This window comes from Panthera leo, chromosome B2, assembly GCF_018350215.1.
Source record: "Panthera leo isolate Ple1 chromosome B2, P.leo_Ple1_pat1.1, whole genome shotgun sequence".
NCBI classification, from domain to species: Eukaryota; Metazoa; Chordata; class Mammalia; order Carnivora; family Felidae; genus Panthera; species Panthera leo.
Genome location: NC_056683.1, coordinates 79,312,509 through 79,384,597, shown reverse-complemented (window position 1 = coordinate 79,384,597; position 72,089 = coordinate 79,312,509). Strand labels below are relative to the sequence as shown.

Below are 72,089 nucleotides of genomic sequence, written 5' to 3'. Positions count from 1 at the left end.
TCCCTTGCCCAAAGGACTGCTGAAAGCACTCAGACTTGGTTCAGCAGAGTCCTCAAACCGAAGCTCTTCTGGACAAACATCAGCCACCTGTTCACTGTACTAGGGTGAGTCAGTTCATCTGTGTACATGTACTTTGACACATACCAATGGGAAAGGATGTCCCTAATTCTTAAGTTTAATAATTATCTTTCAAGCCAGGAGAGATCAAAGAAAAAGAACCTGGCAAATCCAAGCAGTGGGCATCAGTGCACTGACTCTCTGACCCCCTTAGCGGTCCACTTGGTCACCATCAGCTCATCAGAGTGTACCCTAAGAGTTCTGGGATGAAAGTCCCAGGATGACCTTGATGGCACCCTGGTCCCTTCAACATGTCCTTTGGATATCTGAACCCAGGGAAAGCCCTCCCCTTGTATCTCTCCGTTTAAAAAAAGTCCAGGTATAGGAAATGCTTTAAATGAAAATGATAGACATCACAACTCCTCAGTCTCTTCTGGGGTTCTTGAAATATTGTTACCATCTGTAACTTAGTGATGAGCTAAACAAAGCAGATGCATCACCACCATCAAATTACTTAGCTCGTGGGGTGCCTGGGGGGCTCAGTCTATTCAGAGTCTGACTTATGATTTCAGCTCAGGTCCTGATCTCAGGGTCATGGGATAGAGCTCCACATTGGGGTCTGCACTAAGAATGGGCCCTACTGAAGATTTTCTTTCTCTGCCCTTTTCCCAAGCTCACGCTCTCTCTCATCTCTCTAAAAGATGATGATGATGATGATAATAATAATAATAATAATAATTACTTAGGTGTGATTTTTTAACTGGAAATATCACCTATGTTCAAAAGTGATGTTTTGATGTTCCCCAAGGCGCTGCCATCTCTAATGTTATGCACCACATCAGACCTTGCCAATCTGTTGTCCCAGAATTTTATATAATGTGCTATTTGTATCTATGCATGTATATACTATATTGGTCTGCTCAGGCTACCGTAACAAAATCCTGGAGACTAGGTAGTTTGAACAATAGAAATTAATTTTGCACAGTTCTGGAGACTAGAAGTCCAAGATCAAATTGCCGTCAGGATTGGTATAGTGAGGCCTCTCTTCCTGGCTTACAGACAGCCATTTTCTCCCTGTGTCCTCAAATGGCCTTTCCTCTATGATTGCACAGGGGTGGGGAGAGGACAGGGAAGGAGAGAGAGAAAGAGGAAGATCTCTGGAATCTCCTCTTCTTATAAGGACACCAATCCTATTGGATTAGGGCCCCACTCTTATGACCTCATTTAAACTTAATTACTTCTCTAAAGGCCCCATCTCCAAATACAGTCACATAGGAGGTTAAGGCTTCAACCTATTAATTTTTTTTGTGGGGGGAAGCACAATTTAGTTCACACCATCTACCAAGCGCCAGAAGTCCCAGATAACTGTATAGCAGCAAAGCAGAGGATTTGTTTTGAATAAAGATCTCATTATAAGCTATAATATTTCTAAAAGGAGACATCTATAGTAAACACATAACTAGAATTAGACAAATTCTTCATAAAGGCTTTCCAAGTATTTTCCTTGAGAAGTTGAAAATTCTTTTTTTTAAGTTTATTGATTTGAGAGAGAGAGAGAGAGAGAGAGAGAGAGTGTGTGTGTGTGTGTGTGTGTGTGCGCGCGCATGTGCACGAGCAGGGGAGGGACAGAGGGAGAGGGAGAGAGGGAATTCCAAACAGGCTCCATCTCACAACCATGAGATCACGGCCTGAACCAAAATCAAGAGTTATATACTTAACCAACGGAGCCACCCAGGCACCCCTGAAAATTCTTATATACAATTATGATGACATAAGAATTTTAAGGGTTCATTTCCTTTCAAGAGAGCATTCCTTGAAATTTCATGTCCTTTCTTAGTGATAAGTGTGAATCAGATTAAGGTGTTCCTCAAAAGCTGCATTTTACAGTCCTATTTATTCTAATAAGTTTTTTATTTTGCTCTAATAAGTTTTGTATGTCAATTAACACAAATTTAATTATTGTTATTATAATCTACTTGACTTCACTAAAACTAGCTTCCTTTGTTATAAATTAGTTTGGCTTTTGAGAAAAGTTCATTCAAACTGAATTATGAGAGAAGAGATATTTAATTCAGTATTTTAATTTTTTTCAGACAAATATGATTTAATTTTTTAAAATATTTTTAATGTTTATTTATTTTTGAGACCGAGAGAGACAGAGCTTGAGCGGGGGAAGGACAGAGAGAGAGAGGGAGACACAGAATCTGAAGCAGGCTCCAGGCTCTGAGCTGTCAGCACAGAGCCCGACAAGGGGCTCAAACTCGTGAACCACGAGATCATGACCTGAGTTGAAATAGGCCGCTTAACTGACTGAGCCACCCAGTTGCCCCTAAAAAATTTTTTAAATCTAGAATGTCACTTATGTTATCATTTTAGACAAACAGTTTATTCATTGCCTAATTTATACCACATGGCAAAAATTGAGGCTCTCATGTCTTTTCTTATCTAAAATTAGTTTATGAGCACCTGAGTGGCTCAGTTGGTTAAGCATCCAACTCTTTGGCTCAGGCCATGATCTCATGGTTCATGAGTTTGAGCCCTGCATTGGGCTCTGCACAGACAGCACAGAGCCTGCTTGGGATTCTCTGTCTCCCCCTCCCTCTCCTTCCCCCACTCGCACACTCTCTCTTTCCCTCAAAAATAAACACTAAAAATAAATAAATAAATAAAGTTTGTTTGTAATTTTACCCAAGTGTGTTGTTACCCAGATATTAGTTTCTTTCTCCAGTAACACTTGACCATTCAGAGATCTCCAATTACGAGGACATGTAAGATGGATCTATCATATTCTTTGAAAGCTTTAAAGCCCATATTTGACTATAACATTCGATATCAGGGTTTAGCACAGAATCAAATTAATTGTGTTACAATGTATGCCATTATATTTGATATGGGAATAAAAGACTTAAAGTTATTACACTGGAATGTCCAGTGATTTTTTTTTTTTTTTTTTTTTGAGAGACAGAGAAAGACAGAGCTTGAGCAGGGGAGGGGCAGAAAGAGAGGGAAACACAGAATTCAAAGCAGGCTTCCGGCTCTGAGATGTCAGCACAGAATCCAACACTGGGCTCGAGCTAATGAACCGTGAGATCATGACCTGAGCCGAAGTCAGACACTCAACTTATTGGGCCACCCAGGCACTCCTGTAATGTCCAGTGATTTACATTCATCATTAAAAGAGATCTTATGCCACATAATTTTAGAATACTAGAGAAACTACAATGACAAAAAAGAAGAATAACGCAAAGCATTTGAAGGAGAGAGAAAGAAAAAAGAAGGGAAATGAGGAAACTATGCAATAGTGACACTTTTACATTGTTGTAGTCTTATTTAAAAATTTTTTTAAATGTTTATTTATTTTTATTTTTTTTTAAGTTTATTTACTTTTGAGACAGAGAAAGACAGAGCATGAACGGGGGAGGGTCAGAGAGAGAGGGAGACACAGAATCGGAAGCAGGCTCCAGGCTCTGAGCCATCAGCCCGGAGCCCGAAGCGGGGCTCGAACTCACGGACCGCCAGATCGTGACCTGAGCTGAAGTCGGATGCTTAACCGACTGAGCCACCCAGGTGCCCCAAATGTTTACTTATTTCTGAGAGAGGGAGAAAGAGACAGAGTACGAGCGGGGAAGGGGCAGAGAGAGAGGAAGACACAGAATCTGAAGCAGGCTCCAGGTTCTGAGCTGTCAGCACATAGCCCGATGCAGAGCTTGAACTCACAAATGGTGAGATCATGACCTGAGCCGAAGTCAGCTGCTTAACTTACTAGGCCACCCAGGTGGCCCTTACTTAAAAATTTTTTTAAATTTTATTTCAGAAACAGAGCATTAGTAGGGGAGAGGAGCAGAGGGAAAGAGAGAGAATCCCAGGCAGGCTCCATGCTGAGCCAAAATAGAGCTCTATCCCACAACCCTGGGATCATGACCCGAGCCAAAATCAAGATCAAATGTTCAATCAACTGAGCTGCCTAGGAGCCCCTTATTTAAATATTTTTTAAAAATTAAGTCTGCAATAAATATAATAAAATATACACACAAAATATGCATTTTTAGCTCATGGATTGAACATTGAAGGTGAAGTTAAAGAAAACAAACTAAGCAAAATAAGTAAATAAATAAGTAGAAAGACCAAAGTTGCCAACTCATGACCAGTCTATTTGTCTGCTTTCAATTAATGGTTAAGTTTTATGCAAGATCATGTTAAACCACAGTTTCTACATTGCACAATAGGATCATCTATCGTACTGCTAATCTAAGAGAATCTGATCTTCAAATACCCAAGGCTGTTAAATAAACAAACTCCACACACTTTAACCTAGATTCCAGTTTCAAACTCGAAAATTCTAGGAAGTGTTTCCCGTGTCCTTTTTTGACTTTTGAGTACTAATATTTCCATTAGTTTTATTGTATATTTTTAAATCAATATAGAAGCTGAGCAAGTGTTTGTTAGTTAACTTTGGTTGACTTGGTATCTGAAACAGCAATAATTAGTAAAGACTTCAGTGGTATTGAGACTCATATATGCAAGGAAATTACATCACTCTACAGATAACCGGCTTAACCAATCCATAATAGTGACAGGACAGCAAGCTTATGAAAGTGGAAAAACCTTAAAAACTGACAGAAACATCTTTTTGAAAAGTATTAATTGGTCTGTAAGGTAAAAATATTGTGGCAATGGATTCCACTTTTACCCTCTGCTACTCATACCAGAGAAATTGGCCACCATCCCTTGACATATTGCCACATATTTTTTTTATGACAAAATATAGAACTGATCACAAGAGGGACACCTGGGTGGCTTAGTTGGCTGAGTGTCTGACTTGATTTCAGCTCAGGTTATGGCCTCATGGTTCATGAGATCGAGTCCTGCATCGGGTTCTGTGCTGATATTGCAGAACCTGCTTGGGATTCTTTCTCTCCCTCTCTGTCTTCCCTTCCCCCACTCACATACACTCGCACATGCTCTCTCTCTCTGTCTCTCAAAATAAATAAATAGACATTAAAAAAATTGATCAAATGAGAAATAAATCTATTCTGAGGGAATTTGTAAGATTAATAAGTATATAAAACATGGAAATTTTCTGAGTATAAAAGTATATTAATATACATGGTTAGAAATAAGTGATTAAAGCATAATATAGATATATGTTTTAAAAATACTTTGTGTATTAATATGTTAGAAATAAATTGCACTGAATTAGCAGAATTAGATGAACATGACTCATTTGGTAAGGATGAGTCTTGGTCAGCAAGATTCTTGGAAACACAGGTCTAACAAGAAGAATGAGACTTCACAGTTCAAAATTCCTGTGACAAGAAAGAGGAAGAAACAGAAGTGAAATTTGGGAAGAATTTATTCAAAAACCAGTGATTAAGATCAAAGAGAAGGGTTGGATTTGTGAATAAAAGAGTGTTCCTGAATCTCAAGAACATTTGGAACATAGTGGCTGTTTTTTTCCTACCGCTATTGTTACAACAGCATAAATAAACTAAATGTTCCTGGATAAATATTATTCCACATGTTCTACCCAGGGGCAGATGAACCATGAAGCTCAATGGAGCTTAATCTTCAAGGGCTGAAAAGGGCTTAGAAATGGTTTCACATGGTCATATGTTGGGAGTAAATTTGAAGAAGATATTTCAATCACAGTCACCTAAGACTTAAGATCTCTTTCTGTTCTGACTTTCCTTCTGAAAGACTTTCCCTTGGTCATGTCACATTGGAATGGCCATAAACATTTTGGGATCCATGTAATGGGAAATTGAACTGGGTGTACGTTTGGTTTCAGTTACTGGACTATAATTATGTGTATTGTAGTCACCTCTGTGTAGAGGAAAGTACTGCTGGTTGTCCAAGTATAGAAATGGCTTCCAGTAATATTCCTACTGTCTGCTATGCCAACTCACCAGGCATCCTGTTACATTGGAGGTGCAGAACCAAAGGTCATATTGCAATGTGACGTTATCCTCCAATGGATGGCACCATAAGTATGTGGTAGAGGAGAAGAAACAAGGTTTGAAATAAATGGAGGTAAAAGCCAGTTATTGGAAATTCTTCCAAACACTAGATATGTAAAATTGTTAGGAAGGCAAGAATATATTTTCATCTTCCTAGTCAAACAGGAAGTACTATCCTTTCGTGATATACTCAACAATGCAATGTATACAATTATAAATGTATCATAGTTTCTCCCCCCTCTTTTGAAGGAGATTGTACATAATAGAATTTATCAGAATTATTGTTTGCAGCATACAAACTTAGGAGGACTATACACAATGAGTATATCTGTCTATGAAGTCATACATTATACAGGCATTGCAAAGTACTAGATATTGTCTCAGCATACCTGATGCAGCTGCTCTTGACAAAGGCTGATGACACGTCAGTCATTGGAAGAAGATTTAAATGATTCTTGATTTAATGCAAATTACTGGCATCAATAAGGATAACATAAAGCTCATTATATTCATCTGAGATAGGATATGGCAGACAAATTGATTGATGAATGCGGCCTATTAAAAAAAAATAAGGTTTATCACTGCCCAAGAAAACTTGAAATGTCTTGAAATTTGACAGCTCATATGAGGCTTTACTATATTTGACAATAATTCTAAAAATATGCATGACATCAGAGTCATTACTAGTCATGAAATATGAAGCTAAAAAAAACTTTTTCCAGGGGTGCCTGGGCAGCTCAGTCAGTTAAGCATCAGACTTTGGGTCAGGTCAGATCTTGCGGTTGTGAGTTTGAGCCCCATGTCAGGCTCTGTGCTGACAGCTCAGAGCCTGGAGCTTGCTTTGGATTCTGTGTTTCCCTCTCTCTCTGCCCCTCCCGCATTCACACTCTGTCTCTCTCTCTCTCTCTCTCAAAAATAAACATTAAAAAAAAAAAAACTTTTCCAGATTATCAATAATAAAAAACAAATTTCAACCAGTCATGCTAAACTAAATTTATGCTCCTTATAGAAAATATTACAAACCATTGTCATATGAAGAAGAGATCAGGGGTGCCTGGGTGATTCAGTTAGTAGAGCATGTGACTATTGATCTTGGGGTTGTGAGTTCAAGCCCCACGTTGGGCATACAGATAACTTAAAAAGTGTGTGTGTGTGTGAGAGAGAGAGGGATCAAAGTTGTCTATGGAGTAAAGCAAGAAAGGATAAATAGTACCATAGAGAGGTTCCAGGCACCTGTAATATTTTTCTTCTGGATTTTCTGGTATTTACAATATTTATTAACTTTAAAACATTTTAAGTTTTATTAAGTAATCTCTATGCCCAACATGGGGATTAAACTCACTACCCTGAGATCAAGAGTCCCATACTCTTAACAACTGAGTCAGCCAGGCACCCCAACTTTAAAAAATTTTAAATGACTATTTCCTCTTCTTTACTTCTGTACCTGTAGTAATAGCTATTGGTCTCCTGCCCTGATTCCCTTCAGCAAGACAGTGCACCCATCCTAGCTGCTGCAGTGTTGACTACTAAGGATTTACATCTGTACCCCGCTGTAGCAAACTGATCGTCCACAGCTTAGGGGAGCCACCCTCCCTAGAGATGCCGGGGATCTTGAACTACTTGCATGACTGACTGATGCTGGGGCATAAAAGCCCCTGCCTTATAGCAGGGCAATACACACTCTAGAGCTCCCCAGCAGATCAGGCCAAGGCTAGATATCTTCTGAAACCACACCTTTGCTTAGCTTCTCTGGCCTTATCCTGCATCCCTCACTCCCAGCCCTTGATAAATCACTTGCTCAAGAATCCCAATATCAGGCTTTGCTTCTAGGGAACCCCACCTAAAAGAGTATCTAATTGTGTCTGCTTTCAGACCGAGCTCACCCTTTGGAGGGATAATGAGGTACCTGCCATTTTGAAGTGACAAGATTAGTTATAAGCCCATATAAGGAGCAGCTAGATCTCCAAATGCCAGCTCTAACATTGCATAGCCAGGAACCTAGGTGGGTGGGTGTTGGGTGCCTTTCCCATCCCAACATAAGAAGACAGGTATTCTCACTGTAAAAGTTAAAACAGAGCTCTAGCCTCAGGGATATTTCAGGGAAGTAAGACAAATGGTAAAAAAGGAAGGTTAAGTTCAATTCCATGTATTGAGTTGTGAGAACCCTAGTGCCCTGCCCCTACTCAGCTCCTAGAATAATAATAGCCAGTCTTGCACCTCCTACAGGAGGATAAAAGGGGTCTCTCTCTCCTGAAAAATAGAACAACAACAACTAAACAAATAAACAAAAACCTAGCCCAGGAGGAAAAAAAACCTGCAGTTGCCAATATTTGGGCATCTACAAAATAAGACCTAAGTATTAGTATAGTGAAGCCACCAATTAACACACCCTGGCCAAGCTTCCAATCCGTTTTTTGGTGTTTTTCTCTTAAATAAGAACAGAGAGCCGAGAATCACTAGACTTTTGAAGAATGTTTCTACCAGCTCGACCCTGTTGCCAGTCTAAGGGCCTGTGACCATGAATCCTAAAGATACCGCTAACTGACCCCTGTTCTAGTTCTGAAACTCTCAGTTCAAGGGCATATGTTGGCCTGAGAGGCTGCAGGTGATTAAAAATAAATAAATAAATAAATAAAAAGACTGTGTTCATGCCCAGTGTTCTGCATTGGACAATGCTCTCTCTTGATGTTTATCATCCACTCCGAGATTGACAGGGTGTGCGACTAGCTCTAATGAGGCAGTCTCTGACACATACAGGATTGGCTTCAGTGCAGAACTTCTCCAGGCTCTCAGCTCCTAAAATTACCCAATGCAACTGCTCACCATTTTTCTACTGAAAACAAATTACTAGCTTGCTGTCAGACACTTACTGAGACTGCACCACTATTGAAAGACACCTATGACCAAAGATTCCAATACTTTTCTGGATGATACAGAAAAACAATGGAATAAGCAAGGAGCAGCTCAATCTCATTGATTTAATGTGACTGATATATTCAGGAACGTGAGAAGGCACAGCACGAGAGAGGTTTAGAGAATTCATGGACCAGAGGCATGCACCGTCTGGAGATTACATTGTTATTGCATGCTCTCTCTCTGACAAGGACTGACGTTCAGAGAGATGTCACTAAGTTTCATTTATTGATGGCAATGTCCACATTAACTACAACCTTAGTGATGGAAGGCAAGAGAGTCTACTTATATGTAGTATGGCTGGATGTACATTCCAATGTCTTTGCTTAGATTCCCCTGAAGCAGAGCCAGGGACTCATAAGTGCAGGTGACTTATTTGGAACATAATTCCAGAAAACAGGGGAGTGATACAGGCAAAAAGGAAAAGTCAATAAAATGTGTGTTATTGAATCACTAGACACAGCTAGGGATCAATCTTGTCTGGGACCCTGTGAAAAACCCTAGAATCCACTTGCAATTATACACTATTGTACACTATTGATAAACGGCATATATAGTTAAGTAAAACACAATATTGATACTATGTGTAGAGAAAAAGAAAGTAAAACTAACTTTATAAAACTATATAAAAATATTTATAAAACAGTGTTCTGAGAACTAAAGTTCTATTAGATGTCATTTTGAGCACAAGTATAGTCCTTTAAGTAGCAGTTTTTAAAATTTATTTTTATTTATTCTATTTTAGAGAGAGAAATACAGAGAGTCTGAGCAGAGGAGAAGGAGAGAGAGAGAGAGAGAGAGAGAGAGAGGGAAAATCCCAAGCAGGCTCCATGCTCAGCACAGAGCCCAATGTGGGGCTTGATCCCATGACCCTGGGATCATGACCTAAGCCAAAATCCAATCTGATGCTCAACCCAGTGAGCCATCCAGGCACCTCCTTGAAGTAGCATTTAAAATGCTGCTGGGGGCGTCTGGGTGACTCAGTTGGTTGAGCAGCCGGTTCTTGATTTCAGCTCAGATCATGATCCCAGGATTGTGGGATCAAGCCCCGGGTCAGGCTCTGCATTGGGTGTGAAGACTGCTTGGGATTTTCTCTCTCTCTCTCTCCCCTGCTCTCTCTCTCTCTAAAATAATACATACATACCTACATACATATATACATAGAATGCTGATGAATGACAGGACACCTGGGTGATTCAGGTCAAAATCTCGGGTCATGGGATCAGGTTCTGTATAGGCACCTCTATCCCCACCTCCCTCACCCCATGCTGAGCATGGAGGCTGCTTAAGATTCTCTCTCTCTCTCTCTCTCTCTCTCTCTCTCCCTCTTCCGCTCTCCCATCTCATTCATGCTCATTCTGTCTCTCAAATAGATAAAATCAGATCAAATAAATAAAATACTGATGAATGAGATTAAAATTCTTTTTGAAGAGACATCATTTTGAAAGTCTCTAGTTTCATGATGTTGGTTCCCATAGTTCGTTCATCTGAAATTTGGATTCACTTCAAAAGAGCTTCTGTTTTTAGGATTCAGAGGTGCAGGAGAAACTCTAGCCCAAGAAGAGGGCTCTCTATAAGTGCTTCCCAGGAAATGGGAAGAAAAAGGAGGTTTCCACAGGAACTATGTCCTTGGATGGGGAGTAGTAATGAACCTCGTATCGGAGCACAGCTGGGTGAATGTGGCCTGGCAGCACAGGAGGCCTGAGCAGAGGGAAAAATCAGCCCTGCTTTCAGACCAAGCCCACCCTTTGGAGGGATAATGAGGGATCTGTTGCAAAGCTTATTGAGATATGGTGACTGCTAGCTCAGGGACCAGATCATTCTTATAACTTCAGCCATCATTTCTTCTGGCCTTGAGTGTCTAGATCTTTCTTCATTAAGTTCTTTTATCAGGGGAATTAGTTCCTCCTTCAGGTTAAAGTTTGTTCTCTTCAGCTTTCCATAGGTGTCCACCTGACTCTGAATTTTTGATGACTCCTTCTTTAGGCTAGTGTCAAAGATGACTCAACCCCAACATTCCCCTTTTGAACAGAGCCAAGCTCGTCAAGGGGTTGACACTACCTTGAATTACTTCAGCTGGTGTTTGTGAAATTTTCAGCCAGTGTTTGTGAAAGCTGCATTCTCCATTTCACATAAAGTCAGTTTCTAGACAACTGGAGAAGTCTAAACAAATATGAGACCCACCAAAAAGCCAATGACAGATGCACACACCACTGACTCCAGCTGGAGACCACAGAGGGTAAGGTCCAGATTCCCGTTATCCAGCCCCAGTTCCACAACCACCTCTTGTGGTTCCCCTACAACACCTGAAGCCAAGTTCTACAGTGGCTTGAAGCCCTTCCATGGCACTGAAGCTAGAACAGAGTTCTGCTTACATGTCGATAGAAATAAAAGTGGTGATCAAGTTTGGGGAGAAGGGTTACTGGAAGGCAGAATAAGGGAAATTTCTGGGGGTGATGAAACTGTTCTACATTTAGATTAGAGTGTTGGTTACACAGGGTGTATGTATTTTTTAATTGAGATATAACTGACATACAACATTGTATTAGTTTTAGGTGTATAACATAATGATTTGATATGTGTATCTATGATGAAATGATCGCCACAATAAGTACAGTTAATATCCATCACCACACGTCGTTACAAATTTTTGTTTTCTTGTTATGGGAACTTTTAAGATCTACTCTCTTAGCAACCTTCAATATAGAATACAGTATTGTTAATTATAGTCACCATGCAGTACATTTTCTTGTAACTGGAGGTTTGTACCGTTTGACCCTCTTCACCCATTTTGCCTAATCACCATCCCCTGCCTCTGGAAACCACCAGTCTGTTCTCTGTATCTATGAGCTCGATTTCTTTTTTAGATTCCACATCTAAGTGGAATCAGTATTTGTCTTTTTCTGATTTAAGAAGTATTGTTTTCAAGAGAAAATACATTCCATGCAAGAGACTTTCAACTGATCTGCTTGCACCAGGCTCTGTTTCACTACTCCCTGCAATTCATCCTATGCATCTCTGCCAGAATTATCCTTATAAAACACAGATCTGATTTTCTTAATCCCCTGTTTAAAAACGTTTGATGGAGTCCCATTACCAAAAGAATTAAGACAAAGCTACACACACACACACACACACACACACACACACACACACACACACAGAACCTCTCAAAATTCGGCTCCTAATCTCCATTCCAACTTCTTTAGCATTCTTCCTCCCCCCCTCCTGCCCCGCCCCCTCTGTTGAGCACACCACACTACCCCTACCACCAGGTAGTTCACTGTCTCTGAAATGTCCTGTTTTTTCTGCTCCTCAGTGACTTTATACTCACCCTTCAATAAATAGCTCAAACATCAATTTTCTCTACCATAACTTGCAGCCTCCCTTCTCCACAGAGAGCTAATGTTTCCATCTTGTTCTACATAGTACCCTGAAATCTTTGTGTACCACTAATGAAACTGTATTATAATGCCCTGTTTACATGTGCATCTCTCTCTAGCTAGAATGTCTCCCCAAATGTAGGACAACTTACCATTGGTGGTACTACTACAGATGGTTTTATGTGTTACACTGATGCAGCTTTAAATATTGACTTGCATAGGGTGAGAATTGGTCCCCTTTTAATACTCTACATTAGGGGAGAGTTTTAGTTTGGTACTAGTGTGGCTTTAACATCTCTCTATTGAATGATTAATTTCCCTTTTTAAGGGAGAGAAGGCCTCGGTCTTGGAACCTTTGTAGATAAAAGTAATTCGGGGTGCCTGGGTGGCTGAGTCGGTTAAGCGGCCAACTTCAGGTCAGGTCATGATCTCGCCGTCCGTGAGTTCGAGCCCTGCGTCAGGCTCTGTGCTGACAGCTCAGAGTCTGGAGCCTGTTTCAGATTCTGTGTCTCCCTCTCTCTGACCCTCCCCCGTTCATGCTCTGTCTCTCTCTGTCTCAAAAATAAATAAACGTTAAAAAAAAATTAAAAAAAAAAGTAATTGGCTAGAATTTACTTTTTTTTTTTTTTTTAATGATATTTTATAGGGTGCCTGGGTCACTCAGTCGATTAAGCGTCCCATTTCGGCTCAGGTCATGATCTCCTGTGAACTGACCTGTGTCAGGCTCTGTGCTGACAGCCTAGAGCCCGGAGCCTGCTTCAGATTCTGGGTCTCCCTCTCTCTCTGCCCCTCCCCCACTTACTCTCTGTCTCTCTCTCAAAAATAAATAAACATTAAAAAAAGTTTTTAAATGATATTTTGTAATGACTACCCTCTGTGAAACTTTTAAAATTAATATTGGTGATAGAGTGTTCTTTTAAAATAAAAGTAAGCCAATTTAAAGAAAAAATAGTAAGCCTATTACGGTAAAGAAGTGCATCATGGCAAAAATCTCATAGGATATACAAAAATGACTTAAGTTTGGGGAATATTGGGCCAAGACTTTCAGAATTCGGAAGCATAACTTCATCCCCAGTTCCTGGTAACTATCTTTAAAATACAGTAGATCATCACTAAACATTAACCACTACCTCTAACATTTTCAAGATCCAAGTGCCATTTTAGGGAATATGTTGGGTAAAGTGACAGACCTTCGGTAAGCTAACTTTTTCTGAAAAAAGTTAGCATTGTTATCATATAAATGACCTTTTAAATTATTTCCTAGAGCTGCTGTGGAAGAAATCAACTTCAAAAGAGGATATGATCATAAATTTTTCAACTAGATTGTGTGGAATAATGTCTTATAAACCAAAGTTCAGGAGCAATAGAAGAAAGTTTACAATGCATTCTATGCAAATCACCACATTACTCTTTACCTTTGACATCATGGTACATTTTAAGAAAGGGTAGACCAGAGCAGCTCTAACTAGAGGGGAGCTAGCACCATCTGTTGGGGAGTGAGTTGCCAGCACAAGAGAGATTCACTATCAGGTGGCTTCATTAATCCTCAGTTTGTTTCTTCAAAATACTTTTCATCACACAGATTTCAAGACATTCACACATACCCAAGTACAAGTTAATTTTCAATCAGTTCTTGTGCTCCAAGTTGACAGTTAAAAACAAAATTAGTTCAGGAGCACCTGAATGACTCAGTCAGTTGACCATCCAACTCTTGATTCTGGCTCAGGTCATGATCCCAGAGTCATGGGATCAAGCCCTATGTCAGGGTCCCCAGACTCCCTGCTGAGCGTGGAGCCTACTTACGATTCTCTCTTTCTCTCTGCCCCTCTCCCTTGCTCATGCCCATTCTCTCTCTCAAATTAGAGAGAGACAGAGAAAGAGTAATGCTGCAACAAATACCCTTTTTAAAAAAAAAAACTAGTTCATTAATCTGATTAAGATACACTAGTCTTTCATGATTTGACTCTTTAGTTACAGACCTGATAATTAACCTGTTTTTGGTCATTGATGGTAATTAGAAATTTGGATTTCAAACTTTACTAGTAACCCAGAAACAGTGTCATATACTTTCAAACTTTTCCATAAAATCTGCCATTGAAATTGAGAGGGTTGTGTTTCTCCTGTCTACCACTTGGAATAGATGCTCCAAAGTCAAAAAGAGGAGAGATAGCCAGCTAAGATAGCCACTGCCTTAGAGGGCAGGTAGGTGGAGAATGACAGCAAGTCCTAAGTGCTCAGATTCTAAATGACAAGTTAGCTATCAGCAATCTCCTCCAGAGACAGGGCTCAAGAGTAAACATTAGAAATAAGTTCTTTGTGCCTCTATTTTAAACATAACTTATAGATTACTGATTTTAAAGACTTGCTCAGCAAGACAAATTTTAACAAGTTAAAAAAAGATTCTTAATTTTTCTTACTATTTTCTTTATGGAAGTGTGATTTCAGTGAAAAGTTTAAAATCTGTTTACTTTTGAAAAGTGAGATAAAGAAATGATTGTATCTAAACTGGAAATAACTTTATCGACTTTCCTAAAATATTTTCCAGTTGAAGTCTGTCTCTTATGGGGAAAAATCATAGATCATAACTTTTATTTATTTTACTTATTTTTAGTGCTCATATTTATTGAGCTTATATTTAGTGCTTCGACAGCACATATACTATTTATTTTTATTGAGATATAATTGACATATTATATTGTATGAGTTTAAGATGCACAACAGTGTTGACTCTACACCTTTGTATACTGCAAGATGATTACTACTGTATCATTCACTAACACCTCCATGCTGTCACATAATTATTATTTTTTTGTGGTGAGGATAGACTGACATTTTTAAAATGTATTAAATGAAGGGCCACCTGGGTGGCTCAGTCAGTTAAGCATCAACTTTGGCTCAGGTCATGATCTCACGGTTCATGAATTTGGTTCGTGAGTTCGAGCCCCACATGGGGCTTGCTGCTGTCAGCGCAGAGCCCCCTTAGGATCCTCTGTCCCCTTCTCTCTGCCACTCCCCGGCTTGCACTGTCTCAAAAATAAATAAACAAAAAAAACCCACAATAAAATGTATTAAATGGAAAGCAGTAGTTACTGCAAAAAAACCCAGTATATTAAACTCTGCTATGAAAGAGGGACAATAGTCATTAAACAATGGTCAGCTTTTGCCAGTGGTATACTCCTTGGGAATTCTCTGGCAATTTAGAGAGAACATTAACTCTCCCAAGCCTGTAGGATCCCATTGGTAAAGAAAACAATGATTGATTTACTGAATGGCACCTAGCTAAATTCTAGGACTTAGGGTAAATATGTAAATGCTTGTGAGTCTAGTGACAGGCAGGGTATTTAGTCTTGACTTAAGCCTTTTCCCCACTGCTTTAAGAAGGCAAAGTACAGTTTCAACAGTTACTCATCTCAGCTGGTCTGAGGACCTGGTCAAGACACTGGCTAAGCCTACTGTTGTATAACCTTCTTTCATTGTCTGTTCTTGACCATGTCCCTCGTTGGGCCTTCCAAGTAGAAAACAGCTTACTGACACTTCTTTACACTTCATATTCAGAAACAGGAAGTGCGTACCTTTTTATGTAATGTAAATAATTATGGCTCCACAACTAAATTAATTTATTAAATAGCGTACACATTTAAGGTGTGCAACATGATGATTTGAGATATATACACAGTGAAATAAATACTACAGTCAAGCTATTTAACACGTCCATCTCCTTACAGTTACCATTTCCACAATTTACTTTAAATCAATTCCAGCTACTTTCAAAGTTCAAGTTTCTAACCGAAACTTTTACAGTTTAAAATCCTTCCTTCAGATACTTCTAGCAATAGGAACAACAACAACAACAAAAACCCACTCCTCATGCACTGTAAGACTTTTCACATACTCCTACAAAAGCTTTTTTTCAAACTGCAAAGAGCTTTCTAGGGCTTTTCCAATTTTATTTTATTTTTATTATTTTTAAAAAAATGTTTATTTTTGAGAGAAAGAGAGAAACAGTGTGAGCAGGGGGGTTTGCAGAGAGAGGGAGAGGGAGACACAGAATCCGAAGGAGGCTCCAGGCTCTGAGCTGTCAGCACTGAGAATGACACTGGACTCAAATAAACTGTGAACCACGAGATCATGATCCGAGCGGAAGTCGGATGCTTAACTGACTGGGCCACCCAGGTGCCCCAGGCATTTCCAATTTTAAAAAGGATTTTAAAAATAATAATCTGACAGTATCAAAGGTAAGAAGAAGAAAGTAAAATTCAGAGTATAATGCCTCCACTCAGAAAAAAATCCTATTTACATCTGGGCACATAAATGCATCTATTTTTAACTAAGTAAATTCACAGTTTACATGGAGTTTTTACCCTACTTCATATGTCAGGCAATAGGTTTATTAATGACTCATTTTGCACAAAATCAAGTCTCTTTTCCCCACAAGGTCAGTATAATGGGTTGAACGGTGGCCCCAGAAAAGGTATGTCCAAGCCCTAATTCCCATATATGGCCTCATTTGTAAAAACAGGTCTTTGTAGATACAATTAAGGATCCTGACATGAGATAAACCTGGATTATCTGGGTGGGCACCCAATCCAATGACAAGTATTCTTATAAGACAGAAGAGGAGAAGGTCATGTGAAGATGGAGGCAGAGACTGGAAATATGCAGCCTCAAGCCAAGGAATGTCTGCAGGCACCTGAGACTGACTGGAAGAAGCAAGGAAGGATTCTCCCCTAGAACCTTTAGAGAAAGTGTGGTCCTATTAACACCATGATTTTGCACCTCTGACCTCCAGAACTGTGAGAGAATAAATTTCTCTGTCTTTTTTAAAGATTTTATTTTTAAGTAAATCTCTACACCCAATGTGGGGCTGAACTCACAACCCTGAGATCAAGAGTTGCATGCTCCACCGACTGAGCCAGCCAGATGCCCCATAAATTTCTCTTGTTTTAAACAACTGCATCAGAGGTAACTTGTTATGACAGCCCTAGCAAACCAATATAGTCAGCATTCCAAACTTCCCTACTATAAACCAGGTCTGCTCCCCAGCCTCACTTTCCTGTTCTTCAGCTTTTGGCTCGTTTGCCTCATATCATTCCTATATTGCCTCAAAGTCACTGCATATGCTGTTTTCAGTGCATGGATTGCTCTTCTTCAGTCTTGAAATACCTCCCCAAGACTTAGGGTAAAAATTCAGTAACCCTCTAGCCCTGTTTGCCAACCACTATAAGGTCCCCTCTCCTTCAGCATAGAGCTCTTACCACAGCCCTTGTCATCGTCTATGTCTTTATTAGTTTTTAGATTCTCCCTCCCTACCAAATTGTAAGCTCTATGAGACTAGGAACGCTGACCACACCTCCTCATCCCTTTTATATTCCGTGTAGTCCTGTGCCTACTGTGCCAAAGTAATTCCTTTTTAAACGAATGGCCACTGTTCCAGAAGCGGTTCTAGAGCTTGGGAAACTCTCACAGCCTTTGAGTCTGAGCTATGTAGGGTCACCCTATTATTTATCCTCCAAAATCTACCACTTCTGAGAATAAAAAGGAGTGTTATCAATAATTATAAGTTACCTGGGGGTGCCCGGATGGCTCAGTGGGAAGAGTGCATGACTCTTGATCTCGGGGTCATGAGTTCGAGCAACCATGCTGGGTGTAGAGATTACTAAATAAACAGAAACATATAAAAATAATAATTAACAAGTTACCTTGTTACAGTGCTGGGTAATGCCAATGAGAAGAGTAAACCTGAAAGCAGAAGTGTAACTAGAAAGGGCTGGGCTACATTTTGGAGCAAGGTAAGGAGGATACTTTAAATTTGCTTAATCACCAGGGCACCTGGGTGGCTCAGTCGGTTGGGGAACCAACTTCACTCAGGTCATGATCTCACAGATCTTGAGTTCAAGCCCCCTATCGGGCTCTGTGCTGACAGCCTGGAGCCTGCTTCGGATTCTGTCTCTCTCTCTCTCTCTCTGCACACCTCCCCCTCTCACGTTCTGCCTCTCTCCTTCCAGAGCAAATAAAAATTTAAAAAAAATTTTTAATTTGCTTAATTGCCACTGCCTTTTCACTGCTTTCTTCTACATCACGTCCTCATTTGTTCATTCGTTTATTGTTGCACCCTCTCTCTACAATAAGGGTTGGGACTTGGCCTGTAGTGTTGCTATATCCCACACCTAACACATTCCTGGTGCATAGTAGGCACTCAGTAAATATCTAAATGAATGTATCCACAGCTGAATAGTGTGCCCTAAGTGAAGAATCAAAACACAAACAAAACCCCCGAATCCTCACAATTTTAAAGCCTTATTAGGCTCAGGGCTAAAGGAACCGTAGGCGGAACTAGTGCCAAGGTCTTGGGCTGAGGATGTAAGGATGAAGGCCCCACGGGCCATCGGCTGTTCAGCAGTTGAACTCTACCTTCACGACCACCCACTCCGACGACTCCCAACACCCTCTCTCCGGATCCTCTATCCCCCGCCTCAGTTTCAGCTCCTAGGACCCCGCTGGCCTCCGCCCTCCTGACACTCTCTGACCCCAAGCGCCCCCTTTCCAGACCCCTCGGACTCCAGCCTCCAAGCTCCCCTCCTTCCCGTATCCCCGCGTACCTCGGCACCGCCCCATCCCCAGATCTTCTCGGAACCTGGGACCCTTCCACACCGCCCCCTCCCAGATCCTCTCTTGCGCCGCCCCTTTCTTCTCAGATTCCCTCGGTCTGCGGGACCCCGCGCCGTCTTCTCCCCGGATCTCTTCGGACCCCGGGACTCCCGCACAGCCCCCTCCCCGGACCTTGGCAGACCCCGGCACCGCCCCCTCCTCGGATTCCCTGGATCTTCAGGACCCCGCGCCTCCCCCTCCCCGGATCCCCTCGGCTCGGGCTCCGCCCCCGCGCGGTCTGCACGGACAAGCTCGCGCCGCGCAGCGCCCCCCCGCCCCGCGCCCGCCTCTGCGGCTGCGCGCTCGCGGGGCCGAGGCCGAGGGGAGGGGGTCGCGCCGGGGGCCGGCGGAGCTGCTGTGGCGGCAGCGGCGACTGAGAGAAACGGAGCGAGCCTGGCGGCCGCGGGCAGGCCCAAAGGCAACGGAGGAAGCGGCCATGTCGCGCTACACGAGGCCCCCCAACACCTCCCTGTTCGTCAGGAACGTCGCAGACGCCACCAGGTGAGCGGCGGCTGCGGCCGCAGGTTGGCGCGCGGGGGAGGGGCCGGGTAACGGCAGCGTCGCGGAGCCGGGTCGCGGCCCCCGGCTGTGCCCGGCGCCTGCCCGGCCTCTGGCTGGGCCTGTGCTTTCCGCGGAGGCGCCCTTCCCGGGAGCGGTGCGAACCCTCGGGCTGCTCCAGGCCGGGGCGGGACTCGCGCCTCCCCTCTCCCGGCCGGCGTTCCGCCCCGGCGCAGCGCACCCCCGGGGCCGGGCCCCGCGCCCGGGAGATCGGTGCCCATCCTCTGCTTGAGGACCCGCGGCGCGCAGGCTTCTGCTTTCCCTGTAGCCAGGGTGCCTCCCCGCCCCTGGCCGAGAGTGTTTTCCCTCGGGCCAATGCCTGCGATTCGACTCCTTTGTCGCCGTGCCCCGATAAAGCTGCGCGTCTTGTGTCCTAGATGAAGAGGAATTGGGGATGGTGAGAACGTATTATAAAATAATGCGTAGTACCTTGGGCCTTACTCTTCCCGTTCTCTGAGTGTGGTCTACTTACAAGGGATGCTGGTTACATTTTGCTGCACAATACAAAGGATGGCTTCAGTGAAAGAGATTTATGTTTTTCTATAAAGTTCAGAGTGCAGTGTAAACACCCATGATAACGGTGTGGATAGACTTCCCTGGTCCAGTGAGATGCTCTCGGTCCACACATCCCCCTCCCCGCCTTGAGAATTCTTGCCTACATAGTGCTTAAACATAAATATTAAGGAATGACCTCTTCATCATAAAGCACTTTCTCCCTTAACAGGAGCCAGAGGGAATGAATGATAGAGGGTGGGATAGGGGCATAAATAGACGTTTCCATTTCACTGGTTTTACCTAATTTATTCGCCGCTCAACCTTTTTAGGTATGCAATATCATCTTTATAATACACAAGGAAAACCTGAAGCTTAAGAGTTTTAATGATTTAACTGGGGCTTAATGGCTTCAAATATTCAAATATTGGAGCCCTTGACTCCAGAGCCATCTGGAGTTATCATTGTCGTTTACCTTTGAGGAGTAAATGTTCAGTATTTTTTTATTTGATCCCTACTATTCTGTATGTCACAATTATAGAGTGTGGGTTAATATACCTTAATGACATCTAAAAGATGCGTGTGTTTATATTTCTCCTCTCAACCTGTTTATCAATACATAGAAAACAAATATTTATAATTTGGGTAGAGTAAAAAAAAAAAAAAAAAATCCCACAGTTAAAGACCACCTGAATCTAAATAAGCATCTCGTCTCTCTAGTGTGTCTACAAAAAAGAGAGAGAGAGAGGTTTCCAGTTCCAGTAGCCACAGGGGCTAGCCAGGGTAATATGAATGAGTAAAGTTGTTGGGTTATAAGGCACAATAGGATGGTGTGGATTGTAGCAAATAGAAAAGAACTCATGCCATATAAAGGGGATGGCAACTGGTACTACTAGCTGCAGCTAATTACTACATAGATATTTGGACTTGTTGCCACAAAGTCCTAATTTTCTAAAGAAACTGAAACCTGTGTTTGTGTAAACTCTGTTCCAAAATGCTGGCATTTATTTAATTGAATTATATGAGATTCCTGTTTTTGTAGATTTAAAAGCTGTAAAATATTGGCAGTTTTATGTTTCAGCACACCTTAAGGCCAAATAAAACACATCACATGACACATGTTTTCTGATCTAGATAATCCACCATGAGTAATCAAGACTGAAAATTGAGATTTATTGATTTCTTTTTCCAGTTTTTTCACCACTTTTTAGTACTGCCACTGGGGGCAATCATCTAGATTTGTATTAATTGAATAATAATCGCTGACATTTGTTGAGTATTCACTATGTGTTAAACACTGTACTAAACATTTTGCATATATTATCTTACTAGATTTTCCCAATAACCCTGTAATGTATGTTCTTTATTAATCCCACTTCACAGATTAGAAACTGAGGCTTGGAGAAATTAAGTTTCTTATCTAAAATTGCCCAGCTGCTGAATAGTTTTGTGAAGGTAGAATCATTACGTGTAACTTATATTAAAAGCTTTTTTGTACAGGGTGGCATGCAGTGTAAGTTAACTGGTAATATGACAACTATAACAAAGCCAAATTTTATTTAAAATACTTCTTTGTGCCCCTCCCATGTGCGTGCTCTATCTCTCTCTCTCTCACACACACACACATAAAATAAATAATACAAACTTTAAAAAAATTTTAAAAATGGGTACCTACGTGACTCAGTCGGTTAAGCACCCTCTTTTGACTTCAGCTCAGGTCATGATCTCACGGTTCGTGAGTTCAGGCCCCACACTGGGCTCTGTGCTGACAGTGCAAAGCCTGCTTGGGATTGTCTCTCTCTCCCTCTGTCTCCCTCTCCCGTGTGCTCTCTCTCACACAAAATAAATAAACAAAAAAAAATTTTTTTGAATGCTTCTTTGCAGTAGCCATTTTAATATGTGCCATAAAGCACAAGACATTAAAAGGTATTATGGCTTAGCTTAAATTTTTTTTGGAATGAAATTGAGTATCAAAACTAAAGAAAGACTTGGGGCGGTTGGGTGGCTCAGTTGGTTAGGTGACCGACTTCGGCTCAGGTCATGATCTCACAGTTTGTGAGTTCGAGCTCTGTGAGCTCTGTGTCGGGCTCTGTGCTGACAGCTCAGAGCCTGGAGCCTGCTTCTGATTCTGCGTCTCCTTCTCTCTCTGCCCCTCCCCTGCTCACGCTCTGTGTCTGTCTCTCAGTAATAAATAAATGTTTAAAAAAAAAAAAAAACTAAAGAAAGACTTAAAAATACATTTTAGGGGTGCCTGGTTAGCATAATCAGTGGAGCATGTGACTCGATCTCACGGTTATAGGTTTGAGTCTTGCGTTGGGTGTAGAGATTACTTTAAAAAATTTTTTTAAACTTTAAAAAAAATTTTTAAAATACATTTCATGCTGTTTTAATTTGTATTATTTTTCTTTTCACTGGTGAAACAAGATCTGGTTCAGGAAGAATATTACTTTTAATATCTTTGCTTTTGCACTATGTAGAAGAATAATTTTTTTTAAATGTCAGATATAGTTTTCTAATGGAACAAAGTAATGTCCAAATCCCAAATATAACATTCTCATTTTGATGCATAACATCATGTTAGGTTGGGAAGCAACCCGTCAAGTACCTCGTTTGACATAATTAGTAGCATTCTTTGGTTACAGTGTGTATGAGACTATATTGATATTGATGGTGATACGGAAAAAGCATTAAACAGAATTCAGCAAGATTCATGAGAAAAAGTGTCAGCAAACTGGAATAGAAGGGAACTTCCCCAGCCCAATAAAGGGTACCTATGAAAAGCCTATAGCTAACAAGATACTTAATGGTAAAAGCCGAATGCTTTTCCCCTAAGATCAAAACAAGCCAAACATGCCCATTCTTACAACCTCAATTCATCATTTTGTTGCAGGCCCTAACCAGTGTAACAAGGGAAGAAAAATAAATAAAAAACATAAAAATTATAAAGATAGAAGCAAAACTTGTCCCTATTCTTAGGTGACATGTTTATGTAAACCTTAAGTAATGAGTTAGTAAGTTATCAGAATACCAGATAAACTTACAAAAAATCTGTTTCTATATATTAGCAGTAAACAGTTGAAAATGAAAAATTTAAAACAATTTCATTTGCCTTAGTATCAAAAAAACAGAAATAAGTTTAACAAGAACAACAACAAAACATGTAATAAAAACCTTTACACAAAAAACTACAATATAGTGCCAAGAGAAAGAAGACAACATAAATTGATATACCATGTTCTTGGATTCGAAAACAAAATGCTAAGTTATCAGTTCTCCCCAAACTGATTATATTATAGATTCAAGACGTTCCTGATCAGAGGCTGTTAAAAAAATAGAAACTGGGGGCACCTGGCTGGCTCAGTCAGAGTATGCCACTCTTGATGTTGGGGTTGTGAATTCGAGCCCCATGTTGGATGTAGAGATTACTAAATAATAAATAAATTTGAAAAATACATGAAATAGGAAGTGACAAGTTAATTCTAAAATATATTGATATGGAAAGGATCTAGACTAGCCAAAATAATCTAGGAAAAGATCACTGAAGTTGGAAGACTCACCTGACATAAGGCCTACTAAAAATATATAGTAATCAAGACAGTGTGATATTGGCCTAAGGATGGACAAATAGATTAATAGAACAGAATAGAGAGTCCATAAATAATCCACACTTACAGAGTCAGCTGATGTTTAACAAAGGTACCAGTGGAAAAAGGAAAAAGGAAAATCTTTTCAACAAATGGACAGTGCATACTGGGGAAAATGAACTGCAGCCTATACTTCACATCACAATTTGAGCTGGATCATCAATTGAAATGGAAAAGATAACAAAATAAAGCTTTTAGAAGAAAACATAGAAGAATGTCTTTATGACCTGGGGATAGGCAAAGATTTCTTATAGGACAAAGAAAGCAATTACCATAAAAGAAAAAAGAATATTGAAAAATTAGATTTCTCTAATTTAAAATTCTTGTTCATTAAGAAATGCTATTAAGACAGTAAATAGTCATGCTACAGACTGAGAGAAAATATTCACAAAACATACACAAAGCAATACAAAGGACTTTTTTTCAGAATATGTAAAGAACTTTTACAACTCAGTAGTAAAAGAGACAAACATTAAAAATGGGCAGAAAGCTCCAACAGACACTTCACAAGGAAAATTAGCACATGAAAAAGTGCTTGAGATCATTTGTGATTTGGAAGTGCAAATTAAAACCACAGTGAGAGGGCTCCTGGGTGGCTCAGTTGGTTAAGTATCCAACTTTATTCAGGCTCAGGTCATGATCTCACTGTTAGTGAGATCAAGCCCCATGCAGGGCTCTGTGCTGACAGCGACCAAGTCTGCTTGGGATTCTCTCTCCCTCTCTCTTCCCCTTCCCCTTGTTCTTCTCTCACAAGATAAATAAACATTAAACCGAAAAAAACCACCACAGTGAGATTCCACCTAACTCCCACTTCAATGGCTAAGATAAAAAACAAAAAAACCAAAAATCTGACAACCTAGAAAGTGCTAACAAAGATTAGCCTAACTGAAACTCATACATTGTGGGTGGGAGTATAAAATGGCACAACCACTTTGCAGGACTGTGGCAGTTTCATAAAAATTACAGTATATAAAAATTACACATCTTCTTTAACCCAGAAATACTGCTGGTAGGTATTAACAGGAAACAACTGACCCATAACACATGAAAATATGTTGCACCTAACTGGTTGTTAGGTAAATTAAAATTAAAACATTAAGATACCCATTCACTTTATATGCTTCAGGATGATAAGAATTAAAAGTGTTAATGAGGAGGTGGAGCAGTGGAATTCTTACGTAGGTTTTGAGGAGTATAGATTGATTTGGTCACTTTGGAGAACATGTAGTTCTCTTCATGTAGTTCAGTAGAAGCTGAAGATCAGCGTGCTCTCCGGCCCACCAGTTGCATTGTGATGCATCCCAGGAATCTAGCAGAGCTCTGCATGGCACTTGTATCATAACATATGCTGCAGCATAGTTTGCAGTTTAAAAAACAGATAGCATCTTAAATGTTTATCCACAGAAAGATGGATAAGTAAATTGTGATTTATTGATAATACCAATACAGAGTTAAAATGAGTGAACTAGGGCTACATAGAGAAATTTCAAGGGAGGAGAAGGAGTAAAATTATATAAATAGTCTGATACCATTTATATGAAGTTTGACATATACAAAAACATGTAATTAGGGATATATTAATTTACAGTAAAAATACAAAATTATGCAGAGGAATAATAAACACCAATGATTGTCTCTAAGGTAGAATAATACATCTTGTTTCTAAAAAAATCACTGAAAATGATGACAAATATTGAGATATACTAAATCTTGGTGGATACATAAGTGTTTATTGTATTCTCTATTTTCTGAATGTCAAAATAGATGACACCAAAAATACAAAAATAAATGAGAGCAAAACAACAGCTAATAGCTGTGGCAGTGGTGACAATGGGAGCCAGCTCTTTTGGAAGTTTGGCTTCTTCAGATTTCTGTCACCCTTGGCTTCTGGGATTCCAAGCCTCCGTGACACACATTGCCCCAGCCTCCATTACACCATCTAGGATCCTTTTCCTGTCAGGCACTCACATTTGTTGAAGGGATTGGTTGCCTCAGAAAATTCATTTGAAGTCTAGCTTTGCTGCTGGCTATATGTACCTCTGGGCAAGGTAACTTCTCTCATTCTCATTCTCCTTGACTCTTAAATGGTAACTCAATATTTTGAGTGCCTACTTTGTGCCAAGCAATGATGCTAAGGTACACTGGTGAAGACACCTGCTTTAAAAGTGATTCTCAACCCTGATTCTCAGAATTGCCTGTGAAACCCTTAAAAAAACTAAACCTACCTGGGGCCCACCAGGGGAAGTACTAATTGGGTCCAAGGTTAATGCATCAGGCTGGAGTACCTGTTTTTATAACATCTCCTTCACAAATGATTCTAATACTCAGGAATGGCTGAGAGTCATTACCCTGTTGTCTTGTGTTCTGTGGCAGCAGGAATGTTGTTCTCCATCACATCGCTACAGGCTGGCCAGAGTAGGTGCTCAGTAAATATTTGTTGAATGAGTAAATGAAAGAAAGACATTGTCACTACCCTCCAAAGATAATAGTTTCAGGGAAGGCAGACAATTAAACATTTTATAATAAGTATTAAATGAAAAAAAGTACAATAAAGGATGTCATGTCAGTTGCACTGTGTGGTGAATTCACATCTCTAGCTTTAATCACTGACTTTTAGTCTTGAAAGGAAAATAAATTTATTTAATAATAATTTTCAGTTGTTTACATAACTCTTTTTTTTTAAAGATTTTATTTTATTTTTTTGAGTGATCTCTGCACCCAACATCGGGCTCGAACTCACAACCCCGAGATCAAGAGTTACATGCTCTACCTACTGAGCCAGCCAGGCCCCCTGTTTACCGAGCTCTTACGGATGTTCGGCCGTCACCTCAAATCCAGCATTTCTTTTGCCTCTCTCCTCCCTCATCAATCTAACTTCTCTTTTCCAGCGATCTCATTTTTGTCATGGACACTGTCTTTCTTCCATTTGCCCAAGCTAGCAGCTTTGCAGTCATCTTTGAGTCTTCTTTCTGCATAATATGTTTTGAAGGACTCTTATTTCTTCTGGGCCACGTTTTGTGCTCATAGCTTGATGCTGAATCTCTAAGATCTCCATGAGGCGGTACGGTGCAGTGATTCAGAACACAGACGAGTGTCAGGTTGTGGATGTTTGATTCTAGTTCTATCATATGCTGGCTTGCTGACCTTAGGTGAATTCATCTGTCTGTGCCCTCACCTTTAAACAACCATAAAATTGTTAGCATTAAGGTGAACAGTAGCTGGATTGTAAATGTACTCTAATTGTCAGCTATAAATGCTAAGTATTTTGTCTCTTCAGTTTAAGTTGTTGCTCCATGAAGACAAATAAGCTAAATATTCCTTTGGTGTCCCCTTTTTAGTACCTGTCACAGTAGAAGGCATATAGGAGGCTTAAAAATACTTATCAAATTTAAGAATATGGTAGTTATTTTGCTTTATGTTTAATAGTAAAACAGTTTTCTTTAAAGCCTGAGAAATAATTTTAGGACTTCTTTAGCAGCTAATCCTTGCCATCTGAAAACAAAATTAACATAAACGTGAAATTATAGTGAGGCAAATGAATGTGTTCTTAATGAAATAGTTAACAGAACTTTTTATATTGACAATTGAAATATCTTTTAATAAAAGTCACTTTCAAAGATGGATAATAACTTTCCTTGGTCATTTTTTCCCCAATCCGAACAGCCACCTGGAGTGCTTATAAAAATACAGATTTCCAGCCCCTAATGCAGATCTTTTAAATCAGAATCTCTACAAGTGAGGCCTGAGGATTTGCTTTCTTTTTTCCTCCTTCCTAAACCCTGGGTGATTATTATGACAATTTTAGATAATACTGGTCTAGATAATACTTTCTTTTGAAGGTTTCAACTGGATTTCCGTAGGCAAAATATTTTAATCCAGCTATTCATATTTCTTTGCCTTATTTCTAAAACACTTCAGGCCTGAGGACTTGCGCCGTGAGTTTGGTCGCTATGGCCCTATAGTAGACGTTTACATTCCACTTGACTTCTACACCCGCCGCCCAAGAGGATTTGCTTATGTTCAATATCCTTTGTTTTACTGTGTGCATATGAATGTACTGTATATCTGTGCAGATATGCATGTGTATTCAGGAGCATATGTTATGAGATTAATATTGCCTAATTAAATGTGTTTATTTCTCTATCTCAGAAAATCTAAAGCAGTCCACAGTAGCTGGCAAGCACCCCCCAGTTTGAACCAACCTGTTAGCTAGAATCCAAGCATAAACCAAGCAGGCGAGAAAAAAGGCACCTAAAGTTCAAGCATCAAGGAGTAAAGAGGGAGGGTGGACACAGATATAAAGACCTGGAAGAGGGGAAGTCTTTATCAAGCAAAAGACAAAGCCAACACCAGGTTGAGACTTCGGCTTTCCTACATTTATTCAGAGTTCCAGAGTCAAAGCCAAGTCTGATTTTGTTGGTTCTGCGTCTCTTATAAAGTCCATCTTGCAAGCCTTAAAGAGTAAAGGTCAAGGTTCAAGATCAAGTGACATTGAGGTAATTGCCAAAGTCTCATTTTGTATTGCGTTTCTTGAGCTTTTTCTGTTTTCTATTTTTAAAAAATTAAACCCGTGAACAACCTCCTGAAAAACAGCTAGTCATTTTCTATAGTTTATTTCCATTTTAGTCAGGTTTAATATATAATTTACGTAGGTAAGGAAGTTTAGTGGGGTATTACAAACCAATATATGTAACTCCAGATGTTCACAGATTGCTTTTGTGTTTTTTTTATAATTATATCCCAAGTAATAAAAACATAAAAGTATTTTAAAATAGTAGGTTCAAAAGTAAATATCATTTTTAAAGGTGTAATATTTTAAGTTACATGTATCTTTGCAGTTTTGTTTATAGTAAGTAATTTTTCCTAAATGTCATAATCAAAAAGCCTTTTAGTGAAAGAGTAATTATAATTTCAGAATAAAGGCTTCTGTATGATGAAAAACCTGATGAATCTTTTACCTGAAAGAAGGGAGAGCCTAAACAATTTTTTTTTTTAATCCTAGCCAGTGTTGGACTTATTTTTTTCTCATAACATGTTCTTTCACATTATAAATGCATACTGCAGCTACACTAATGTGTGCATTAGAAGTGTAGTTACACGTTTGTTTCTGTTCTTACTTTTAGATGGATTCTTCTAAATCATAAGGGGACATTTTGTTTTCATAATAAAAGTGAAATTTCTGATTTTATATATATATATATGTGTGTGTATATATATATATATATATATATATATATATATATATGAGCTTAATAACTTGGAGTTGTTTTTTCCTATTAATTTCATGTCACATGTAAATAATTCTATAAAAATAATATTTTTACTTGATATCTGACGTTCAAAGTATCCTTAACAGCTAGTCATATTTGAAGATGTTCGCGATGCTGAAGATGCTCTTTATAACCTCAATAGAAAGTGGGTATGTGGCCGTCAAATTGAAATACAGTTTGCACAAGGTGATCGAAAAAGTAAGTGTGACTAAACATTAGATCTTGTTTATTCAGCAGAATGAGTTTTAGCTCTGACAGATTTTTTTTTTTTTTATTTTAAATTCTTTCAGAAAAGAATACTATTTGAATAGCTGTTACTGAGGTTTTCAGGTAATAAATTATTTCATATTCTAGCACCAGGCCAAATGAAATCAAAAGAACGTCACCCTTGTTCTCCAAGTGATCATAGGCGGTCAAGAAGCCCCAGCCAAAGGAGAACTCGAAGTAGAAGCTCTTCATGGGGAAGAAATAGGAGACGATCTGATAGCCTTAAAGAGTGAGTACAAAATACAGGAGGATTGAAAACTTAATTTTCTACTTTTTCTGGAAAACATTTTAAAGGGTTTTCAAAAACAGGCCTCAGAATCATTTTGTTTAATATACATAAAGGTCAACTTTTTTAAAAACGATATGCTCCTCTCTATTTGAAGTGTATTGTTATTTAACTTGGGTATATTGGGTACCTTCCAGTGTTTTTATTTCATGACAGACTTAATTTTAACCTTTTTAAATAGAAAAGTAATATGTACTGAAGAAAAAACAAAAAATTTTAAAATGTATACTTGACATATAAAGTGGAATTAAAAAAAATAAAGTTTTCCTAACTGAACAGAATAATTAAGAATTTAAGTTCGGGATGACTAAAAACTCATAAGAAATATAATCACTTGTGACAGGAGATTGAACTTAAAATTAATGTAAATCAATATATTTATAAAAGGTAAATTATTTTCAAAAACAAATTATAAGTATGGTACTATTCTAAGAAGACATGAAAATAGTAAGTTTTTTCAGAAAAAGATATTTGCAGGTTATTTATATTGCTAGCCAGGACTTTGTTTCTGTTAGAATAATAGTAAATCACTAATAATAAAAAATAATTAAAAAAATAGTAAAACACAATGAAAATTAATTAACTTGAAGTTATTTAAATAATAACTGAAATTGTATTAGCATTCTTAAATTCTTAAATAATTGTATTTATCTTGAGTTTTAGTGCTGTAATTTTTTCATAGACATGTAGAATTTTAAGGTAAATTTTCTTTAAGAATGATCACCTTTGGGGTTCAGTCAGTGGAACATGCAACTCTTGCTCTTGATCTTGGGGTCATAAGTTTGAGCCTCATGTTGGGTGTAGAGTTTACTTTTTTTTTTTTTTTTTTAATGTTTATTTATTTTTGGAGGAGAGAGAGACAGAACATGAGTGGGGGAAGAGCAGAAAGAGAGGGAGACACAGAATCCCAAGCAGAGTCCATGTCAGCACAGAGCCTGACACGGGGCTCGAACCCACAAACCATGAGATCATGACCTGAGCCGAAGTCGGATGCTTAATCGACTGAGCCACCCAGGTGCCAAGTGTAGAGTTTACTTTAAAAAAAAAAAAAAAGAGAGGTGCCTGGGTGGCTCAGTCAGTTAAGCATCTGACTTCAGCTTAGGCCATGATCTCATGGTCCATGAGTTTGAGCCCTGCATCCAGCTCTGTGCTGACAGCTCGGAGCCTGGAGTCTGCTTCAGATTCTGTGTCTTCCTCTCTCTCTGCCCCTCCCCTGCTCATCCTTATCTCTCTTTCTCAAAGATAAATAAACATTTAAAAAATGTAAAAAAAATGATCAGCATTTACACGAATATCCTTTTTTCTGTGAGAAATAAGAGCACTCCTGGGCCACATGTAGTACACCTAAACTCTATATAGGCCCATATAACTTAAGATCAGAGATCACCAGGGCTGCTCACTTTCACTCTGATCCCTCCGTTCCTCAACTCCAAGAGCCTAGCCAAGAAAAAGCGCAGTGTATGGTATATGTACCAGAGCTAGAGAGTTAATCTTTGCCCCAGGTTCCCAGATTTAAAAACACGACTGTGGAGTGACCTGACTCCAATCCCTCCAGCCAAGTGGAAGTCAAAGATAGGAAGTGAGAACTACATCTACCTTCTATGAGTTTTTAATATCCAGGAATCCTGATTGCTAGAAAATATGGCCCTGTCAGGGCTCTAGGATCTTACGTAGCAGTTCAGTACTTCTCCTTGTGTGTGAAAAAATATGTTGATTTGGCCCATCCTTAGGGAGGCATGAAGCAGGGAGGAAGCCCTAAGCACCTTTTATAATCCAGGAAAACCCAGTCAGGATTGAGCCATTACCGAGATTGGTGAAGAAATATTTAGAAACAGTCCTATCTGGAACATGATCTCTTTTATCATATTTTCTCTGATAGTATAAGAATATAAAACCTCCTTTGCATCTATGGAGAACAGTCAAGTTTGTCCGTGGCTAAGGGAAAGCCATTTTCCCATTGATTCATTATTTGAGATTTAGCTCTGATATATAGTTTCTATATTTAAAATACAAAATTATATTTATAGAACTTAAAACATAGTGAAAGCAAATCAAGATTTTAAAAAACTTTTACATGCCTTATATATAGGAAAGCCACACTGATAACAGTGGTACTGCTTCTGACTTTACGGAGGATATAAGGAAGTAATGTTCAACAGTTTACATTACTATGAATTTTATATTTATATACTATACACATATATATTATATATATGTATACATATAACTATACATATGTAGAAACTATACATATATATTTTAGCATAAGTTTAGAATGATACAGGTGGTATGTATAAAATGAATGAATTATTTATTTATTATTTTTAAATGAATGATGTTTATATCAAAGATTAAAGGAGGTATAATATTGTGCCTAACGCAACAACTGTTGTAACTTAATAATATCCATTGGCCCTTGTGAAGAAGACAAGTTTGTGAAAGAAAAAAGAAAAGTAAATTGCCCATTTTATTCATTAGGAATGTCAGTTGTTTCCCAAATGTATTAGAGCCATAGTTAACCAGTTTTTCTCCTGATTAATCAAAAAACAGCAAATATTCACATCATTTTATGCCTCCTAGTAAAAGTAAAGTATAACACTTAGCTGGAGAAAATTTAACAATGTCTATTGGGGCGCCTGGGTGGTTTAGTTGTTTGAGTGTCTGACTTCGGTCAGGTCATGATCTCCCAGTTCGTGGGTTTGAGCCCCACATAGGGCTCACTGCTGTCATTGCAAAGCCTGCTTCAGATCCTTTGTCCCCTTTTTTCTCTGTCCCTCCCCCACTTGTGCTCTCAGTCTTAAATATAAATAAAACATTTAAAAAATAGGTTATAGTTTAAAAAAAAATGTCCATAAATTATCCCAAATCATCATGAAGTATCAGGAATAGAAAGAACCACATCTTCTTGTAACAATGCTGTTTTGCTTTGTACTCATCATAAGATCATTGCTTGATCTCTCTGACCTCAGTTTTTTCCATTTGTAAAATTATAGTATAGAGAATGCAAATCTTACCTAGTTCTCATGACATTCATAAGGATCAGATTTTGTGTGTGCATATGTGCATGCGTATGAATGAAGTAGTGTATGTATAAGCCTAACATATACTATAAGTAAATACAGTATAAGTGCTATTATCTTAGACTAAAAAGAGGTCTCTTATTTTGTCTTTAGTGGATATGGATAAAAAAACAAACTAGTGGGGCGCCTGGGTGGCTCAGTCACTTGAGTCTTATTCTTGATTTCAGCTCAGGTCTTGATCTCACGATTTGTGAGTTCGAGCCCCACATTGGGCTCTGCGCTCTCAGCATGGAACCTGCTTTCGATCCTCTGTCTCCCTCTCTCTGCCCTTCCCTTACTCACATTCTTTCTCTCCAAAATAAACACTTAAAGAAAATTATTCTATCAAGAATGTTACTTGTTAAATGCATTAAGAAGCCAACTGGGAAAGCTATCACTTTGTTAACAGTTTTACTTAAAGTAATAAAACCTTTGTTATATAAGCAAAAGAAAAAAAATTACTCTATCATTTCTTGATATTTATAGTCAGCTGTCAGTCTTAATGTTGCTCCTTTACAGGTAATGTATCTTATTCTCCAGGGTTTAATGAGCTGCTTGAAATTGTGAGTTGATGCTTTTCATTAGTTTGGGAAAATGCTAGGCTATTATCTCTTCAAATATGGCTTCTGCCTCGTCCATTTTTTCTTTTTGGCTGTGTGACTGTGTACATATCTCTTAGGCTTTGTTCTGGATTTCTTAAAATTCCTTTTCTCTCATTGTGTTTCAGTATATATGTTTTTCTAATAATCTGTTTTATAGTTCAGTTCACCTTTTCTTCTGTATATTGATTGCTGTTAAATTTATCTAGTGACTTTTACATTTCAGATATATATTTTCAGTTCTTAAAATGTCCATTTGTTTCTTTCTACAGATTCCAATATTCTGTTGAACTTCTCCATTTTTTAATCTGTTTTGCCTGTCTTCTTATTTTCTTGATAGGACATTGGTCATAGTCATTTTTAAAAATTCCTGTCTGAATAATGCCAATATCCAAATTACTTTGGGTCTGTTTTTTTTTTTTTTTGTTTGTTTGTTTTTTTTGTCTTGTATTTCCTTAGCTTTTAGTCATTTTTATCTATTTTTGACATATTTCATGGATTTCTTTATTGGATGTTGGACATCGTCGATGAAAACTTGCAGTGCTTTGGATGATATCCTCCAAAGGAAGTTTCTTCTAGTAGGTGGAGGAGTATTGGCAGATCACCTTGATCTTTTCAAGGCTTGTTTGAGGCATTGTTAAGACTGATCGGTAGGATATGGCCCTTCTGGGTTCTTAATTGAAAGCCTGGGTTGTTACTCAAGGCTCTTTGACCTTTTGGGGGTTGAACTCCAGCCTCTCTCCCCAGCACTGTGTGTCTGATAGAATTTCATCTTAATTCTTGAATCTTCCAACTGCTCTTTTTCTTGACCTCTAGGAGTCTCATCCTTTATGTGCACAGCTTAAAAGATGGCCAGTGACTTGAAGAGAATTTGTAGGCAAATTTTAGGAGATTTCTTGACTGCCATTTTCTCATCTCTGAGATTTTGCCTCTTTAGTCCCAACCATTTTGGTAGTCCTGAATCCTAATTTGTCTGTTAATATGCTTAGTCAAATAGCCATTTTCTGTTTGGGTTCAGTTCCACCATGCCAACATTTGGAACATGGTCTTTGTAAAAGAGCCATGGTTTGTAACCCCTCAAGTTCTGCTAGGGTTGGTTGGTTATTCTCTAATACCTTTAAACAGTTGTTTTATAAATGTTGTTTAGCTTCTTTATATAGCTGTTTTCCGTGGGAAGATTAGTCTAATACAAGTTGCTCTATCATGGTGGGATTCAAAAGTCCTGCATTTGGTTTTGGTTTTGGTTTTTATAAGCATTATTTAATAAACTTTAAATAGTTACTTTCTCTCTTTTTTTTAATCTTTTTTTCCCTTCAGATTTTCATACCTCTTAGGAGTTGTATAACCTAGATTTATTATGCAGGGCATTTTTCAGAACTGACCTGTATCATAAGATAAATCTAGCAAAGTAAAAATCTTTTGGTCATACATTCTAGTATAACAAATATTACAGACTTGGTACTTACATTTGAACTAAAAGCATGCATAGCAAAATTAAAATTGTTTCTCTTAGTTTATCCAGTGAAATCATAACTAATATTATGTAAAATGTATACATTCCTAAAGTTGCTGTTTCTAAACCTATTAAATGTTTTTGTGTGAAATATATACTGTTAACATTATGGATATTTGCAGGTCTCGACACAGGCGATTTTCTTATAGCCAATCTAAATCTCGCTCCAAATCACTACCAAGGCGGTCTACCTCAGCAAGGCAGTCAAGAACTCCAAGAAGGAATTCTGGTTCTAGAGGACGGTCAAGGTCCAAGTCGTTACCAAAAAGATCCAAGTCAATAGGAAAATCACAATCAAGTTCACCTCAAAAGCAGACTAGCTCAGGAACCAAATCAAGATCACATGGAAGACATTCTGACTCCATAGCAAGATCCCCTTGTAAATCTCCCAAGGGGTATACCAATTCTGAAGCTAAAGCACAAACAGCAAAACACTCTCATTTTCGATCACATTCCAGATCTCGGAGTTATCATCATAAAAACAGCTGGTGAACAGCAGCAGAAGAGTGCTACATAGTCTTGAATATAAGTCATTAAACCTCTCATTATGCTAAATAAAAATTCTTCAAGGCTTATAGAAAATGTGAGTTACTTTGGGCATGTGCAACAAATAAAGTCTCTCTAGCTTTGGGTTAATAAAGATTTGGTCTCAATTTAAAGGGCCCATACCACAAATTATGATGTGTCTGATGTCACCATTTTATGGACCATTTTTTGTTTACCTTGTGGCAGAATGGTACTTTTCAAAAGAAATGGGTAAAATGAAATTAATGTAGAAAATTCTACTTGGATATTAAGTATTAGTAATACTGATACATTTTACATAAAGATTTTTTACTTTAAAGCACTTTTACTTTCATGTAAAAAATAATGACTGTATAATTGCAAAGGGAAGACTTAAACTATTTGACACCTTATGTCTCTGTTGTATCTTCTCTTTAAACTTGGACCAATTCCTAGTGGCTATTAGTTCATATTACAAAATTCTGACATTCCTGAAAGAAGAATCTATATAGAGATCAAGAATTCAAAAGATACATTCTCTCCTGAGCTCAAAAAAGCTTTTATTTTTACCATGTGGAACAGTATAAAGTTGACATTAAATTACATCCTGTACTGTGTTCATTCACTTCAGAAATATCAAAACATATAAAAAATACTGAATTTTGAATGGTTGGAGACTACTCTAAAACTTGTATACAGCACTCATAATCCAAAAATACTCATATTAAGCCTTATACATTTGAAGAGTAGTGGTACATTTTGTATAAAAATCATATTTTATAACATGATTTCTACATACCTACTTTTCATCTACTGAATTCTTCTTAGAGCTCTAGCTCAAGACTTTAAATTGTGTAGAATAAGTCCTATTATTTTTGAAAGTGTTTAGTAACTTGTAGTAAGGAATTCAAGATTGCATCCTCTATAAAGCTTTGTGGTATTCAGATTTACTTTACACTGCCCTTCATTTTTATAAACCAAATAACTTTATTATTGCTTTTGTAGTTGTTAAAACTGAGAATTTCTTTAAAAATGTGTTTGTAGTTTACGTTTTTCAGAGGGTTTTGGTAGTATTTGTGATAAAATGGTTTTGCATATGATTACTATAGGGAATATATTTATAGAGTTCTACTTGTGTACTTTGTTGAATTATATTGAAAATTAAAAGTTCTCAGTCCATACAGTTAATATTTGTATCTAGAGTGCATAAGAAAAATCTGTCTTCTATTTTTGGCGTATAGAAGCCAGTGTTGCTTCTATTTTTTTTTTTTAATACAAATTCCATTTTTCTTTGCGTTTTAGACCCTATGTAAGAAACAACTTTACAAAATAATATGCTGGTGATATTTGGACAAGTACCATAAATTCATGTATACTGTACAGTACTTTCTGGATACATTTTCTCTAATCATAGTAGAATTTGTTTCAAAACTGCAACTCTTTGAAGTGTTCAGCTGTAATAAAATTTAGTTATAAAATTACATGGCACTGTTGAAAATCTAAAGGATAGTCCAAAGAAAGAACAAACAAATATTAATAGTAATGTTTTATATTTTCTGAATAAATGTTTGGGTTTATCCACACACATACGCAGTCATTTGAAATGCTAAGTAAGAATTGATTATAGTGTCTTTACTTTTCATTTAATTATATCTTAGTAAAAAGTTAATACAGCAGTTTCTTTTTTCTTGTTTTTATTTTTTTCATATGGCAGTGTTTCTGAACATGCTTATCCTTTGATTTACCTCTGATTTGGTTTTCCATGGTAATCTTTAGTCTTCTTAGGAGGATCCTATTTGATTTGATGGAAAAACTGGAATAATAGTTCAGACTTTTTTGAGCATTGACTTGACACTGCTTTATAAGTTTTATATGATTCACTCATCATCACAACAGCTGTATGAGATAAATACCACTGCAGATAAGGAAAGAGAGATGCAGAGAGGTTCAGTGATTGCATTAGGTCACACAGCTATTAGATTTTGGGAGTCGTCGGTGGCTGGACTCCACACTGCCTCTCCCTGTTATGCTTTTTGGAAGAAGTCTTTGACAGATAATATGCTAAACTAAGATAATGTTTAGAGGGAAAGGAGAAAATAGAATTAGGAAAATAAATGATTATAAGTGAAAATGGGTTCTGTGTCTTAGTGGAAATCGACACTTGTGCTAGTTCCTTGAGAAATTGTCTTCTGGGTATATCTCTATTCAGGATTCACTTTGGTTATAGCATTGTTTCTTGAACCATTTAAGGGAGGATACTTATGGGTGAGATTGTTAATAAAGCAAATGTTTTACACATCTGTGATCATTTTCTTTAACGATAATATATTTACTTAGGTACTTCTCAAGTTTAGCATAGGGGCACTATCTACATTTGTTCAGGATCGGAGGATAAGTTAATGTCAAATAATATAAAAATGGCCACTACAACTGCTTGTTTTCTTTCTCCTCATGAATAATAATTTCCATATAGCAGCTGATATTTTGTAGCTGCAAACAGTGGAATATGGCAGATTTTTTATTTGGACCCTAGGATTTAACCTTTGTCACTGGGCTAGCTTACTTTTAAATGAAAATAAATTCAAGACTTTATTATTTGTAATGTTTACTTGAGATATAACTATTCTAAGACATACCATTATATTACAAATAAGGACGTCTGCCTTTATTCTCATCCCTTTTTTGCAAAAGGCAAAATGAGTAAAAATGTAAAGGAAGTATTTAGAAATACTTTTACACTTCCTCTAAACTATATTAAAATTGTAATTTCTTAGAATTAAAAATTAAGTATTTTCCAAACAGAATACTTGGGAGTATTTGTATGTAGATAAATATATGCTAGTTAGGGGCGCTTGGCTGGGTCAGTTGGTAGAGAATGTGACTCTTGATCTTGGGGTGGTGAGTTCAAGCCCCATGTTTAGGGGCTTGAATATATATGTAAACTCTACCCTCAACATGATACTTAGTAACTTAAGCAGTATGGTCTGGTGCAGAGATGTTAATTTGGCATCGTAGAACCAAAGCTTTAGGTCTATCCCCTGTAGATTTTCAAACAAGTCAATGACTCCCAAGAATTTAAGGACCAGTGGTTCAGTGAGATAGGGATTTTGGACTCATAACTTATCTACAGATAACTAGAAGACACTTTCAAGTATTACATGAGGATTATACACCTTATCATCGAAATCACTCCCTTGATGAATGGGGGTATTTATGATCATATCATGAACTCTGGCATTGGTTTATGAGGTCAGTTTAGGCCCTCTGGAAAATGTATGTCTTGTATACCTATAAAGTTAAGCAAATTGAATATAAAGATAATTGAATCAATAAGCCTTTTTAGAAATGTATTCTCTGACAGAAGTGTTAGATATTCCAGGTTGATTCAGCTTATCTCTAATCAATACAATAATGATGTACCATTTTTTTTTTTTTTTTTTTTTTTTACTTAAAGGAATCCTGTGGAAAAAAGATTGAAATAGGAAACAGACTATTATACCGCATCAGTATTTTCCCTCCAAAATTATAATGTTTTTTATTCTGTTTAGAGTAAAGGGATATATGAGTCTTACATTCTAGGAATATACTGCAACTGTGAACTTAAGAAATAGTACCAACTTGTGAGTAGATAGATGGTTACTGTTTTATAAAAGTAGGTGATTTTAAGTATATGGTTCATTTAATTTAAAACACCGTATCCAACCTACATGTTTATAGTAAATAGATTACAAGTTAAAATCAAGGATATCTTGGGGTACCTGGGTGGCTCGGTTGGTTGAACATCCAATCTTGATTTCGGCTCAGGTCATGATCCCAGGGTCATGGGATCAAGCCCTGCATTGGGCTCTTTCCTGAGTGTGGAGCCTTAAGATTTTCTCTCTCAAAAAAGAAATTAAAATGTTTAAAAAAGTGTAATTGGGGGGCGCCTGGGTGGCTCAGTTGGTTAAGTGTTCAACTTTGGCTCAGGTCATGATCTCACGGTTCGTGAGTTCGAGCCCCATGTCGGGCTCTGTGTTGACAGCTTGGAGCCTGGAGCCTGCTTCGGATTCTGTGTCTCCCTCTATCTCTGCCCCTCCCCACTCTCGTGCTCTCTCTCTCAAAAATTAATGTTAAAAAAAAAATTTTTTTTTAAAGTGTAATTGGAACACAAAGCAAAATTACTACTCTAGTTTATGAGTGTACTTCTATGAACTAAATGCCTAAATCCTATGCACTTTTTAGAAAGGGCATAGTAGAGTTAGATTGAGGAAAACCAGAATTCTTTGCTATGATGATCACTTGTTTCCTAAAGAAATAACTACATTCTAGTTTTCTTAGCTTATCCTAATACTATAGACTTAAAATACTGTTGACTTTAATTTCAAGAAAAATCTCAGTATAAAATAGTCTTCCAAGCCCCAAGTGATAGCCAACTTCTTTTAATAGTAAGTTAATATTAAGTAAATAAATTTTAATGGCTTTTTTGAGGGGAAGGGATTAAGAATCATTCCTATTACATTGGTGAGGCAGTATCTACTTTGTGAAAATAATACTTTACAAGTTGAGAACAGTAGTCTGTTGAAGACCTTTTCAAAATTGACATAAGCTATAAAACTGGTCAAACTCGTCTGGGCAATATTATATATTTTTAAAATATTTATTTACTTACAGAGTGCATGCAATCAGAGGAGGGGCAGAGAGTGAGAGAGGAGAGAGAAAATCCCAAGCAGGCTCCTCGCTGTTAGCACAGAGCCCCACATGGGTCTTGATCGCATGAACTGTGAGATCAAGACCTGAGTTGAAATCAAGAGTTGGATGCTTAATTGACTGAGCCATCCAGGTGCCCTATAGGCAATCTTATTATTTTAAAAATGAGGGGGCGCCTGGGTGGCTTGGTCGGTTAAGCGTCCGACTTCAGCTCAGGTCACGATCTCGCGGTCCGTGAGTTCAAGCCCCGCGTCGGGGTCTGGGCTGATGGCTCAGAGCCTGGAGCCTGCTTCCGATTCTGTGTCTCCCTCTCTCTCTGCCCCTCCCCCGTTCATGCTCTGTCTCTGTCTCAAAAATAAATAAACGTTAAAAAAAAAAAAAATTAAAAAAAAAAATGAGAAGGATTGTTATTTAAGATTACTTTAACACATTGTGAAATATTTATATAATTTCAAAAGAACCTTGCAGAAAAGCATTGATACTCCTCATTGTCACTAAACCTTCAAATTTTGGCCTTAAAATATTAAATGTAGCTGAATTAAGAATACTAATGTTCTGGTTTTGTTAGGGTATTCTGTACAATTTTTAATGGGTATATAAAGTCGAACCATTTTTGGCATTGTTTTATACTTTGTAATTCTCTCTTAACATATAATCTACTAAATGAGCTTTTTAAAAAAATACCACTTAAAAACATGAAAATTTTTTATTCTAAAATATCTCATGAAAAGTACTTTATACAGAGCTTTAAGCTGCCTGTTAGTAGTCAAATATAACTGATGCTCTTTAAGAGGTTTTGTTTGACTGAAAAGGTGGCAGTTTTTGTCTGAAATATGTCTGTCATTAAAAGTGGAATTATATCTCTTAAGGAATAATTTTAAATACTTTTAGCTTTCCATTGGCACCACTGGTATTAATTCAGCATTAAAGGTTTAAAGAGTAGGAACCAACCAAGAGTTAAAAGTTTTACACTCCCTTGCCCTCCTACTCCCAAGTCACTTCGATGCTAACCAGACCTTCAGCCATCTCCTTTCTTCTCTTTTGGGAGTTATACATTTTTTCTTAAAGTTGTTACACTGTAGATACTTTAACTTTGCTCTCAAACCATGGACAGTTATAAGTCCCCTTCAGAATCTTTATGTAGTTTCCATCTACCTCTTCATCCTCCCTTAATTAAACTTTCTTCAAGCATTAACATTTATGTCAATATTAACATTAATGTCAACTGTCAGATTTCCCAAATAAGCCAATGCTTAAATACATTATCCTCTCTCTAATCTTTCAGTTCTTATTTACAAAGGCTTTGGTGTTTGTCATTAATTAGAGTTGTTCTTTTAGAAGTGTTATAACCAACTAACCAGACTATTTGAAAGTGCAAAGAAAAAATAACCAGAGATGTACAGTTTACAACCTCAAAGATTATTTGTCCTGTATGGTACGTGTAAGCTTTTAGAATTATTGGCATATTACTCAACTTACATATAATGTTGGAATGAACTAGTAGAGCAGCCTTCATGTTACCCAATTCTATTAACATTTTGTTACAAAACTTAAGTAAAAAAATAATTCTGCAGTGAATACCCGTATACCAACTACCTAAATTCTATAATTAACAGTAGATTGTACTTGCTTGCTATATATATTACATATATACAGTATATCTATCTATTTTCCAATTATGTTGAATTTAACTGTAAAATTTTGAAAACTGGAGTGTTCATAGAGTATTTCAGTTAGCTAAAAAATGATCAGAAAACGGTCGAATAACTTTATAAACCTAATTCTTCTTGGGAAATTCAGGTTGTGGTCTCAAGCATCAGATTACAGGAACTTAATAGACACAGATGATTAAGGAATGCACAATGAGTAGGACCTTTGGAAAGCTAATGGAAAAGGGCAATCCAATCGTTGATATTAACCCTTTCATTCTAAAATTCGAGAGCAGTAAATGATTGCTTAAAGAGTAAGGATAATTTCAACCATTGATAACCCTTATTTTATAGCAAGATGATCCCTTGTAATTGTAGATCTCCAAGGTTTTGATAGGAAGAACTAAAGCTCTCTATGATTCTATATTGTTAAGTACGGTATATAATAAATATCTTCCTGTTGAAAGATCTTACTGTTGGGGCACCTGGCTGGCTCAGTCGGAGCACACAACTCTTGGTTTTGGGGTTGAGTTCAAGCCCTATGTTGGGTATGAAGACTACTTAAAAATAAAACCTTAAAAGAAAAAAAAGATCTTACTGTGGAAGGCAATTCTGAGTTCAATTTCAATAAGACTTTTGCATGCTGGAAATAATCAAAAGTCATCAAAATGTTTTCTACGTGCCATACCCTCCCCAAGACTCCAGACTGCTAAGAACCCATTTGTAATTTGGTTTTGGCAACTAATCAAGATAATTTCTAATTTTAGAATAAATGAACTAATTGTAATAATTTAGGAGTAGCTATGGAGGAGTTTCATTAGTATCTCTTATCTTTACAACCAGATATAAAATACCACATATTTTCTGCCACTTTATATATTGGACTAGAAAAATTACTTCCCTGAATCCTTTCTTATCCATAAAGGCTATTATTGTGTGAATCACTAAAGAAGTATTTTCATTATTATTATCAATGTCTTTTAAGTTACTACATGTTCAAGATACATGATCTAATTAAATGGAGCTTGAATAGACCATATAGCTTCCTTTGACAAAGGTGCATATAATTTTCCATGAAGGTTGCTTCTGCCAATCCTCCCATTTTTTCTGTTCCTACCATTACTTAATTCAGAGACTGGAATTAATGCTACAATGCATGATAAATTATTCCTTGAACAGAAAGAACTTGACATTTGTGTCACTGATTCTACACTAAGGGAACATTACTATAAATTCTGCTTTAGAAAATGAATTCTAAGGGGAGCCTGGGTGGCTCAGTCGGTTAAGTGTCCAACTCTTGGTTTTGGCTCAGGACATCATCCTGGGGTCATGGGATTGAGGCCCGCGTTAGGCATGAAGCCTGCTTAAGATTCTCCCTCTCTTTCTCTCTCTCTCTCCCTCAAAACAGTCAAACAAAAAAGATAAAATGAATTCTAAGATCTCAACAATGGACCCTCAGTAAATGCAACCAACACCTTTTATAAATCTTAAACTGTAATTCTATTTGAGGTTATAGCACAAGTTTAAACTTGATAAATACAGTTCCTGGGTGTTAGGAACATTACTTCTACATTTCAGCGTATTTAATTTAGAATTCCAAGATAATTGCAAAGGATATGAAAAGTAATCTGAAAACTGTCAGAGATTAATTCAAGACAACCTAATCCAAGAAATTTAAAGAAAAGGGATTTAGTTGAAGCATAAAATAGATTATCCATAACTCTTAAAAATCCACCCCATACCTACAAAGAAGCTTATCTAAAACTTTAAAGAAAGTTTCTTTCAAAGATTAAATTTGTGTTTATAAACAGCATTCTATAAAATGTACTCTCAAATTTCTGATTAAAAAAAAGTAGTTCCTGAATTATACATGATTTGCACGTACACACTTCTGCCATCTCATCTCAAAACATACTCTTTCCATTTGAAAATCATTGTAAAAAAAATTGTATTTGGTGATTTTTGGAAGATTTATGGATTCAGGAGAAAAAGGAGTGCAAAAAAACAACTTTGAGGAGTTAGCTCAGGAATCAGACGCTCAGCAAGACAGGCCCATGATTTTAAAACGTATTTAGTTCAGCAAATGTCTTTCAAAAATTTAATATATGGGAGGATGATGAAACCAACAGCCTTTCCATACCCAAGTATGTGTAGAAGCCATGGAAACTGGGGAGCCTTCCACCCTCTAAAGGACAATGTATTCGGCAATATGATGGAGGGTCATTCGGAGATGGGAGATGCACAAAAAAGGGAAATAGAAGAATAAAATGTTAGGGGTGCCTGGCTGGCTCAGGAGGTAGAGCATGCAACTCTTGACGTTGGGGTCGTGAGTTCTGAGCCCCACTTTGGGCCTAAAGATTACTTTTAAAATAATTTATAAGAGGGGCACGAGGGTGGCTCAGATGGTTAAGCATCAGACTCTTGGTTTCGGCTCAGGTCATGATGTTGCAGTTTGTGAGTTTGAGCCCCATATTGGGCTCTGTGCTGACAGCACAGAACCTGCTTGGGATGCTCTCTCTCCCTCTCTCTCTGCCTTTCCCCTGCTTGCTCTGTCTCTCTCAAAGTAAGTAAACGAAAAAAATAAAATAAAATTATAAGGGGCACCTGGGTGGCTCAGTTGGTTAAGCATCTGATTCTTCTTGATTTCAGCTCAGGTCATGATCTCTGTGAGTTTGAGCCCTGCGTGGGCTCTGTGCTGACAGTGCAGAGCCTCCTTGGGATTCTGTCTCCCTCTCTCTCTGCCTCTCCATGCCCCGCCCCCCCTTGGCTCTCTATCTCTCAAAATAAAAATAAAAATAAATCTTTAAAAATAAAATAAATTATAAAAGGTTGGTTTTACCCAGCTTGAAATCTTGGACTAACAAAAGAGAAGTAAACTTTATTATTTTCTCCCTGCACCAAGTGGGCCCCCAATATCAGAATTCAGAACTTAAATTGGAAAACGGTTTCCTAACAGACTTTTACAGGTACGTAGAGAACCAACCAGCATTTAACACCATTCAGAGGCAATACCAACAATTTGCTATCATAGGTGAAGTTCAGAGTCCATGGGAGGCAGAAAGGATGGGGTCAAGAGTACTGTTAAGTGTTAAGCCTTGTGAGGGAAAAAGGCTACAGGAAGACAAAATATTTCATATTTCAGTTCCATTTTCATGTTGTAATTAGTGCTTCTGTGCACTTACCAAAGCTATACTTTCTAGGCCTGAGCTATTTTCTACTTGCTGTGTATTTCCATGTGGATATCCTAAACGCCCCTCAGAATTCAACATGCAAATCAAAATTACCTTCTATAATTCAGATCCCCCTCTAGAGTTCTCTAATTGCTAGTTTTAATCTCCCTAACTGCCCAATTTAAAAACTCTTTTCTGGGGCACCTGGGTGGCTCAGTGGGTTAAGCAACTGACTTAGGCTCAGGTCATGATCTCGCGGTTGGTGAGTTCGAGCCCCGCGTCAGGCTCTGTGCTGACAGCTCAGAGCCTGGAGCCTGCTTCAGATTCTGTGTCTCATTCTCTCTGCCCCTCCCCCACTCTCTTGCTCGCTCTCTCTCAAAAATGAATAAACGTTAAAAAAAAAAAAAAAAACACCCTGAAATAAATAAAAACTCTTTTCTTACCCTCCATGCAGTTGGTTAAGTCTTAATTCTAACTTCAAAACATGTCCCAAGTATAAGTCCATGTCGGGGTACTCCCTCTGATAATGTCCTTAAGCCCATTTCTTTTATTTTAAACTACTGACATATACTTTTTCCTCAAGCTTTTCCTTTCCAAGCTGTTCTCCATATTTTCACCCGTTTTCTTTTTAAAGCAGGAATCTCTTTCCCTTATTTACCTTTGATGGCTCTGCCATGCCTGCAGAATAAAGTTGCAACTCTTTGCCATGACATGCAAGGCCCTTCAGGTTATTACCCCAGCACACCCTTCAATATATTGTATCTCCTTTCTCTGCAAGTCTTCCACATCTTTTTACACCACTGTCCATGCACTTTTACTCTGACAATTATTTTTCTTAACATGTCAAATACTATGTCAAATATCTTAAGGCCCAATTCAGTGCTGCTTCTAAGATACCAGATTCTGAAGTAGACAATCCCTACTCACCAGAATTAGTCACTACCTTCTGGTAATAATGACTTGTTTTCACCCCCTCAGGCATTTGTTGTTGTAGGGAAGGGGAATGCAACTTGTATTTTAGTTACATTTGTCATTTCTTCCCCAGCCACCTGTAGTTAACTTTCTGTTCTGCCATTTATCCTTGTATTTCCTGAACATACTCCACACGTAAGCCCCCACACATTAAACTGTAGACATGCTGCTCAGAAATGTCACAAAGATACTGAGAAATGTCAAACAAGGGGGAAAGGGGTGTTTTGAGACAGTTTTATTTTCCAAAAGACAGGGACTCTGTATTAGTTTCATTGTTAGAATTTTTATAATCTTATACAGAAATGTGTTATCAAAACTGCAGGAATGAACCATTTTCTGGAATCAGACTGGGAGAGATGTCAGATCTAAGCCAACTCATTGGTTTCAATATTTGTAACACATTGCTAGGAAAAAAAAACCCCTAAAAACTAGTGACTAAATATTGAGAAAATTTTCAAACTATGGTCAGAATTTCTAAAATTGATTTTCCAACTATTTGTGAAGGCATTTGCATCTATTTGAGCAGGAGTGGCAGGAATGGAGATTCACACAAAATGTGAATGTCAAATAGAAGTTCCTTTGCATCTTTAAACCCTTCTTTCCCTTCCTTTCTAGAAGGGATTGCTTGGTGTCCCCATTCACAATTTGCCTGCCTTTATGCGACCACTTGAAGGCCTCCTTAATCTCAAAAGCAGCCCTTTTTTTGATTCTTAAGCCATTTAATATCGTTCTTTCTCCACCTATTCCTCCGGAGGAACCAGGAATAGGGCAGAGGTGGATGGCTTTGAGTCAGGACAACCCAAACCCTCCCTCAGACATCTAAATGCTTTGCTTTTGAGAAGATGGTGGGGGTTGAGGGATGACAAGGCATCCAAGAGTCTAGCCTATCTACCGCAGCAATAGCTCCTCACAATTTCACCCTGACTTGGGTGGGCTGCCAGTTGCCCTCTCCCAGATCCATTCTAGAGCCTGATGCTGAGCAGCACAGCACAGGGATAGGACCTAGGTTTGTTCCTTCTCATCACCAAAAGTTGAGTTAGGGCTTTGAAAAGAGGGCAAGTAATGTGGGTTTTTTTTAGCTAGCTTGATCATGTTCCAGGGAAAAGAAATACAAGTGGTTTTCCCCAAGTGTGGTATGACCTGACCCCATTTCACTTCCACCTTTGTACCACACACAAGCTTTATACTAAAATAATGCGAAGGAAAGGCGTGATTACATAGTACAGTTGATCCCTGAACAACATGGGGGCTAGGGGTGCCAGCTCCCATGCAGTCAAAAATGCACCTAACTTGGCTCCCCTAAGACTTAACTATTAATGGCCTACTGACCAGAAGCTTGGTAAGTCAGTTAACACATATTTTCTATGTATTACATACTGTATTCTTACAATGAAGTGAGCTCCAGGAAAAAAAAACAAAAACAAAAAAACATGTACAGTACTATATTTACATATGTATTTATAAAAACTCATGGGTAAGTAGACTAGCACAGTTTAAACCCATGTTATTCAAAGGTCAACTGGATGCCTAAAAACCTGAATTCTGGTCCTAATAAAATGTCCATTATTTGCCTGATACATTCTAGTCTTTTAACTCACAAACCACATACACCACCTTAAAATCTGTATTTTAACTTACAAACCACCTTTAAGTTTGAAAACAATGATTCTAGTCAACCTTCTAATGGTGAGATTTGGTCTCTTACCTTCTTTTCCTTTATCTGCCTACAAGGACACTAAAATACTTAGCACCAAGATTAATGCAAATAAAAGTCCTATGGTGTTACTGTATCAGCAGTATGTGCCACTTTATCAGTAGTAGGAGTTTAGTATCAAATTGTATTCTTATCTAAAAGCAACCTCAGCATAAAATACCTCACATCCAGGTATGTTCTATAGTGAAGTGCCACTGCATAGAACAATTTCCACTCACATATAAACCTTTCAGCCCTTTACAATGATGAGCCCCTTTACCAGGCTACTAGATAAAAACTTAGACCTGAAGCTGGTGACTCTGAAGTGTTTGCTTTACATACCCACAAAACCAAACAGGGACAGTAACATTGGAGGAAATGAGAACCCTCATGAATGGGTTTAATATCTCTACAAAAGGAGCCCAAGAGAGCACCCAAGCCCCTAGACTCCCAGCTATGGACCATGAAGTGGGCTCTTAGACATTATCTGCTGGTGCCTTAATCTCAGACTTTCCGGCTAACTGGATTGAGAAGTAACTTTATATAAGCTACCCACACCTTCTACTGTCACAGCAGTCTGAAGAGACTAAGGCTGCGGAATACCATTTTACTATAACGCCAAAATTATTAACTTTTTAAGTTTGCTAATACTTTTTCACAAGGTCAGCTGTAGTGTAATTCAGCCAACTTTATTCACTCTTCAAATTACAAAACCCATTACTTTATAATAACCTATTTCCTTTACCAGTGAACACTTCTTGAAAAAAATCTTAAAAAAACTTTTACAAGATTGACATCTTACTGTTAGTTTTTCTAATGCATTTAATGCTGCTAGCTATGTATAACATATATAATAACAAAGTATAGCTTTCTCTACATACATGCAAGAATGAAGCATTTTATAGCCAGGGCCAAAGAATGGTTGGCTGGATTATGTATGAACTGTGTAAACAAGACTGCAGGCACTTCTGTTAACTAGTTCTCAGGTTTTGTGGTGGCTATGTAACAAGCTACCATACCCTCCTGGCACAGCTCATCAATAACAGTGATTCTCAGGTTGTGTCCACACCACCCACTTTTGTATAGCCAGAAAGTCTCCCCTCCTGCATGAACCAAATGTGCAAGACCTAAGACTTTTCTTGAAAAGATAGTAGCACCTTATCTATTCCACCATATATACCCTCTTAACACTCTTTTCCTGTCTAAATATTGCGTAAAACTCAAAAAAAAGAAAAAAACCCACAACCTTTTTTGTTATTCAAGATAAATTTTAGCTCTGTAGAACTAAAAACCACACAGGGAAAATTCATGCTTTAGAACCTTAGAAAACAAAGTGTGAATTTTAAAGTAAAACTACATAAGCTACTATATTTCTTTCAGCAAACTCTAGAATCCAAATCTCCACCTACTTTAACATCAATTACACTTCCTTTGGTTTAAGTACCACCATTCAATATCATAAACCAAACCAAGTGTCATCTTCTTTCACTGAAATTATATGGTAAGTCAAATGGTACTTTATGAAACAGTTCAAATATAAAAATAATCTAAGTTATAAACTAACCAGCTTTACTTTCAACAACAGTTTCCATTGCAAAATGGGGGAATTCCTCCCCTTAGAGGTAGTACGGTGAAATTATTGGACCCTCTAAATATCAGAAGGAGGAAGGACAATTAGTAATAATACCAAGACATTTAGCCAGTAAAATGGAAAGTTAAAAATCCATCTCCTAGTCACACATTCAAACATGAAAGTCACACACAAAGAATCAAGACTAGTATAAAAGGGGGGGCCAAATTATATTATTATTTAAAAATTTGATTACAACCAATTTTGTTGGCATTAAAATTAGAGGTATTTTAAATTTGAATGGATAAACCAAAACCCAGAAATTAAGTTTGGTAAAAATGGGAATAGGAGTTTTCCAGTAATTACAGATTAGAAGGCAAAAATCAATTTAGAGAAACAAACAAACCCCATGTTTACAATGATTGTGCCACAGATTTAAACTTCAGTAGTGCATTAGTAAACTGTTCACATTTAGATCTTCACCTTGAGATTAGACAGCTGTTTCTTTAAAAAAAAATCTCAGTACCTTGTGCAAATAAATCGGTCTTCCATGTGCCTTAGCACACTTAAAATTTCTCCACTGTATATATACAAAACACCTACCATTTGGTAGGGCAAAATACATACTTTCATAACAAAACTATAATGTACCTCTCAAGTATGAACAATATACACATAATACATGGTATACAGTATTTACAAAATATAAAATATAATACAAGTTGTTTGTAATTTTTGAAACTCCTTTGCACTTGTATGTTACAAGGCAAATTTCCATTTCTGTACCAATTTTCTTTTCAAGAGTCCAGGGATTTTGGAAAAAAAATGTTTTACAGACATACTGCAATCTGAGATCTAAGTTTGAACTTTTAGGAGAGTTTTTAAGTGTACTGCCATCAACTCCCTATTTTGGTTGGAACTTTCAATAGTGCTTCCCATCCAGTGACTAGGAGGCTTTGGAAGAACACTAGGAGAAGGTGGATCACTAAACTTTGCCCCAGCATAATTTTCCTTTTGGTTCACTTCAGTTAGAAATGCGGATTTCTTCAAATGCATATTTTTAATGTTCTCAGTATTTTTAAAAGGCTTTTTTTCCTGCTTCTGAATTATATCAGATGAAACAGAATCCTGCCAAAAGTTATTTTCATTTCTTTTTGCAGAGGTGATCTTGGTTAGTGGTAAGTTATATTTGCTTTTCTGTCTGTTTATCTTTGGTTGTTCACACAAGTGTATACCATGAACAAGCTGGCCGTGGGGAATGGCAATTTTCTCCGATTTTCCCATCTTTGATTTTAAAACCTACAAAGACAAGGAACATAAAAGTGAATACAGTTCATGATAAAAATTAGTCACGAACCTCACAGCATGTATCTAGTATATTTTCTTCTCCTGGACTTTAGTTTCCTGACCTGACTAAATGTTTATGTGCTCACTGCACTTAAAAATAAGCACACATCTAAGTTTACTACTAAAAATATAATCACCACTGCCACCAATATGGAATGTAGGGAATCAGTTCTAAAATGTCAAAGGGAAAAAAAAAACCAGTAACCCAAATTCATCTTTCTGTAACTGTAAGAGTAATGAGGTCCCTTCCAAACATGCAACCTCCTTTCTTTGACCAAAGTCAGAGGTTTTACAATACGATAATGCCAACAGAAATTTTCACATGCTTTCATTTTGGTTGGCTGAATCTGGTTAAAAATAAAAATTATGTTTATAGATTACTCTTTACCTTTTAGACAAATCCTTTTAAAATTATTGCAGAATAATTTGATTAGTAAGAACTGTATTTTAAGTGATTAAGTGTTTTGATAATGGCTAACAGAAAAATTACCTCCCAACTTCTGAAAACAAAATTTCAAATATTTAAATATAAAAATTTAAATACTAATCACTACCTTTTCCAAGTATACATACTTATAGCAAATACATAATCAGAAAATTGCTTCCGCCTGCCCCCACTTCCTGGTTTAACTGCTTCAAGAAATTTGCGGCACCAGTTCTAGCCGCCAGTTCTAGTCACTTTCGTAACTCAAGTGATCCTTACAGAGAGCCACGACCCAATGGAAAAGTATACGGTAATTCATCAGGATCACTGCCCTTCCAACACTTGGAATATGGTAGGGTAGCGGGACACAAAAATAGAAAGCTGGGGCACCAGGTAACATTCCATGTCAGTAACTGCCAACAGCGTTCCCTGGTTTTAACAGTTCTATAAAAGAATATTACTGGTAACCAGGAAACAAGACGTACAAAAGCTCACTTTTACATTATTACTCATATTTCAGAGCCACAGAATTTTAAAACCGGAATCTAAGATAATTAAGTAATCACGGCGGTCAAATTTGACTTTTTTCCAAGGGGACAGCGAGAGAAACTACATATCTCTCCAGTATTCTTCTAACAAGAAATGGCTCTAACTTTTGATCCTAACCCAACACTACGGAAATTGGGTGGCATAACGCCAATTCATCTTATAACTTCTAAAATTTCATCATTCTGGACACAAGTAATAAAATTACCTTCGATTAATAAAGCCCAGTACAGTATAAAGTATATGTAAACAATTCCACTCATCTAATAGACTAGCAAGCAAATGTTATCGTTTCAAAGAGGCAAGAACTGCCACCGCTCCTGCCAACTTTTAAAGATAAAAGTATAGCTAAGCAGGTCTGCCGGCGAGGGACACAGCCCCAGTTGGGCCGGCGCCGCACACGGGGCACCTCTCATCGCAAAAAAGCAAGCCAAACAGAATGGAGCCGCTTGTGGCCCACCAAGTCCCACAACCGGTCGGTGAAACAGTGCACGCGCACCGCCAACTAGTCTTGGAACTACCGACGGTCTGGGAGCCGAAAGCGGTCGCCCACCCTTTCCCCTACCACTGCCAGCCAGCCTCGCCTCCTTCATGAGCGCCGGAGCGCTGCGCACGTAGCGCGCGCTGACGTCAGCCTCCCGCGGGCCCCTTCCCTCCCCCACCCCACCGCGCGCCCGAATACCGAAACCCCCTGGAACGCAGCCAGCCTTCTAAATCGGGGCTGTTGCTGGGGCGCAGCCGCTCCTCTCATTGGCTGGTTTCCGGGAGCCAATCGGCAGCGCCAGCGCATGCCTCCCCCTCCCCCTTCTTCCCCGGGCTAGAACAGAGCGGGCGTCACGGAAACTTCCCTCCCGAGTAAACAGCCGCCCCTCACCCCGGCCCCCCCTCTTCCCGACCCCTCGGTGCAGGGCCCCAGATTCCAGAGCTCGGCCGGACCCATCGAAGGGCCGGAACTCCCCAACAGTCCCCAAGTCCCTCTCGCGGCCCTTACCTCTCTTCTGAATGAGGGTTGGCCGGGCACCGCGGGCGGCACCGGGCCAGGGAAAAGGCTCGCTTCCTCAGTTTGGGTTGCGGCCGCAGGACCCGGGGCCAAATTGGCGGCCTGGTCCGGGACTTCCTGCGCTCCGCTCGGGCCCGTCGCGGGGCTCCGACCGCCCTCGAGGCTCGGCCGGTGCTGCTGGTACTGATGGAAGCGGCTGGGCAGCTGCCCCGCCGGGCTGGCCCGCACCCTCTTCTTCCGCCGCTTCTTTGGTGCTGCCCGAGGGGTGCCTCCCGCCGTGGCTAGACTACAGTTGGACAGAGGTGCTAGGGCGCGAGGCTGCGGAGTCAGACAGGGACCGTCTCCCCCTAAGAAGTGAGGGAGGAAAAGGGTGGGAGGAAGTGCCCGGGGGTCCGGGATCCGGGGTAAAGGCGGCGGGGCCGTGGTCACCATCGGCAGGGCCCCGAAGTAACCGCGGGCGGAAAAGCCCAGGGGCGCAAGACGGCCACCCAGGACAAGTGGCTCCCGCTGTGGGACGGAGACGACGGTCATAGCTCTAGGAGGAAAGTGGCTCAGCAAGAAGAGAAGGAGGAAGTGAAGCCAGCGATCACAGGGCGGCGGCGGCGGCGGCTGCTGCTAAAAGAGCCCGAGTGGAGCGCGGACCATGGTTCGGGCGGTGGCGGCGCAGCAACAAATAGCCTCAGCCTCAGCGCCGAGTGTTGTTATCAGAAGCTCCGCCCTGTGCCCGCCCACCTTCCTGCGAGAGCCCAATCAGAATGCGACGGAAGAGACCACGCCCCTCCGACTCTCCCTCCACCGCCTCCAACAGACACACACAAACAACCAGCTTGCTGCAGCCCCGCACAAAGAGCGCACATTGCGCAGGCGCTGCCAACGGGCTCTTTCGGGAAGAGTCGGTCCCGCGAACAATGAAGTTCCGTTTCAGCCCCACCTCCCCCACCCTTCTTTCTAGCCCCCGCACCTTGCCCCGAAGGCAGTGGTCGCACTGCTAGGTCTAGGCTGAATTGGGAAATGGGGATGGGGGCGGGAGAAGAGTCGAGAAACATCAAGGCCACTAATGCCTCCTCAGCCACTGACCTTGGGAAGTATTTTTTATTTCAATCCCAAGATTATTACATTTTTTTTTAAGATTTCAAAGAACGTTATAGGTATTTCGTACTTGGCAATCGGTCCACATTTAATTTATATATGGCGAAGTGTGGCTTACGTTTTTTTCATTACTCAGGCTACCAGTGCTGTTCATTAGCCAAGGTAACCAGAGTAAGAATTAAGGGAGTGACTTACTGATTGAAATTGTCCCCTTAGTATATAAAGAATTCCCCCAGGAATACGTAATTGAGCATTGGAAATATTACTGTCTTTATACCTGAAGGTTTGGGATCACGAAACGGTGCCGGACACTGAGGAGGAAGCAAAGAAGGAGCCTTGCGTCTCAAAGGAGAAAGTGAAACAGCTCTGCAACATAACTGTATTTTGCTAGCTGTGTGTTATGGAAATCTCACGCTCATCATCTCCCCTCACAGAGCTCACACACAAAAATTGTGGCTATTTATCAAGCACTTTTGTGCCAGAAACTGTTCTTTACATAAATTATGTCATTTGAACCTCACGACAACGCTAAGGAATAGGTACTATATTTTAAACCCCTTTGTAGGAGAGGAAACCGGCTTAGAAAGGCAAAAGGTACTTGTCAAACATCATACAGTAAGTTAATAGAATTTGAACTCCAGTCCAGGGATGGCAAGACCAAAGTTTTAACATCATCCATAGACTAGATTGTAGGTTTTTAGACCACCACGATAATCTTACGCATCTCTGTATCCTCACAGCCTCTAGCCAATATTTTTCAGCTTTGTAGTGCTTAATAAATGTTTCGTGGCTGTTAACAAAGTTGGACAGAGGGAATATCTAAAATAATGCATCCAAAACTTTATTCGTATGGTTTAACCCCCTCGTAAATTGAGGAAGATCTGTATAAACTTTTCATATGACATTCCATCATTACTGATTGCTAGGTTTTATCATTTTTTGCTGGATTTTACTCATTTTTGTGTTTCCAACACGATGCATAGTAAGTGCTCATATTCACTGGATGAAAGGAAATAGTGTACTTCCAGAGTTGTAAAAGATCCTACAGAACCTTTAATTCAAATCCACCGGTCTGCAAATTAACAATGGGTTCAAGATCAGGTGAGGAGAATGGCCTGGCAAAATTTGGTGGAGAAGAACAGGCAAAGATTACAGAGACTCTGGAATGATGTAATTTCTTCTTCTGTTTTTGTAAGAGTCTATACTTTTTCAAAGCACTTTTTCATCTAACTCATTTTATTCTTACCCCAATCCTTTAAAGTAGAATAGAGATAAGTTCTATTTTACCTATGATGTAAATGAAGCTCTAAAGATAAAATAACTTACCTAAGGGTCACAAAATGAGTCAGCAACTAAATCCCTTGAACTCTTAATGCTTAGTCCTCTTTTCACTATATCCCAAGGCCTAAGGTTTGGCTTTATCTGCGGGTAATATCACACGGTCCCAGGGAATAATTTACCCTCCAGGAGGCTGCTAACTGGTAGTCAGTTCATAGGGGCCCTTGATGGAAGACACCTATTTGTGTGTATCTCTTGGGTGAATGGTGGAGTTATTATGTGGTATGTAAGTTTATATTTTTGAGGTCTGAAGGGTAGGCCTCATCTAAGACCCTGGATTCTGTCCTTTAAGAAAGGTAGCCTTGCAGATGCAGCCACATGGGTGATGGGTGTTAAGATGGTGCCCACCATGAAGAGAGAGGGAGCTGGATCACCAGAGAGAGCAATCCAGGTTTTGTAAACCAGATTATCGAATTTCATGTCACTCTTTGTGGATAGTTCCTATAGATCCTTAGCCTTTAGGAAAGCCTATTTTAATACTCAAACCTGTTTTCATCTGTGCTGTATGATATAAAGGAAGAGGTTAGATGCTCTTGTCTGGGCCCAAAGGGCTAATCATGGAGGTAGCAAGACATTCCAAGGATAAAGCAAGTTTTGGGAGGACTCTCAGGGTTCTTGAAGACTTTTGTTCCAGTGCATGTCTTAGTTTTATTTTTAAGTCAACAGTTTCTCTAGAGAAAGTTTTGGGGGTTTTTTGTTTGTTTGTTTTGGTTTGGTTTTTGTTTTGTTTTGTTTGTTTTTTTAAATAAACGATTGAGGGGTGCCTGGGTGGCTCAGTTGGTTGAGAGTCAGACTCTTGATTTCAGCTCCAGTCTTGATCTCAAGGTCATGAGTTCAAGTTCCACATTGGACGCCACACTGGGTGTAGAGCCTACTTTAAAAAAAAAAAAAAAAAAAGGTAAGCCAGTTATTAAAGAGCAGGGAAAAGAGTTAAAGCCATATGTGAAATAAGCAGTTTACCTGCATAAACACTTTAGAGCCCTCTGGGTTTCTCTGCTCTCTCTCCTGTCTACCTTTATCTTTTACATTTTATTTCTGTCCTTCTCTCCCTTTCTCTGCCTTGAATATTATTGTTCTCTCCTCCTGCTCTTAGTGTTTTTCTTTCCCCCTTATTGTGGCTTTATTTCCATTTCCTCTACCTATCTATTGCTTAGATCTTAAATGTCTAAGGGACACTTGTGTGAAAAGAGGAACCCTCCAAGTTATACTTTGCATAAGCTCAAATTATTAATCTTTCATATCTGTGAAATAATATTCCTCTAACCACTGAACACAACCAGGGAATCAAAACATTTAAACTTAACAAGTGAAAATTTCTCTGACATTTAAGCATTGATCACAAACCTTCTCAACATACTCTGAAGTTTAACTGGAATTATAAGGTTTAGGGGCACCTCAGTGGCTCACTTAAGCATCCGACTCTTGATTTCAGCTCAGGTCATGATCTCATGGCTCATGAGATAGAGCCAGGTGTAGGGCTCTGTGCTGACAACATGGAGCCTGCTTGGGGTTCTCTCTCTCCCTCTCTCTCTGCCCCTTCCTCTCTCTCTCTCTCTCTCTTTTTCTCTCTCTTAAAATAAACAAATAAGCTTTACGAAAAGAGTTATAAGGTTTATATTTAGAAGCAAACAATATGCACAAAATTTCACAATGACAAAATTGATACTTAAATTGCTACTAAAGTACTATTACCACAGGTTGAAATTAATGTCTTTGTTATCCCTATACTTATCCCTTTCTGAGGTGCCATTTTACCACATTCATTTCTTAAACCTTCCTAACAGGGGCAGCAGGCCTATGTGGGTTGTACTTTGCACAGGGTGCCTGGTCAAAGGGGCAAGGGAGTACTGAAATACAGCTGTCACTTTGCTTTTAAAAGCCATCTTTCCAGGAGCTACCTGGAGGATGAGATGTCTTTTCCTTATTGATACAAAGGTCTTAAAAGGGCTAGTGGCAGCCTTGGGGTACAATACTATAGATACGTGATTCTATTTCATTCTACATATAAAACCAAAAGAAAAAGCCTATTATTTAGACCAGATGGGGTTTCAGCCAACTTAATCTTAGTTGGGTCATAGGCTTGGTTGTGCCTCCTGGCTGGTTTTCCTTTCATATAAAACAAAAAAAAAATTTTTTTTTAATGTTTATTTTTGAGAGGGGGGGTAGAGAGGCAGAGAGAGAGAGACACAGAACCCAAGCAGGCTCCAGGCTCTGAGCTGTCAGCACAGAGCCCGACGCGGGGCTCAAACTCACGGACCACAAGATCGTGACCTAAGCTGATGTTGGACGCTTTACTGACTGAGCCATCCAGGCGCCCCTCATATAAAACTTTTTAAATCCTTGCCATTCACAGAATGCAACCTAATGCTTCTGAAATGATGCCTTTTTTTTTTTTTTAAGTTTCATTCGGCCACCCTTTTTTAAAGCATTTTTAAAAATATTTATTTTGAGAGAGAGAGTGAATGAGTGAGCAGAGGATGTATAGAGAGAGTGAGAGAGAAAATCCCAAGCAGGCTCATCACTGTCAGCACAGAGCCTGATGTGGGGCTTGATCTCATGCACCAGGAGATCATGATCTGTGCAAAGATCAAGAGTCCAGATGCTTAACCGACTGAGCCACCCAAGTGCCCTTATTTGGCCACCTTACAGAACCCAGTTTCTTCTTACTATAATATATTGAGCTGGATTGTTCATTTGTTGCAAATTGATTTCGCCTCATTAATTTGTTATAATTAGTAAGCTCATTGAAAGTTTTCACCTTTCATAAGACAGGGAGGGAGTCTATGCAATTAGTTATCTTTAAGACATTTGGTGAATTATCATCATGAAACACACTATGGAATTCTCTTTCTCCTTGGTCATTTTCCTACCCTAGTGCTGAAAACTGTTGGATCTCTTTTCTACCCAGTTGTTATGTGTGACAAATGATGTGGAGCAGTTCTTTCTGTAGTTGGTATAGTTTATATTTTTTTCCAGGATTTTTTGGCTGATTCCCAATTTATTGTATTCATCCCTCCCTACTGTTGCAATTAGAGAAAAGGAATGCCTGCACTTTATAAACCATTATATGCTTTAGATTTTTTAAAAACCCAATACATCTAACTCTGTATTTATTCAACTTAAGCAACATATCTATATTATCACATTCACTATCTTTTATAGCCAAACTACTTTTTACTAAATTGTAAACTTTTTTCCTTTGCAGAATCATCATGGACTTTCATAGATTAACATAGTTTCAATTATCTAGAATCATTTTCCTTTCCTGATTAAATCTTTAGATCTTGGCCAGTGAAAGTCCTTTTAAGATGGTTCTGTTATCTCTTCAGCACTTCTCCCACGCATATTTGAAAACATTCTTGTTTCATACACACAAGACGATGTTCCAGATTATCTTCAGCTTTCTCTACCCCAAAACACGGAATGAACTGTTTTATAAAGAATCTTAGTTCCTTTATGTGAAGAAAAAGATTAGTGGAAAAATTGGGGTATCAAGGATAAATATGACATTGTTTTTCATGAGCACAGATAGGGATTAGAATAATATCACTGCTAGGCCATTTTTGGACAAAATTGGAAGACATTTCTTTTTCTTTTTCTTTTTCTTTTTTTTTTTTCTTTTTTCTTTTTTGAGAGAGAGCAAGTCAGGGAAAGGGGCACAGGCAAAGAGAGAGAATCCCAAGCAGGCTGCTCCACGCTTAGCACGGAGTCTGACTTGGGGCTCGAACCCATGACCCTGGGACCATCACCTAAGCTGAAATCAGGAGTTGGATGCTCAGCCAACGGAGACACCCAGGAGCCCCAGAAGACATTTCTTTTTAAAGTCATGAGTCTACATTGACTTTTTAAAACTCTAACTTAATTCTAACACTACAAAAAACTTTTAAAACATTTATTCCATTATTTAAAAAATTTAGCTTTCTTACCAACATAATTTTAAAAATTTAACCCCTCACCCAAACTGCAATTGTGTCCACGTGTGTATAATCCTTATATGTCATATCAGTTATCAATTGTATAATCACTTCATTATCCTTGATATCTTAGCCCTTCTACTTTGTCTCTTATCTCTTTCTCCCCTTTTTATCTTTTAATTTTTCCTACCGTTCTTACTGTTACTCTGATTTTATCTCCCCTCCCTTAAATATTGAAAGTGTGGAATTGGAGCATAATTCCTGCCCCATAGTGTTTTGTAACTCTCAAGAGTTATTGTCGTTCTCATGATTTAAACTCCTTGTAAAACTTGGGACATCCGGGGCGCCTGGGTGGCTCAGTTGGTTAAGTGTCCGACTTCGGCTCAGGTCACGATCTCTCGGTCCGTGAGTTCAAGCCCCGCGTCGGGCTATGGGCTGATGGCTCAGAGCCTGGAGCCTGCTTCCGATTCTGTGTCTCCCTCTCTCTCTGCCCCTCCCCCGTTCATGCTCTGTCTCTCTCTGTCTCAAAAACAAATGAATGTTAAAAAAAAAAAAAAAATTAAAAAAAAAAACAAAAAAACAACTTGGGACATCCAGGCCCATCCCTACTTGCAACTACTCTCGATCAAGTAATTAAAAATGTAATACCAGTTTTGTGTGTGTGACTTCACTCTGTGGAATATTGGCACATTTTTATTGACTATAGATATATTTTTAGTTAAGCAGTGTTCTTATAAGTATTCCAGAATGATGTTCTACGTCATAACAAATGGAGAAGGGCAGAGGACCACAGAAAAAAGCAGTTGGGACAAACGTTTTATAGTTTATCAACGTTTGAGTAAAATTATACCCCCTTTCCTTTTTTATTTTTTTAAATTATTTTTTAATGTTTATTATTTTGAGCGAGCAGGGGATGGGGGGGGGGAGGGGCAGAGAGAGAGAGAGACACAGAATCTGAAGCAGGCTCCAGGCTCTGAGCTGTCAGCACAGAGCCCAACACGGGGCTCAAACCCACGGACCCTGAGATCATGACCTGAGCCAAAGTTGGACACTTACCTGACTGAGCCACCAGGCGCCCCTCCCTTTCCTTTTTTAAAGAAAACCTTCATTCCCAGAACTCATAGGAGACACAGGAATAACAATATAGTGCCTAACAGACCAGGAATAAAGTTTGGAAACTCGAAATTTATTCAAGATCCCATGCAACTCTAGTTACTAGGTAATTTTGTCACTCTTTAGCAGATGTTTGTTGATCCTTACTCTAAATGCTCTGGTATTCCCATGAGTCAACTACTCTTTGTTTGTGCTTTTTGTGTATTTCCACATCCACTATCACTACCAATTAACTCACTGTTTATCTAAAGTTCAAATTCCAGAGAGAGAGAAAAACTGATTGGTCCAGTTTGGATTGGTCCAGATTGGATGATTGGATGATTCATTACCATCATCCTGGTTCAAATGAACTTTCTTAGACCTCCTCTTGGTGGCTGTCGGCTAGGATGGTGAGCCAGGAAGATGAGGCACCTATGAATAAGGAACCATTAAGGGCCACTTCAGGGACTGTACACATGACAAGCATTGAGGTTTGGCCAGCCTAGTACATTTCATAACCTACCTTCTAGGTCCCAAACATCTCTCTTCTTGTACCTACAATTCCCAGGAATCCAAGGGAAGTGAGAGAACCTATAGAAACTCTGGGGATCTCTGACTTTTCTTGGAAAGCTGGATTTCTGGTGACACTGTCCCATTATCCCTGGTGAAACAACAGCTGCAATTGAGTGGAGGCTGTCCTTTCAGTTAAGGCCTGTGCTTAGCCAACTCATTTCACTCCTTTACTCACCTGACTCTTTAGGCAACTAAGCTTGAAACTCCTCTAAAAAGAGATGGGAGGCAGTGAGATAAATGGCAATAACTTAGCTGTGAGCCACCTGAGGACTCTGGCTAACATAGTCCAAGGAAATGGAATGGTGGACATGGAGATAAAGGCCTGAGCCCTGGTGATTGACAATATGAGTTGAATCCAGAGATCAGGCAGGTGGGATGGATGAGGGTGAGGAGGGGTAGGGAGAAGGGAGAGGAAAATAGATGGCTCCCAAACTCTCAAATCTGATTGATTTGGAAAGAAAAGATAGCCTTAACAAGAACATGAAAACCCAGAGAGGACAGTATGGGGAGAAAATATAATTGCTGTGATTTAATAAAGTTTTTGTTTGTTTGTTTGTTTTTAGTAAGATTTCTGTTTTTGATGTTCTTCATTTTAAAGCCAAGAGAATTAAAATTTTTGTTTTGTCTCTCAAAAATAAAGAACCACCACCCCCAGCAAATTAAGTTTTTATTTGCCTATGAAGCCCCGATAGAAAGTGTTCTTACTCTCATTCAGTGCAAAAACATGAAAATCCATTTGTTTAATAAGTCTGGTTATTTCTGACAATTTCGTTTGACATTTCCAGAAGATAGGAGTTAAACTATTTCCAGGAAATTTAAGATAAATTAAGGGAAGTAGATTAAAACATATCCTATTAAATCATCTTTATTTTTCAGGTCCCAGAGTAATCGGTTCAATCCTGTCCATCTAAGTAGCTAAAATTCCATGGGGAAAACAGCCTATTTCATTTTTACAAAATACTGCAATGTCCCAATTTTTACTTGAACTTAGGGTGATATGACACAGAATTTCAGACGCTATGGCTCTTTCAGCCATGTGATGTAAAAGGTTGCAAAATGAATACTTGTTTTAGAGAAATGCTTGTGATTTTTAAACTTGAGCGAGACTGGGTAGAGTTTGTTTCTTGTTTGTAACCTCAGAGCATAAAAAGCAAAAATGAGATTTGGCCAATGAAGTTCTGCTAATTCTTTCTAAGAAAGAACATTCCCATGTCCTTATAACATCCAGAAAGATTTAAGATTTGTATAAAAACAGTCAAATCCTCATTGTCTGATTTATCTTTACTGTGTCTTTATTTTATCCTTGGAAATTTAAGATTTGTACAAGAAGATAAAACTAACATTCCCCGAGTCATATCATTTTTTAAAAGCCCTGAATGTACAGAGAAAGACCAAAACACTGTTTGGATTGCAGAGCTGAAGAGCAAGCACAACCAACTTCATGGAGAAGCTCAGAATGAAGCTGTGATGTTGATGTTTTGCCAAGTTTTCTCCGAGATATTGATTATGACTCACAGCCAGATATGACTCATTGCTATAAATGCTAGATCTAAAATGATGTCACCAGCTTTTTGGGTTTCAGAGGAGAGAAGAGGGTAATTTTTTGGCCTACCTAGTAAGTTAGCACATTACAGTTATTCTGCGTGTGTGTGTGTGTAAATAAGTAGGTTAAATGCATATATATGTACTTAGGTTAAATACTAACACCGGAGGTTCTTTAAGATACAGCTGACCAGATCATCCCATAGCAATGCCCACTAGCCAATAACGTATGCCGTGCACACAGAGCTTACAGTCAACTTCTTATTGCTATGCCTTAAAATGTAAGCAGTCAGGCAAGGATCACCAGATTTTTGAGGACCCAAGCAAAGAAACAAGCAGGAAGACAAGGAGAACAAACAGGAATAAAAAGCCCCTCTAATTAATAGCCTCAGAGTGTTAGGAGTATAGTACATCATAAAGCAAAAACAATATGGTATAGGCGCACCTGGGTGGCTCAGTCGGTTAAGTATCTGGGTTTTGGTTTCGACTCAGGTCATGATCTCACAGTTTGCGAGTCCGAACCGCATGTCGGGCTCTGGACTAACAGTGTGGATTGAGATTCTCTCTCCCTCTCTCTGCTCCTCCCCTGCTCTCTCTTTCTCTCTCAAAATAAATACACTTAAAAAAAAAAAGATGGTATAAATATCATGGCAGAGGGGCGCCTGGGTGGCTCAGTCGGTTGGGCATCCGACTTCGGCTCAGGTCACTATCTCACGGTCCGTGAGTTCGAGCCCTGCATCAGGCTCTGGGCTGATGGCTCAGAGCCTGGAGCCTGCTTCCAATTCTGTGTCTCCCTCTCTCTCTGCCCCTTCCCCATTCATGCTCTGTCTCTCTCTGTCTCAAAAAAAAATAAACGTTAAAAAAAAAAATTAAAAAAATATATCATGGCAGAAATAAAAACCCCAGGTGAAAAAAAATAAAAGGTAAATTTAAGGCAATCTCCCAGAAAGTAAAATTTAAAGATGAAGAGTTTGAAAAATAGGACAGAAAAGAGAATTAGAGGATCTGTCCAGGAGACACAATATTCCAAGCAAGAATTTCAGAAAGAGAACACAGGGAAAATGGAGAGGAAGAAGTTTCAAAAGAAATAAACCACACTGATTTCCCAGAACTGAAGAACATGAGTCTGCTGATTGAAATGGCCCACTGAGTGCTCAACATAATGGATGAAAATTGGCCTACACCAAGTAAGGTAATAAGGTAATAATAATAATTTGTTAAAGGACATGATTATTAAAATCTTTTTATGGGAGAAATAGGGCATGTACAAAGCCTCAGAATTGGAACAGTATCTAAAAAATACCAGCTTAAAGTTCGAAGGCAATGGAACAATGACTTCAAAAATCAAGGAAAAATAGGGACACATGGGTGGCTCAGTCAGTTAAGCATCCGACTTTGGCTCAGGTCATGATCTCACAGTTCTTAGGTTCAAGCCCCACATTGGGCTCTCTGCTGACAGCTCAGAGCCTGGAGTCTGCTTCAGATTCTGTGTCTCTCTCTCTCTCTGTGTCCCTCCACCACTCATGCTTTGTCTCTGTCTCTGCCTCTCTCTCAAAAATAAATTAACATTAAAAAAAAATCAAGGATGAATGAATTCCAACCTAGACATCTGTCTCCTATTACGGCCTGAATGTGTGTGTCCCTCCAAAATGCATGTATTGAATCCCTGCCTCCTAATGAGATGGTATCAGGAGATGAGACCTTTGGGAGGCCCTCCTAAATGGGATAGCGCCCTTCAAATAGTCATAAGAGAGCTTGATTCCTCTCTCAGTTCTTTACCATGTGAAGATACAATGAGAAATCTGTAGTCTGCAACTCAGAAGAACGTTCTCTTCAGAACCCAACCAGGCTGGCACCCTGATTGGACTTCCACTCTCCAGGAAGAAATAAACCTTAGCAAATAACTGTGAGAAATAAATGTCTGTTGCTTATAAGCCACCCAGTCTATGGTACTTCGTTACAGCAGCCTGAACTGGCTAACTGTCAATCAAGTATAAGGGTAGAATAAAGATCTTTCAAATACAGAGCAGCTCAAGAAATTTACTCCCTGTGCACTTTTTCTCAGGAAGCTACTAGAAGACATACTTCATTAAAGAGAAGAAACCCAGGAAGAATAAGACATGGGATCTAGGAAACTCCTCCCACACAAGAGAAGAGCGAAGGGAATTTCAAGAAGGAGGGCAGAGGTAAGCTCAGGGTGGTATGGGAAGCAGCCAGCCCAGACTGATGCAGGAGGACAAAAGATTCTGGGGGAGGATTTCTAAGAAAAAGACAAAAACTGATAGAATCCTCAATATGTTTGAAGGAATTGAAAAGAGATGTGCTTCTGGCAGAGAGAACTTGGGGATGAATAAATGCTAGGTAAATGGAAAATGAAGCAAAGAAAATGAAGTCAAGGAAAGAACAAGACAATGATTAATTCCAAAGAAGAACAAAAGTACAAGAAAGAATATATTCATAGTAGAACCAATCACATGCAAACCACCAAATACCAATAGACTCCAAACTCAAGCTATAACTACATTAGGAGGATGGGGAAGGGGAATGTACATATATAATATTTGCATAAATATGTATATAGGTAGGATCTGGATAATAATAGAGCTAAAATCTCATCTTCATAGTAAAAAGTCATCAGTTTATATCTTAAGCCAAAAACTAAATATACTGCTATTAGCATTTTGTTTTAAAGTATGAAGGTCAATACTAAATACCAGGTAAGAGGGCTGAAAGAGTTTTCCTGGGGGATGGAGAGAGTGGACAGGAAGCAAGGGTGGTCAGAGGGAGTCCAGGAGCCCTCTGGTTTTGTTTTGGGCCTTGTAGTACTTATTTTACTTTAAAAATAATGCATAGATTTTTAAAAAGCAGAACTGACAGGATGTTAAAGTTAAAGTGGAGGCATAAAGGCATGAATGTGCAAGGTAAGCAGGGGTAGGAAACAGAAATTAATTCAGACAAGTTGTAAAATTAGACAGAGGTCATACTGAGAGGGCCACTCAGGGCCCTGTTGAGCAACTTACGATTTCTTGTCTGTGTTGTGGGGACCCTGGAAGGTATGTATGTGAGTAGGGCCAACATCTGTAGGTGAGTATACTTTGGAGGGCATAGAAAGAGAGGGGCAAGACACTCAAAGCTGAAAGGCAAGGAGACAAGTTAGAAAATATTTTACTGGTTCAGATAAGGAGGGTCTGAGGCAACTAAGGCATAGTCAGTGGGAGTAGAAGGAATCAGATATATGAGAAATATTCCAGATGGAACGGTAGGATTTGGTTTATTGGTAGACATGATGTGGAGTGAGGAGGAAGAGAGAGTTAAGAATGCCTTGGACTTTTCCAACCATACCATCTGGGGCATTCTGATGCCAAAATTTAGTTTGCCCAGTTTCAGTGGCCCTCCTCTTTCCCAGAGTTTGCTCCAAATGCTATTTGGTCTTCAGGAAAATAAAGGCACTGAGTTTGTTGAGAAGAAAACAAAACCCTCTACCAGTTGGATCTGCCTCCACTATTTCAGGGTAATTCTAGGTCCCAAGGATGTGAAAGTGCTTGTTACACTGTACAAATATATGGTGATTCGACCATGGCCATTATAGTTTTCAAAGATCATGACTAAATTTCGGAGGGCAACACCAAATAAAAAATTTCAAAACATGTTTTGAGCAATGTCAGCAATATCGAACACTGATACATATTGCCAACATGAATCAGCAGACTTTAAAATGGGCATATGTTTCACTGTGACATTATTATATTATATTATATTATATATTACATTATATACTGGTGGAATGTGTTGAATGGTGTCCCATGCCCCAAGATATGTCCATACTCTAATCCCTACAACCTGTAAGTGTTACCTTATTTGGGAAAAGAATTTTTACAGATGTTACTAGGTTACAGAACTGGAGATGAGGACATCATCCTGAATTATGTGGGTGGGTCTTAAATCCAATGATAAGTGTCCTTGTAAGAGACATACAGAAGACAGACACACAGAAGAGGAGGAGGCAATGTGACCACAGAGACAGAGATTATGATATGGCCACAAGCCAAGGAACACCTGCAAACACCAGAAGCTGGAAGAGATAAGGAACTGATTCTCCCTGAGAGCTTTCAGAGGGAGCACGATCCTTCTCTTTGAACTTCTGGTCCCCAGAACTGTGAGAGAATAAATTACTGTTGTTTTAAGCCACTAAATTTATAGTAATTTGTTATAGCAGCAGTAGGAACCTAATACAATTGGTAATATTACATTACCTAAATGTCCTAAAATACCTAAAAAATACCTAAAAACTTAAATATCTCCTGTATGAGGATTAGGAGTTTGGTTTTAAGGCAAAGGAACCACACAAAATAACTCAGGCAAAATGGTATTTTTTAAAATGAGAGTTATTGTAAGAATGCCAAGCTCAAGGAATCTATGGGAAACAAACCAAGCATGAGGAGAGCTCTGGGACATACCAGTAATTCATACTGGTAACTGTTACAGTGAGGCTTCTTCCCATCCCGTGACCAAGTCAAACATAGGAATTCCTCTTCTAAATTCCCAAGAAAAGCCTCTGAATGACCCAGCTTGTGTTTGGTATCCACTTTGGGCCCAATCAATTGTGAGGGGAGCTTCAAGCAATTTGTAATTTGCTTGTTTGTGCTTTCAACTAAATAGCCCCTTGCTATGGATTTTTATTTCAAGAAATTAATGTACATTTCCTTGAAAATTTGCATTATTTTTTTAATGTTTATTTATTTTTGAGTGGGGGGGAGGGGCAGAGAGAGAGGGAGACACAGAATCCAAAAGCAGGCTCCAGGCTCTGAGCTGTCAGCACAGAGCCCGACACAGGGCTCAAACTCACAAACCATGAGAGCATCACCTGAGCTGAAGTCAGATGCTTAACTGACTGTGCCCACCCAGGTGCCTGAAAGTTTGAATTATTTCTAATTTTTATTTCTTTATTCCCTCCCCCACTCCTGTGTTATTTTTTAAATTGTGGCAAAATTGGGGCGCCTGGGTGGCTCAGTCGGTTGAGCGTCCACCTTCGGTTCAGGTCATGATCTCACAGTCCATGAGTTTGAGCCCCACGTCAGGCTCTGCGCTGACAGCTCAGAGCCTGGAGACCGCTTCGGATTCTGTGTCTCCCTCTCTCTCTGCCCCTCCCCTGCTCGAGGTCTGTCTCTCTGTCCCAAAAATAAATAAAAACAAAAAAAAATTAAAAAAAAGAAAGTAAAATAAATTGTGGCAAAATAGACATAACACAAAATTTGCCATTTAAATTTTTTCTCATAATTATTTATTTTGAAAGAGAGAGAGAATCCCAAGCAGGCCCTGCATTTTGCAGGGCTCAGTACCATGAACCGTAAGCTCATGACCTCAGCCAAAATCAAGAATCAGATGCTAACCAACTGAGCCACCCAGGCGCTCCAACATTTTAACCATTTTAAAACATACAATTCAGAAACAGTATATTTATTCATGGTCTTGTGAAACCATTATCACTACCTAGTTCCAGAACATTTTGACCAGTTTGGGAGAAAATCCTTACCCGTTAAGTAGTCTCTCTCCATTTCCTGCTTCCATCGCTCCTGGTAACCACTGAACTGCTTTCTGTCTCTATAGAATTGGCTTTTCTAGACATTTCATTAAATGTAATCATATAGTATGTGGCCTATTGTGGCTGGCTTCTTTTACTAAGCGTGTTTTCAAGGTTTATCCATATCATAACATGTTTCAGTATTTCATTCCTTTTATGGCCAAATACTATTCCATTGTATGGATATACCACATCTTGTTGGTCTATCCATTTATTGATGGACATTTGGATTACTACTTCCCACATTTTGGCTATTGTGAATAGTGATGCTATGAACATTGGTGTACAAGTTTTTGTTCTTTTGGGTATATACCTAGGAGTGGAATTACTGAGTCATATGGTAATCAGATGTTTATTGGAGAATCACCAAACTTTTCCAGAGTGAATGCACCATTCTACATTCCTACCAGCAATGTATGAGGCTTCCAATTTCTCTTCATCATCACCAACACTTTGTTTTCTGGTTGTTGTTTGTTTGCTTGTTTGTTTTTGTGATTATGGCCATCCTAGTGGGTATGAAGTGGTATCATATGGTTTAGTTTTTAGAATTTTATTTATTTATTTTTTAGTAATCTCTACACCCAACAAGATGGTCAAACTTATGACCTTGAGATCAAGAATCACATGCTTTTTTGGCTGGGCCAGCCGGGCACCCCCAATGTCTCATGGTTTTGATTTACATTTTCCTAATGACTATTGATGCTGAGCATCTTTTCATATGCTTATTAGCCATATGTATATCTTCTTTGGATAAATGTCCATTTAAGGCCTTTGTCTGGTTTTTAATTAAGCTGTTTATCTTTTGCTGTTGTTGAGTTGTGAGTGTTCTTTCTATATTTTGGATGCTAGGCCCATATCAGATATACATTTTTGGGTTTAAGTATGGCTGCAGAAGCTAAATCTCTTCCCATTTTTTGGTCAGGGGCTTCTCAAACAGGAAAAGCACGAGGTTTTGGTTTGTGTACATTCACCACAGACTAGAACCGATATTTTAAATAAGCATCTAAGAACATCCGATGCTCCTTCCTAATGACTCAAAACGTGTAGCTGTAGAAGTGCTATTTGTCATCTTCTGTCCTCTCAAATTCATCTTGGAGGTTCCCAGGGACAATCAATGACCTGTTTGTTTCAACCTTTGGTGATTTCAAGTTATTCTCAATTTCCCTTATTATTTTGCCCTTATTTTTTTCCTTCTAACCATTTAAAAATTATACTTCCAAGTTCCTGTCTGTAAACACCTATCTATGTTTGGTGTGGAAAATATAGTTTTCCAAAAGTACTACACTCTAAACAGGAAGATCAAAAACTAACACTAAAAATCAAGAAAATCAAGGATGTGATGTTTTTGTATTTTTTTTTGAAACTGACTATAGTGAGAAGTAGAACTAGATACCATCTAATAAATAAAATAGAAATAAAAGTAAATAAAATAAAATAATGACAGAAGATGAGCTGATTTGTGTGAGTTAATGGTTTTTAAGTGATCTAAAGTTAAAAGCCACAAAATAACATTGTTTTTCCAAAAAGATAGCTCTGGAGGCATGCTGCAATGTCACATGCTCAGCTCCTTCATTCTGATGGGCAGGCAGGCATAATTTATCTCTCCAGAGTCCACTCATCCTGATTACTTTGACACAACTGTGATACTGTTGCCACCAGTTTCTCAACAGAGTCAAAATTTCCATTTTCTCAGCACGTACTGTTTTTCTTTCCTCTGGACTTTTAAGATTCTGCTTATCCCCAAATTTTTAATAATGTTGGTATTTCAGAAGAAGAATCACATGGAAACTCTTGGTGTCTTATACTTCTGGGTCACCGGCCCTGCTCCCAGTGATATGCAAGCTAATTCTAAAGTGAGTCTTTTGAATCCTCTTACTTTCTAGATGAGGAAAGTGAAGTTATTTGCCCAGAGTTTAGAGTTAAGGACAGAACATAATGCACAGAATGGGAGAAATTATTTCCTAATCATATATCTGATAAGGGACTTGTATCCAGAATATGTGAAGGACTCTTACAACTCAACAATAAGAAGACAGATAACCCAATGTAAAAATGGACAAAGGATTTGAATAGACAATTCTCCAAAGAAGATATATAAGTGGCCAATAAGCACATGAAAAGATGTTAAAATTAGTAATTATTAGTGAAATGCAAATTAAAAACCACAATGAGATACAATTTTACATCCACTAGGCTTGCTATAATAATAATAATAATAATAAAAAGACAGATGTTGGTGAGGATATAGAGAAATTAGGACCCTCATACATTACTGGTAGGATTGTAAAATGGTGCAGCTGCTTTGGAAAACAGCTTGTCAATTCCTCAAAATGTTAAACATGGTTATTGATAACCTAGCAATTTCACTCTTAAGTATATACCCAAGAGAACTGAAATAAAATATATAGTTATATACACACATACAAATGCTTGTACATAAATGTTCATAGCAACATTATTTATAATAGCCAAAAAGTGAAAACAACCCAAATGTCTGTCAGTTAATGGATGGCTGTTGATTAATGGGATGGACCAACAAAATGTGGTATATCCATACAATGGAATAGTATTTGGCCATAAAAAGGAATGAAATACAGATACATGGTTCAACATGGGTGAACTTTGAAAACATGTTCAGTGAAAGAAACCAGACACAAAAGGTCCCATAGTTTAATATTTCTTTTATATGAAATGTCCAGAAAAGGGAAATCCATAGAGACAAAAAGTAGATTAGCAGTTGCTAGGGGCTGAGGGAAGAGGGAATGGGGGGGGGGGGGGTGGAGGGCCCACTAATGGGTATGGGGTTTCTTTTTAGAAACAAAAAACTTTTGTTTTATTTTTTATTTAAAAGAAAATTTTAAGTTTATTTATTTATTTTAGGAAGGAAGGGGCAGAGAGAGAGGGAGAGAGAAAATCCCAAGCAGATTCTGTGCTCAGCATGGAGCCTGATGTAGGGCTCAATCTCATGAATTGTGAGATCATGACCTGAGCTGAAATCAAGAGTTGGATGCTCAACTGACTGAGTCACCCAGGCCACTAAAATTTTTGTTTTAATAAAAATGTTTTAAAAAATTGTTTTACATAGTAGTGATGGTTGCACAATTTTATAAATGTGCTTAAATCCATTGAATTGTAAACTTTGAAAGTGTGAATTTTATGGTATGCGAATTTATCTCAATAAAACTGTTGCATTATAAAACAACGTCAATAACAAAAATCCCAATCCTTGTTAATACTTATTCATTGAGCTAATAGGTAGAGTGAGTTTTTGGAGAGACACAGAAATCTCTTTCCACGTGGGAAATTTCTCTATTTGGTCTATTAATTTATTCATCTTGGTTTTTTAATGTCTGTCAAACTTTTCATCGAAATATTGTATATTCCTTCCCAGGAACTGCTATCCCACTTTAGGTAAAAAAAAAAAAAAAAAAAAAAAAAAAAAAAAAAAAAAAAAATCTATGGAAGCTTTTCCATTTTAAACAGATAAAAGCAGAGCTGGTATGTTAAACATATGCTTTCATGTTTAGTCTGATTTTGTTACATTATGGATAGTAAAACAAGCCTTTAGCTGACATTTTTTCTGAATAACAAGGAATATTATTAGAACATAAACTAATAATGTTCTCTATCTAAAACCATTAGTGAGACTGAGAAAAAAAATAAGCAGGTCCTACTCTGTAGCAAAATGATACATAAATATAGCTTTTAACATTATATAAAAGATGTGCCTTTTAGAAGGATCTGGGGAACACTCCCCTATGATAGGTGGATATAGGTTGCTATGCAAAACATCTAAAAAACCTCACAAACAGGGGCGCCTGGGTGATTCGGTTGGTTGAGTGTCTGACTCTTGATTTCGGCTCAGGTCATGATCCCAGGATTATGGGATCAAGTCCCATATCAAGCCCCGTGTCAGGCTCCACACTCACTGTGTCCCTCCACACCCTGCCTGCCCCCCCTTCCAAAAAAAAAAAAAAACAAACAAAAACCTCACAAATATACATTTCCTGCTTTCAAAGAACTTATACCTTCTTAAGAAGATAAGCTTTACAAGATAATCTTAATTAAACGGCATAATGTGTGGAAAGCACACACTTTTGGTACACATTATAGTAAGATCTTCAGAATTAATGTACTTACCTTTCATTAACTAAAAACTTTTAAGTGCTTTCTGTGTACCAAAGACTGTATGAGATTTGGGGATTACTGTGCTAAACAGTCCAGTCATGCTCCTGGGCCACCTAAACAGCCACGTAGAGCAATAATGCAAAAGATGTCACAAGCCAGGATAGAAGTAAGTGCAGCACAGATGGTAAGTTTATTTCATAGTATTTAAGAAAAATCCTTGAAAATTTCCAGATACAAAGTTTGGACTTGGGTGGCTCCGTCAGTAGGGCATCCAACTCTTGATTTCAGTTCAGGTCACGATCCCAGGATTGTAGGACTGGGCCCTGCATTGGGCTCCATGCTGAGCATGGAGCCTGCTTGAGAGTCTCTCTCTCTCTCTCTCTCTCTCTCTCTCTCTCTCTCTTTCTCTCCCTCTGCCTCCCCCTTTGCTCATTCTCTCTCTAAAAAAACAAAAGATGGGGTGCCTGTGTGGCTTAGTTGGGTAAGTGTCCGACTCTTGATCTCAGCTCAGGTCATGATCTCACAGTTTGTGAGTTCAAGCCCCACATCAGGCTTGACACTGCTTGAGATTCTCTCTCTGCCCCTCCCCTGCTCTCTCTCTCTCTCTCTCTGAAAAATAAACATT

At 38.7% G+C, this 72,089-nt stretch overlaps 2 protein-coding genes across 5 annotated transcripts; one reads left to right on the top strand and one right to left on the bottom strand.

Annotated features, from left to right (window-relative positions):
• The first annotated feature begins 19,267 nt into the window (after positions 1–19,267).
• Positions 19,268–37,448, top strand: SRSF12 (serine and arginine rich splicing factor 12). Of its 4 annotated transcripts, none has more exons than XM_042939342.1 (5): positions 19,268–19,459; positions 28,038–28,148; positions 29,009–29,120; positions 29,277–29,418; positions 34,769–37,448. In XM_042939342.1, the coding sequence occupies exons 4-5, from the start codon at positions 29,288–29,290 to the stop codon at positions 35,136–35,138; spliced, it is 501 nt and encodes a 166-aa protein (XP_042795276.1). In that variant the 5' UTR covers positions 19,268–19,459; positions 28,038–28,148; positions 29,009–29,120; positions 29,277–29,287; the 3' UTR covers positions 35,139–37,448. The 4 variants fall into 4 exon arrangements, with proteins under 4 accessions (XP_042795276.1, XP_042795272.1, XP_042795275.1 ...); XM_042939338.1 differs by lacking the exon at positions 28,038–28,148 and adding an exon at positions 27,571–27,675 and having other exon boundaries at positions 19,308–19,459; positions 29,017–29,120; XM_042939340.1 differs by lacking the exons at positions 19,268–19,459; positions 28,038–28,148 and adding exons at positions 19,519–19,913; positions 27,571–27,675 and having other exon boundaries at positions 29,017–29,120.
• Positions 37,449–49,101: 11,653 nt separating this feature from the next.
• PNRC1 (proline rich nuclear receptor coactivator 1) lies at positions 49,102–52,873 on the bottom strand. The gene is made up of 2 exons (XM_042939337.1): positions 52,199–52,873; positions 49,102–50,189 (listed from the first exon to the last, which is right to left on the bottom strand). Exons 1-2 carry the CDS (start codon positions 52,736–52,738, stop codon positions 49,746–49,748), a joined length of 984 nt encoding a protein of 327 aa, XP_042795271.1. The 5' UTR covers positions 52,739–52,873; the 3' UTR covers positions 49,102–49,745.
• Positions 52,874–72,089: the final 19,216 nt, after the last annotated feature.

What these genes read in the sequence shown, in the direction of transcription:
- PNRC1 (XM_042939337.1), bottom strand. Translation starts at nt 52,738, where the DNA reads ATGACCGTCGTCTCCGTCCCACAGCGGGAGCCACTTGTCCTGGGTGGC. An exon ending in AACCCTCATTCAGAAGAGAG is followed by an intron (nt 50,190 to 52,198) that starts GTAAGGGCCGCG and finishes TTGTCTTTGTAG; the next exon opens with GTTTTAAAATCAAAGATGGG.
- SRSF12 (XM_042939338.1), top strand. Translation starts at nt 19,395, where the DNA reads ATGTCGCGCTACACGAGGCCCCCCAACACCTCCCTGTTCGTCAGGAAC. An exon ending in AGAGGATTTGCTTATGTTCA is followed by an intron (nt 27,676 to 29,016) that starts ATATCCTTTGTT and finishes ACAGCTAGTCAT; the next exon opens with ATTTGAAGATGTTCGCGATG. An exon ending in CGATCTGATAGCCTTAAAGA is followed by an intron (nt 29,419 to 34,768) that starts GTGAGTACAAAA and finishes GGATATTTGCAG; the next exon opens with GTCTCGACACAGGCGATTTT.